The 72,089-nt window shown below is 36.4% G+C and overlaps 3 protein-coding genes, 1 long non-coding RNA gene and 1 other non-coding gene across 8 annotated transcripts; 2 read left to right on the top strand and 3 right to left on the bottom strand.

Moving 5' to 3' along the window:
* Positions 1-519: 519 nt before the first annotated feature.
* On the bottom strand, positions 520-2,860 carry LOC145069742 (uncharacterized). The gene is made up of 6 exons (XM_079016694.1): positions 2,627-2,860; positions 1,936-2,160; positions 1,633-1,809; positions 1,311-1,535; positions 1,070-1,198; positions 520-994 (listed from the first exon to the last, which is right to left on the bottom strand). Exons 1-6 carry the CDS (start codon positions 2,708-2,710, stop codon positions 761-763), a joined length of 1,074 nt encoding a protein of 357 aa, XP_078872820.1. The 5' UTR covers positions 2,711-2,860; the 3' UTR covers positions 520-760.
* Positions 2,861-5,442: 2,582 nt separating this feature from the next.
* On the bottom strand, positions 5,443-8,293 carry EIF3E (eukaryotic translation initiation factor 3E). The gene is made up of 8 exons (XM_079013762.1): positions 7,954-8,293; positions 7,499-7,653; positions 7,004-7,231; positions 6,785-6,906; positions 6,488-6,707; positions 6,255-6,397; positions 6,010-6,147; positions 5,443-5,720 (listed from the first exon to the last, which is right to left on the bottom strand). The coding sequence occupies exons 1-8, from the start codon at positions 8,165-8,167 to the stop codon at positions 5,621-5,623; spliced, it is 1,320 nt and encodes a 439-aa protein (XP_078869888.1). The 5' UTR covers positions 8,168-8,293; the 3' UTR covers positions 5,443-5,620.
* Positions 8,294-47,714: 39,421 nt separating this feature from the next.
* Positions 47,715-49,861, top strand: LOC145071174 (uncharacterized). 4 transcript variants are annotated; one of them, XM_079018092.1, is made up of 8 exons: positions 47,715-47,845; positions 48,104-48,207; positions 48,663-48,694; positions 48,798-48,947; positions 49,032-49,105; positions 49,203-49,321; positions 49,387-49,470; positions 49,610-49,861. In XM_079018092.1, the coding sequence occupies exons 3-8, from the start codon at positions 48,688-48,690 to the stop codon at positions 49,719-49,721; spliced, it is 546 nt and encodes a 181-aa protein (XP_078874218.1). In that variant the 5' UTR covers positions 47,715-47,845; positions 48,104-48,207; positions 48,663-48,687; the 3' UTR covers positions 49,722-49,861. The 4 variants fall into 4 exon arrangements, with proteins under 4 accessions (XP_078874218.1, XP_078874221.1, XP_078874219.1 ...); XM_079018095.1 differs by having other exon boundaries at positions 47,724-47,845; positions 48,112-48,207; XM_079018093.1 differs by lacking the exon at positions 47,715-47,845 and adding an exon at positions 47,879-47,983.
* Positions 49,862-50,790: 929 nt separating this feature from the next.
* Positions 50,791-50,871, bottom strand: TRNAL-AAG (transfer RNA leucine (anticodon AAG)). Its single transcript has one exon. It is a non-coding gene; the product is annotated as a tRNA-Leu (tRNA).
* Positions 50,872-53,961: 3,090 nt separating this feature from the next.
* Positions 53,962-57,873, top strand: LOC145071476 (uncharacterized). Its single transcript, XR_013690500.1, has 4 exons — positions 53,962-54,277; positions 56,304-56,814; positions 56,990-57,187; positions 57,321-57,873. It is a non-coding gene; the product is annotated as an uncharacterized LOC145071476 (long non-coding RNA).
* Positions 57,874-72,089: the final 14,216 nt, after the last annotated feature.

Genomic DNA, 72,089 nt, shown 5'->3' with positions numbered 1-72,089 from the left:
CATTGATGGAAAAAATTAAATAAATTTGATAATATTTATTTATACACTACAAATACATACACCGTGTATACACACCCGTATTTGTGTTAAATTAGTCATTAAAACTTTGTTTAAGTTGTAAAAAAACATAGATCTAGTTATTTTTATTCAAAATGGTCACTAAACATTCTATCACCGGTCACAAAAACCATTTTGAATAAAAATAAACAGTTTGATAACATTTTACAACTTAAACAAAAATATATTGACTAAATAAATCGGTATGTTAATAATTTAATGCCTAATTTCTGACTTTAACTCTTATTTAAATACACCTGTACCTCGATCAACCACCCAATTATTCCATTTCTGATTACACCCATTTTCTTTTGAGTTTTTTTTCTTTTTTTTTTTTTTCTATTTTACCAATTTAACCCAAACCCGCCATTTTCTCAGCCAAATAAGTCGAAATTACCACCTTTAAAATCTACCATATATATCTACTCCCACCATCACCATTTTTGAAAATGCACACAAACATAGCACACTCAAACTCTCCATATAACAAAAAAAAAATAACATTTCTTGGCTTCTTGCAACAAAAGAGAATCACACATAACATAACACCACACATGAAAGAAAAAAAAAAAGTAAACATCACATCCCTAGGTACCTTACTCCACCAATGGGTCCCACAAAAGGTGACACCCAAACTTAAACTTGAAACCCGAGACTTCATTTATGGATTTTCACCTCCTTACTGTTAAGGCATATACAGTATTCAGCTAGAAAAGCGGTTTCTATCGTGAGGCGAAAGATAGTCAATATCTGGGCCAAGGGGGACAATCCCAAATGGGTTAATGGAAGGATGACTTCCATAGTAATGTTTCTTGATATGTTCCATGTTAACTGTGCTACTCATTCCCTGTATTTGGAACAAATCTTTTGTATAGTTGAAAAGATTCGGATACTCGCGTAGTAGCTTCTTGTTGCACTTAAAGTGAACCGCATAAACCTGCTCACAAATTAAATTTTATTTTTATTTTAAACTAAGAAATAATACAAGAAAAGAAAATTATGAAATGCATACCTCATCAAACCTTATGAGAGTCACAAAAAGACGAATATCCGCCTCTGTTACAGAGTTCCCACATAAGTATCGTTGTTTTCCAAGTATTTCTTCACATTTGTCCAAAGCTTCGTATAACTGTTTAGCAGCCTACATACAGGGGCAAATCGGTAAAATTAAATATTTCGAGCTAGAACAAAGTCACCCATGGCATAATCGAGTGTTTGCAACCTCTAATTATTAAAAACGAATGGTTACATACCTCCTCATAAGGCCCTTGCTTCTTAGCAAATCCACATTTGTAAACACCATTGTTTATCCCGCTATATATCCAACCATTTAACTCATTGATTTGGCTTTGTAAATGAGAAGGGTAAAGATCCAAGGATGGATTCTCTGCTATTTCATTGAATTCAGTATTGAACATGCGAATGATCTCCTCACTTTCATTATTCACAATAGTCTTTAGTTTCTTGTCCCAGAGAACCTATCACCAAGCACGAAACCCATCATAAACCAACTCTAAATGCAAGAAATATCAACCTTCTTTCATATATATAGAGGGAAAATAAAGGTATACATACAGGAACTGTGTATTTTCCAGAGTAGTTTTCACTGGCAAGCTCGTATAATGCTCTTATGCTTTTTACACCATTGAAAGGGTCGGGTTCTGCCCCTTGTTGCTCTGTTTCGGTATCAGGAAAGACCCATCCCATGTGCTCATCGCTTTCCTTTGTTCTCTCCCATATGGGTTTTACTGACTGAACATAGACAGCAGACAGCAGACAACAGACAGTAAGTTACTGGTAAATAGTAAACGGTAACATGACAGTAGACAGCAGACAGCAGACAGAATAGCATTAACAGTCTAAAAGTTGTAAAGATACCGTGAAACCGATGGACTTGTCAAGTCCTTTGATCTTCAAGTAGGAAAGGCACCTAGAGGCCCAAGGGCAAGCATAAGACACATATAAATGATATCTTCCAGGCTCAGCTGGAAAAGTGGACTTGGGATCCCGTGATATGAAACTACGAAATGTTGAAGGGCTTCTGATAAAGGCACCAGAATCCGACATTTCATCTAATGCAGAACGAGCCATTTGAAGAGATCGCTGCAGAATCAATAAGCAACAAGATTCAAGTCACAACATCATTTTTGAAATTGCACATCCAAACAATCATTTTCCAAAGGTTTTACTGTTTGCTAAACTGCTAGCCTCAACTTTCTAACCTAATTATAGTTATATAATGCATCGGTTCTTGAGAAAGGACAAGAACAAGAAAGAGCTAAAATCAAAGTTGATAGGGATCTGCAGCGAATTTCCTCTAAAAAAGTTAAATTCATCACATGAACATCAACATTTTTGTGTATAGGAACAGAGTGACTGCTTCGATCAGTGGTCGGCGTATCGGCGTACATATATCTTTTTCCCTTTCGTTAACAGCAAACAATTTCTCAAACTAGAAGTGAAATAGACTCATCGAACTTACCAAAATACAATAACCTAGTTGACATTACAGGTGCTAGCAGAATCAAACAGAATAAATGAAGAACGAGCTGAAGCGAATTGATCATACCTGGTTAAAAGTGAACTGTGGGAGCGGAGAGATGAAATGATTGGTAAGAAATTTAGTGTGCGATTTTGAAATGGAAGATATCATTAGTTATAGTGGGCTACTTTCGCCATTGTTGCACCGTTCTATATAATCTTTTTTTAGAAAAGCAGCCACCTATGACGGTGGAGTCTCGATAAATAATTTCCTCGACGCCAAAACGAAATTGGTATTCGCCACCGGCGACACACAACCACCTTTGTTTGGAATTAATCTCAATCAATAATTTATAATAGCCAAGGTTCATAATTTTAGTATTTCATATATAAAAATTGGTATTGCACTTCTACTATTTAGAATTTTTTTTTTAATGATGATAGATGTATTATAGTGATGGTAGTATATTGTTTGTAATAAAACTTGGTTACTTTTAGTATATAGTGATATTGTCAGAAATTTTCATAATAATGGAATAAAAGGAGAGCTTAAACTTAATAAATAAATAAATAAATAAATAATAATAATAAATAAATAAATAAAATAAAACATTTAAATGACCTAAGCGAAACAATTACTCCCTTCGTCCCAAAATAATAGTCCACAGACAAAAAACACACAGTTTAAGAAAACATTAAATACCATTAACTTTATTAAATAAAATGACAATCTTACCCTTATGTTGCATTTAATTTTATGGTAGTTGCATTTAATTTTATGGTAATTTAACTAATAATGAGAGGCATTATGGTAAAAGACATATTTATTTTTAGAAGTAGGCAATTATTTTAAGACAAACCAAAAAGAAAACATGAACTATTAATATGGGACGGAGGGAGTATTTAATTAGTTAAAATTTAGTAAGATTCACGCAACTTCTTAATCTTAACCCACATAATCAATCTCACCTTAACATCTTGTTCCCGAGTTGTACTGAAGGAGAGAAATGGGAGGATACGGAGGAAAAGTGAGAATCGTGTTCTCGAGTTTCATTAATGAAAGGAAAGTGAGAGGAGGGAAAGGATTTTGGAACCTTATTTTCCTCCTAAATTGGGACGGATTTGGGAAGAAAGTGAGGGGAAGGAAAATTTTATGTTTTATTTTCTTTATCTCCTAACTCGGGAACGCAAAAACTTAAAATTTTCCTTTCATTTCCTCTCATTTCCTTCGAACTCGGAAACACGGATAATGAATATTTTCCTTCACCTCCATTTCTTTCTGTCAAAATTTTCCTTCCCTTTCCTTTAATGAATTTACAAAAAAACTCGTAAACAAGGCGTAAGTATTTAAATGAAAAAGTTAATGTCATAAAATGGTTACTAATAGAGTTTAGTCTTTAACCAAATCTTTCTAATGTCATCAAATTAAATGAATATAAATGTGAAGAGGCATGTTTTGTGATGTGGTAAAACCAATGAAATCTTATTTGTAAAATATTTTAACGAAATGTGATGTTATTACTTGTGTTACTGCAATAAACCAGTTGAAGCTTTACTTGACAATAAATCTTATGATTTGAGTTTACTCAGAAACGACCTTAATTTTGTGCATTTGAATGTTGCCACAAATGCACAAATTAGATTGAACTATGTATTTACAAAGTTATTTTATCCAACGAAATGTGGCTTAACCAATATTATGATATTATGATAGAATGAATGTTTGAGAAACAATTGGTGGACATCACATCATATAGCTATGGTAATAACAAAACATTAAACTTTACAATATTTTACGAAGTAACAAGCTCAGGACCTGATTTTTTATATAAGCATACAAGAGTTTGTAAATCTATATATTTTGTCTTGGTGAAAAAAAAAAAAAGGAGACCCAGCTTTCAGACTCTAGTTGTTATCTATTAACCGTCCAAGCTCATACCGTAGCTTTAAGAATCCATTTTTTCTATTAGTATAGATTTAATATCTCCAAGAATAAAAATTCATCTCTCAATCGATGAAAATATGCATTTGCTTGAAAAACTACTTGGATGATATTGAACTAATATAACATCTTACACTGGCTGTAGGAGCAGTTATAACTTGTAAGGGTCAAACAACATATAGACGCGGAAAAAAAAAGCTATGGGAATATCTATTCCACTTACGCAGACGGTATCGCCTTTGAAGAACAAAACATTAACGGCTAAACTTTAATCGAACAAAACAACAATTAGACATTATACGATACCGACAACAATCGGTACTTTGACTCCTATTTCTGTTAGATATGCTTTGTTTTCTATTTTTGAAGTTACAAAATTGGTGCGATCCTTTCTGTGATTTTTGAAATGAAGAAAATATATAAAATAAAAAAATAATAAAAATCTGTTCTGAGAACCTGTTTTTTCTAATCCGGTTTCTATCCGACTTGTAACCGCTTAGATAGGTTCGGATATCTTTGCCTTAAAACAAGTATTTCCTCAAACTGGTTTTCTCACTCTTGAAGAAAAGGTTAGTTTCCAAACCGATATGTGGACCTCACATTGATTAGTAGAACCACATCATCATTACAGAATAGTCATCTTTGTTGGCATTGAAGAGCCTAAAACTTTTCCTTTGCCATCCTTAAGTAACCTTGTAGACGATTTATGAGGAAAAAAAACTTAAAAAGAACAACATAGAGAAGTTTTGAGAAGTTCGTTAACAAATCACAAAACGTCTTTTCTCATACGCATACCAAATTAAGCTCAAAAGAGATCAGTTACAAGGCATACAAACTTGAGTTTCTGAAAACATTTTCTCACAACCAAAACTATTTGAAACGTCGAGTTTGTTTTGTTTCCTTCCATTTCCATGAGCCAAGAATAAGAAAAAAACGTAAAACTAAACATTTTCTGCAACAAATTATAAAACAAATCTATAACAATAGATAATCGATAGTGATAGTAGATGAAATTAACAAGCTCCAAAATTACAAGCAATCAGACCAGTTCCTATCAAGCTACACGTTTCTCGCAAAACTCTCAGTTCAAAATAAGCAATATCAAGAGTCAAAATCCGCAAAGCCTAGAAAAACAAAGAATCATCGAGCAGTCTGTGCCTGAGAATGTTCCAAGAGCTGACTAACTAACTTGTAAGTACGCCCCGACAAACCTTTGGTATGGTCAATAAGTTGCTCATACCTGTAAATACAAAACAAATGTCAAGTCAAGAGATATAATTAAAAACATATTGTACCAAACACTCCGTGTTTGATATAGTTGTACCATATCAGGCACTACTAATGTAGTAGTGTCTGATATGGTACCACAGTATGTATCATACTGACATGCACTAGCGGTACAGTATGATACATACTGTCAGGCACTAATGCCTGGTGGTACAGTATGTATCAGGCATTCAATGTCTGATACAATACATGTATCCTTATTAAAAGGTGGAGGAAACGAAAATACATGTTTTGGCACTTACACATTGGGATGATTAGGTTCCATTACAACGGTTCCAGTTTGAGTGTCGATTTTAGCATCAAGCTTTGAGGTTCGGATGAGATTCAGAATCCACCTTTCTGCATCTTCATAGTTTAGGTTTAGTTTCTCAGCAAGCACCCTGTAAAAATTATCCATTTTATCACGTCATTATAAATTAAAAAAGGAGGGCATTTAAGTCTTTTGCACAAACAAGAGACTCTAGAATATAATTGAAGAATTGCATACCCCATGTCAATGCGCTCATGTATTCTGCAGTAGGTCTCAAAGATAAAAAGACGAGCATTTTCAAGAAACTCATCCTTCAATGGAACAACTGTGTAGTTGCTTTCTTCAACTCGTTTCCCCAAAAAAGGGTCATTTAGTATCACCTGTGTATCAAATCCAGAAACAATCAAAATATTATATACTTTTTTTAACATATATTGTTTTGAAAAGGGAAGGAAAGAGAAGTGGCTTACATCCTCACACTCTTTCATCTTTTTTTGAGCCCCATCAAAGTCAAAATTGACATAAACACATGCTAAAAACTCTGTAATAGGATCTGCAAAAGAGTGTTGTTCTTGCTGAATCACTTTAATGAATTCTTTGAACTGAGGCCTTCTCTTCTTGTTCACAATGAATGCAGTTGCAAGGTAACGCAACAGATGTGGAGCATTTGTTTGAATGGCATTCAAATACCTGAAAATTAAAACATAATTCAGGACATGAAAAGAAAGTATAAACGAGGGTAAATCTGTAAAAAGAAAAGGACTTACTTGTCCTGGTTAAACAAGTCGATGATTTGTGTTCTTCCATTATCATGGTTGAAGAAGATGAATAAACTCCAGTGCATCAGCCATATCCTACTTTGAACTTGATTCAAAGAAGAAGCAAAGTTCTGAAACAAATAATCTTATCAGATCAAAGTTTCATTATAATTATGATTGCTTCTTTCCATTGTGTTTTCAGTTATGATTATGCATAGGAAACACTACCTTTGAGTCAATGATTTCTTTCAATCGATTCAGCTCTTCAAGAGCAATCTCCCAATTCTGCATCAAAATTTCAGCTGCTAGCTTTCCCCATAAAGCACTCAGACTCCTTTCAGCATTGGTGCACAAAGCTCTGTACTGATACAGATAGTCAGCAGCTCCTGAGTAGTTTCCACACTCAAATTGAAATTTGGCATATTGATACAATGCTTCAATCTGTTCTGGACCAATCTGATTGGACATAAAAGTTCCAAATACATAAGCAAATTAAACATTACAGGGCTCGATCAAAGGACATTCTATTGCCATTTAAATGGTGCCTAAAGCTGAAAAACTACTACCAAAAAAAAAAAAACGAAAGAAATCAAGAAAGTGTAGAATTTATCTGAGATATGGACATAAGAAAGGCCAAAACATAAATTCAACTACTATAAGATCATAAATACAGTTTCCACTTAGTAAAAAAGAACATGAGAAAATCAAGTAAAAACAATGTACCTGATAACGATCATTGAGCATCTGAAGGTTATACTGCTTGTCAGCCCTCAACTCCTGAACTGCACTTGGATTTTGCAAAAATGTGACCAATGGAGCAGCTGCCTCCTCCAGAGACTTCAATCTTGCCACTACCTCTACTCTCCTGTCCACCATATCTAATAACAAGAACTCACAACCTCAGAAGAACTACATATATACATATACATCTATACATACGCATTATAAGTTTTCACACACATTAAACTTTATGAGTAGTACTGAAAACCTAATAAAATTGGTACAGATTAAAAGCAATTTCGAAGCTACTACATTTAGCATCTGAAAATCAAACTGTAACACTTCTCTTTGTCTCGACCGAGGGTTTTACAAACACGGGTATTCAGTATTCACACATTGGATAATTGAAAAAACGGAAAAAACAGTAACAAAAATCATATGTAGATAGAGTTTACTACCTTGAGGAACATCTTCGGTATGGTAAAGAGACTTGTGGATATCCATGGCGTAATCAACCATATTAGTGTTGTTCAAAAGCTCGATCTTAGCTTTAAGGATTTGATCGTTTGGGTAAAGCTCGCGTTCTTGAGTGAATTCCAACAGCGGAAACACCAGATGCCTGTCGAGATTCGGAGCAATTCGGGGTGTCAGATCGTATTTCGCCATCGCCATGATTTGATTTGAAGCTTTTTTTGGGTTTCCCTTCGATTAAATATGTATGGAGGCAGATAGTGGCGCTCTTCCGATGGTTTTTCGGATGGGGAATCAGAGTGTGATGAGGTTGCTGTTGTTAGGGTTTTGTGGCTCTCCTCGCCTTTCTTTTATCGTGTGCGACTTTCGGCCCTCGATCCTTTATCAATGTTACAACTCATTCCTATCTTTTGATTTTGTTATTTTCTTTATAGAGTTTTAACTTTTTTTATCATGAAAGTTTTAAAATTCTACTACAAGTTCTAATCATGTTAATTAAGGTTTTAATTATAATTTTGTCACCATTTAGCAGTTAGGCCATACTATATCCGGTTCAACGGGTAACCATCCTACGTGGATGCCATATGGAAGTTTTTTTTAAAATCGTATAAAATTAATTTTATTTTTAAGGGACCAAGAGTCCAAGATCGACAAAATCTACATCTTTAAGGGACCATTTAAGGCTCATAGGTCTTGGATTGTCAGTCATTTTGGCATGTTCGGGTGATAGTGCATTGATTGGGAGTCGGGTGACTCAGTGACCAACCAACTTGGATCATATGGACAGTAAGAGTTGTTGGAGTGTTACTTGTGTGTCATAAGTCTTTTGTTGAATGTTTGTTTTGTGAACCCCGTTTTTTTGCAGGCCACCTGATTGAATCTTAGATACCAATGTCGAGTATCAATTCTGAAATATCAAGTCATGAAGTTCGTCGTAAATGTCTTAAATGTGTTGTCGGGTGGGGATACACCTAAACTGATAAGGTATTTGGATACAACGTGAGGTTCTTGGGCTTACCATCATTATACTCGTGTGAGTAGCGAGTCGGTGATAACTTGTCGGAAAGTCAAGTGTGTAAGGTTTTCGGGCATAATTTACTGAAGGTGGAATTTGGTGAAATTCACGATCAGGATGTTTTGAGTATTACGTATTTATGTATCATTGGATCGTGTTCCTATTTAAGGAACCGGGGGTGGGTTCGACGGTTGGATGATCATCAACCCTAGGTTATGGTTTATGAAGTTTAGAATGATTGGTTCCCGGTTAGAGCGGTTTTCTCTAGAAGTGGAGTCGTGCAGTCAGGGAGGGAAGGAAATTTTGTAGTTGAGCATTTTCAAGCTATTTGGTTGTCGGTTGGCAGTTGTGGGTTCCCGAGTGGCCTCTCAAGTATCTTTATATGATGCCTTGTGTCAGGATGAATAAAGAGAGATTATGGAATATGTTGACGATGCTTCATAGATCCTAACCAAGACGGATTTCGAGGACAAAATCCAGTTTAAGTAATGGAGAATTGTAACACCCATATATCAGGTAATTTTCATTTGTAACCCAAAGTGTAAATTAGTTGCAAGTTTGTCCTTACGCCATGCGTACTTGGGGCGTACGCATGACGTAGCCCTTTAAAAATGATCATGAACTTAAGTGAGTACGTTGGGCGTATGTGATAAGTGAGCAAACCCTAATTTTTAGGGTTTAAGCACAGGGACGGACGCAGGAATACATAGGAGGTGTTGTCAAGGTTGAAGAGGTGTTGTCGGTGCATGAAAAATAGGTAAAAAACCAAAAAAAAAATTGAAAACTTTTCCACTGCATACAAGAAAAGTAGGTGTTGTCGGTGCCACACCGGGACACCAAGCAAAACCGTCCCTGTTTGAGCACTATTTAAACATCCTTATCCCCTCAAAACCCTTTCCCATTGTGTGATAAGTATCTCACCCTCAAGTATCCTTTGAATGTATAAAGCTTGGAACTTGATGAATTTTTTCCTTGGATCTTGCTAGTTCTTATGTTTTTATACATTTTAGTCCCATAATCTTGGTATTCATGAGTATGGCTTACTCTAACCCATAAGAGCTGTCATTTCAGACGTTTGTAGGTACTAAAAACAATAAAAATGGGATCTTGGTCCTTTCATCCCCCCATGCAAGAGTTATGATGTTTTGGTTGAATATTAAGTTGGTGTTTTAGTTTTTGGACCACTTCTAGTCATGTAAATTCATAAAGTTTGAAACTTTATGACTTAGAATGTTATTTGGGGTCTAGATCTGAGGTTTAGATGTGAGGTCTTTATGGAATAAGCACTTAATGAGGAGTGGATCCAAACGGAGTACGTTGGGCGTACTAGGAGGTATGTTGCGCATACCTAGTTGATGCCATGTATCTTCGCCAAGGGTGTACTACGTTGGGCGTAGTGACTGAGTACGCTGACCGTACTCAGTCTATATTGACCTTCATTGAATTTTGACTTTTTGACTAGGGGTTTGATCAAGTTTGACTTAGGGGTATTTAGGGTATTTTGAGTAGTAGTTTGAAGTCACTATTCATTGTATAGGTGACCGGTAGAGACAACAGTTGGAGTCGTGATCTGTTCAGTCACATTTTAGACTATGAGGTGAGTTTTCCTCACTGTACTTGTGGGTCGAAGCCGCCAATGTCAACCCACTGGATTATGTATCCTGGTATATTGGATTGATGTTATGCTGAGTATGAGTTAAATTGGTAGATTTGTATGATTAAATGTGTTCACTAAATATGTGTTAGACTGGTAGATCTGTATGATTACCTGTGTTCACTAAGTATGTGTTAGACTAGTAGATATGTATGATTACATGTACTTGTTGGTCATTGATTGTTATTATATAACAACCGTCAATTTTGGTCAAACAAAGTCAACAAAACTCAACCAGGTCAACTCAACTCATAATAGAATTGCAGGAGAAATGTGATATTCCCTAATGTTTCTAATGTACTATTGACAAGTTATAATACAAAGTACCTCTCTTGTTGCCAATTATTGAATATAAACCCTAATTAGGGTTAGCGACATAAAAATTCGATAATTTAAGTATATATAAATAATATTCACAACACAATGTAGTTGAGTTCATAAACTTTATGCTACATGGCAAATTTATAACAAAGATTACATATTCAAATTTTTTAGTGAATTCGTCACCAAATGTGACAGTTCTATACCCGACTTAAACACTCAAACTTTAACGAAAAAAATTACGAATTGTCCTAACTTTCGTGTAATGTGTTATTATTTTCTATGATAATGATTTTTATAATAATTTGAATTTAAATGAATTCAAATCAAGTAAATGTACATCCTTTTTACCATAAATTTTATAAAAATCACCAACTTTTATAAAAATTATCCATCCTTTAAAAAAAATAAACTAAGGAAAACCACTCTTGTTTTATATAATTATTACACTTTTATAAAGAATTGATATTTTAATTTAAAAAGTCAAACATTCATTTTTTATTCAAGATGCCATACCCTACACTCCCTCACCCATACTGACACCCCCCCCCCTCACCCTCCCTCTTTCCCCTTTAATTTCGGCCGAAACCCCTTCCCCCACTCCATCTTCTTTATTTTTTCTTCATCTCCTCTCAAGAACAAGCTTTCCCTCTCAATATTAATCTCCATAAGTTGGTTCTTGATCTTTTGGTAAGTTTTTCCTTACTAATCTAGTGATTTATATATATATATATATATATATATATATATATATATATATATATATATATATATATATACTAGATTTGTTACAATTACACACATTAATATGTGTTAATATCCATTGGATATTTCGACCTTATATATATATACTAGTTTTGTTACAATTACACACATTAATATGTGTTAATATCCATTGGATATTTCGACCTTCAAGTGTTCTTCAAGTGTCTTCAAGTGTTCTTAGTTTGAAATCTTTCATCTTCACCTTTTTATCCACCAAGAAACACACTCAAGGTGAGTTCATACCCCTTATTTTCATTTTTATCCAAGTTTTAGGGGGGGGGGGGGAATACAAGTTGTTATACATGTTTTATCTTCATGTTGTGTAAAAGTGTTATCTACATGAAATAATAATATTACCTAGTATTATGAACATTTATGTATGGTATGTTGTATAAAACACAATTCTATGAAAAATGGGTATTAACATGCTATATGTTCTTGAGAAAAAAGTCATAAAAACAAAACTATAAAAAACTATGGTTTTTATGAACATAATAAGACTTTTCTAGCAAAAATGGTTTTAACCAAGTTATTATCTCATTTTTGTGGGATGTAATTCAAGATATGTTAGTTTGGACATATGTTATGAAACTAGTTATAAATACCAAGGATTTGGCTTTACAAAAAAAAAAAAAAAAAAAAAAAAAAAAAAAAAAAAAACTAGTAATCTATCATTTTATGTAAAAATTAGGGTTTTCTACCAAAAATGGTCATAACCAAGTTATGGTACCATTTTTCTGAGATTTGACCTAAAATATGTGTTTTAAACACATAAGGTTAGATTGACTTAAACTTCACAAAAAGGTAAAAATAATTTTTACAAAGTTTATAATTCAATATTTACCGTTTGATGACGTAAAAATTTAAAATTTTGAAAACTGACTTTATCATACTAATAGTTCATATATTTATGTTAGATGTATAATATATGTTATTTATGAACATCTAAGCATATTAACTATATATATATATATATATATATATATATATATATATATATATATATATATATATATATATATATATATATATATATGGGGTTAGGTTCATGTGAGACGACCTAATTTTGTGAGACCGTGAGACGCATTTTTTTATTTTTTTTTAGTTAATTCAAGTTCCAAAAATAATATTTAAAAAAAGAATTTTTGGATTTTTCCATTTATTTTGCATTTTAAAATTATTTTTAGATTTGGTCTCACGGTCTCACAAAATTAGAATGGTCTCAAATGAACCTGAACTTATATATATATATATATATATATATATATATATATATATATATATATATGTAACATCCCGAGTTCAGGAGTGAATTAAAGTCCCTGTTCTTGAGTGGTTGGTGAAGCCATCTTGTCCCAAACCCTAACCCTAGAGTGTTATATGCTTAAATCTCTTTGGATTCACGTAAAGTTTGCCACTTTACGTGATGGATGGGTTGTAGAAGGGTAGATCTATGGTTTGGATCATCTGCATGGCCTGGAAAGCTTCTGTATGGATTAAGATCTAGGGGTACTCGGCGAGTCACAAGGGTGTACTCGACGAGTTGCTTGAAGATGGGCAGGAACTCGACAAGTTGGAAGAACAACTCGGCGAGTTGGTTGAAGATAGCATTGGACTCGGCGAGTATGTTCTTGGACTCGGCGAGTCTGGTCGTGAGGTCCTAACCTTCTTTTGGTTGAGCCGTGAATCGGTGAGTCAAGGGAGGACACGGTGAGTTGAGTGCGAGGGGACTCAGAGTTGTGGGACTCGGCGAGTCTCGGGGTGACTCAGCGAGTTGAGTCGCAGATTGGGAAGTTCTGAGCATGGGGACTCGACGAGTCAGCGGGTTGACTCGGCGAGTAGAGTCAGTCAGGAGGTTGACTTTGACTTTGACTTTGACCAAGGGTTGACCAGTTGACTTTCAGGGGCATTTTGGTAATTATTGGCAATTGTTTTTTAGTTCAGTGTTTTGGTGTTGGCTAGTGGTGGAGATCGTGTCAGTGGTCGGAGTAGCTTGGTCTTATCTCTTCCGTCAACAGTTGCAGGTGAGTTATCCTCACTATATCGACAGGGTCTACGGCACCAAGGCCGACCCTTTATCGGATTGTGATCCGGGTATCGTTGTTATGTTATTGCTTTGCTATGTTGCATCCTGGTAGTTAGGATGGTTTATGCTAGTGACCGGTTAGGTCGGTATCCTGGTTAGGATGATGTTATGCTATGTGATCTGCTAGATCGGTTTGACTGAATGTGAATTGTTATATGATTGAATGTTTATGTGCACATGGTTATTGGACTGGGGTTGGGTTGAGGCGGGTCCTAATTTGTGTTGTAGGCCAACATACCCAGGGCGGACCGGTTATCCCGAAGGCCCAGCGAGAGGTCTGGATAGGTTGTAGGCCCCAAGAGGGCGGACCAGACGTGCCGAGGCTCGGAGAGTGGACCAGGCCGACTGAAGGCCCAGTGCGGGCGGACTAGTCATATTGTAGACTCAGAGAGTGGACCAGGTGGATTGAAGGCCCGGTGCGGGCGGACCAATCACACTGTAGACTCGATGTATATGGCTAGACTCAGAGGGTGGAGTAGGTGGACTGAAGGCCGGTGTGACGGATCAGTCACACAGTAGACCCGAAGTGCATGGTTGTTCTGTGTTCTGTTATGATATGGCATGTTGTGCGTGTATGGTATATGTGGTTGGTATTTTGGGGGTATCTCACTAAGCTTTTGGGCTTACAGTTGTGGTTTAATGTTTTTCAGGTTCTTCAGGAGACCGTGGCAAGGCAAAGGCGTGATCGTACCGCTCCTCATGATTATGTTTTATGATGTGGTTCTGGGAAGACTCTGATAATAATTGTATTGAAAACCTTTTTGTAATAACTTAATGAAACTGGGTTGTTTTTGAAAAGTTTAAATTGGTTGAAATTTTTAGAGCGTTACAAGTTGGTATCGGAGCCTTGGTTTGAGTGAATTGGAGGAACATTCGTGTGAATCCAGTCTCAAATCAAGGAGAGTTTTTAAAAGAGAATTTAAAATGGTTTTCAAAATGAGTAAAGGAGGACGCGGAGGTACGATCAGCCAGAGCCAGTAAGTAACCCCAAAATACCATACATGATATTTGTTTTTGAGCTATGATAGAACTGCATGCTAGTACTAGGCTAGGGATCTTCAGGATTTCATGTTAATGTTGCCTGATCTATGATGCCTTCTAGCCTAGGGTCTCTTCCGTGTGAGATTTCCAGTGTTCCTCTAGGAGTGAGGGTTGAGTACTTGTTATGTATGTTCTTCACTAGGGTGTTGTGGTGATAATTGATATAAATATGGGTAGGTGTGGAAGGTCGTATGGGCCAGTACTACTGAAAGCACAGGACCCATACGCATATCAAAGAAGCCACAACCTCTAGGGTTGGGTTGGGGGTTTGTTCCCGGGTTAGTGGGAAGTATCTGAGATCTTGTGACGTTTTTCAGTATGGTGGTTACGATGCATGTTGGGAGTGGATCCGGGTCAGGATCGGGAGCAGGAGAGGGCGTTCAGGGTGGGTTAGTACCGCCCGAGGTTATTGGTCAGATGAGCACAGGCGAGTTGGATGCTAGGATTCGTGAGATCCTGCATGATGAGGTTGCTGTGTTGTTCCGGGCCGAGTTGTCGGAACTGTTTGGGTCGATCAAGACCGCCATGGTTGAGTATTTTGATGAGCGCTATGCGGCTCTCATAGAGACGGCTGCCGCGGCAACTACAGTGGCTGTAGTAGCGGCAGGAGGAGGAGCCGGTCGCGGTTTTCAGTATCGGGACTTCGATAATACGAAGCCCCTACCTTCAATGGGGTTTAGGATCCGATTGTTGATATGAGATGGTTGTCGGACGTGGAGGGGTGTTTCTTCACGTGTTCATACCCTGCTGATCAGAGGGTGAGGTGTGCTCTGAACCTGTTGAGGCTCGGGGCGAAGGATTGGTGGAGATTGACCACGGGGTCATTTTCAGATGCGCAGAGGGCTGCAGTTTCTTGGAATCAGTTTCGAGAGATGTTTAGCACTCGTTATGTTTCGCGGGTTGAGAGGGAGAGATTGGCTCATGAGGAGTTCCTAGAGCTAAAGCAAGACTCGGAGTCGGTGACGGAGATCACCAGGATGTTCACTGAGATTGCGGTGTTTTGCCCTGAGTTTGCTTCGGAGCAGGCTCAGATGTCTCGATATCTGAGTATGCTCAAGAGGGATATCAGGCAGTTTGTGTCTACGCAGAGGTGCGAGACCTTGTTAGAGTTGCAGGAGGCCGCCAGGCGGCGTGAGTTGGAGATTGAGTAGCAGTTGAGAGAGCAGAGGCAGGCCCCGGAACAGTCGCAGCCGGCACTGAAACGGTCCAAGACTGTTGATTCTAGATTGGGAGATCAGAGCAGCCACACTTATGGGAAGTGTGGGAAGGGTCACACCGGAGTTTGTAGGTCCAGTGGTGCATGCTGCAAGTGTGGGAGAGAGGGGAACTATGCGCGGGATTGTCGGCAGACAACTCCGGTTCAGGATTTGAGGATTCGTTATCACTGCCATCAGGTTGGACACTTGAGGGTCAACTGTCCACAGCTTGCTGCAGGACCGGTGTAGGCTCCAGCACCGGCCACTTTGAGAATTACGGGTGCAGGTCAGGGTGGAGCGGAGCCCCCAAGGGCTCAGGGTTGTGCTTTTTAGCTTACAGCAGAGGAGGTTAGGGTAGTGCCGAATACAACTGCGGGTATGTTTCTTTCTTGATATCTTGTTATCTTGCGATTATTTTGGAGTATTGTTTATTCTGCTAGTCTCGTTGCGTGATTTTTTGGTATGATTAAGGGTTTTGGTATTGGGAATTTCGTTGGTTATCATTCATGAGGATTATTAGTGGGAAATCCATCTTTTGGTCTGAATGTCGGGTAACATCTGCAGTCTGAAGATCTGCAGTCTGAAGAGAGGTTTGCTGAATGTCGGGTTTCTTTCGATGTCCGAGACAATCTGTGTTGATATGTAATTTTGTGAAGGTTGCTCGTTCTAGTGGGAATCAGTTCGCGTGTAAGGGATTGTGTTGTGTAGGGCTGTTAAGGGAGGTCGGTGATGGCGACCAGTGGTTGATAGTCAGTGCTCTAAGTGGGGAGAATTGGAAATTCTCCGGAAGATCGATAAGCATGAGAGGTTGTTAGCTGTCGGGATTTAGCAGTGGTTCTGTCAGCCAAGAGCGTAGGCTGGTATGAGTAAGTGACAGGCAGACGAGGCGGAATACAGACCAAGGGTTTTGTGAGAAAGGGTGATTGATTGTGGAAGGCCTGGGATCGGGCCGGGATTGAGTATGCAGGATGGAGATAGGGTTCATAACCCCTAGAGGGCTAGAACAATATGCATGGGAGAGTTTTCCTGGAGGGATAACTCGGAATGATGAATGCTAGTTGAGCGGTCCGGATAGACTGAAGGCCGGTAGGCGTACCAGTCAGGCCGAAGGCTCGGTGGACGGTCCAGACAGGCTGAAGGCCCTGGAGGGCGGTCCAGACGTGCTGAAGGTTCTGAGAGTGGTCCAGATTGGCTGAAGGCCTGGTAAGGTGGTCCAGTCATGTTGAAGACTCTGCATGTGTTAATAGGTCTGTATGATGATTTGGAATGAGTATGTCGCGATGTGATAGCATCAGAAGGTCTGGCCCCAGGTATTGATCGTGATTAGTGGAAGGTAATGCATGGACTCGAGAGTCCTTGCGAGCGGATTCAGAGCATGTGTGGTGCATGAGATAGCGGTTATGCTATAAGGGAATGGTGTAGTATTGGGTGAGCACCGTGGCACTTGTGGTAGTGTCAAGGCAGCCAAGTGGATTTTCTTGGTAAGGAAAAGGAAAGGAATGTAGCTCCGAGAGGGAGTGTAAGTTCTCGGAAGTGAAATCAGTAGTGCGGAGGTATGATTGGAGTGTTCCAATTATGGTTATTGAGCAGTGTGTTGCGGCGGTGGTATGGAATCACATCCGGGTTGGATGTCTGCTGAGGTCACGGAAGGGATTCCGAGGGTATAGAGCCAAGAGGCTCGGAAGGGATGCAGGAATGGAGTCTTGGATTCCCAGTTTGATTTGGCCAAGGAATTATGTATGTGGTGGAAATTCATCCTGGGGGATGTTTGGAGGTGTCGTCAGTGTATCGGGTTTTCCCAACCCGAGGATGCTAGAGCCAGTTCAGCATGGGTATGAGATTGCGGAGGAGAACTCATGGGAGTTGCTCTGAGGCTGAAGGATGTATCATCCTGTCAGCATGGAGTGGATGAAGTTGGACTCATATCGGGATCCCGGTGGTTCATGGTTATTTCTAGCTCGTATGAGTTAAGTGATTGTTGTGATTTGGAGCGAGTGAAGTATCTGATGGGTTTTATGCATAAGAAACATTCCTATGTGCTCATATAAACCCTAATGCTTGGATCTAGGTTTCTCTATTGAACATGCTTTAATTCCAAGACTTAGAAACCCTAATCTAGCATACCAATAACAAAATTAACATATAGAATCAGATCTAGATGTTTACCTCTTCAATTGTTGGCTTAGATCTTCTCTTTCTTCTTCTCTTGAGCTTAGAGTCACAAATGCAACTCCTCTAATGGTTCACAAACCCCACAAGCAAGAAGGAAATATAAGAGAGGGAGAGAGAGGCTAGAAATCGGCCTAGGGTTCTCTTAGAATCAAGTGGTAGCCGAATTCAATGCCCTAGGGGTCATATTTATACTTACAGGTTACTAGGGTTTCAGTCTAAACCCTAATGGACAGCTTAGCCACCAAGCAGCCCAAGGAACCTTCTGGAATTAGGCCTTGGACGAAAATATGATGGATATCCATCATAATTTCGTTCCCCCTTAAGCCCGTTAGGTTTCCTTAATCCAAAACTCAACTATCATACATTTGACAGTTTATACCCCTTTATTCAATTAATCTCTTTTGATCACCAAATTAATTCCTAATTAATTTATGACCAATACTAATTAAATAAATATGATTTCTCCTTTAATATATTATTCTTATAATATATTAATAAATCATAATACTCTCTCTTTCTCCTTAAATTACCTTGTCAAGTTGCTTTGGAGAAGGCAACCCAAAAGGACCATGCACAACCGGGTCAAGTACATTCCAAATATAGTTACGGGCTTAGACACTATTCTAACAGTCTCCCACTTGGATAAGTCTCGTAACTATATCTCACATATGACTTCAGAAACCGATTAGCAATCGTAGCTCTTATACTTCGCTGTCAACTCTGATCAACTTGTCCTTTAGATAAGGGATCGTATAATCCTCTGTTCTGGATATCATGCTGACAATGCTTATTGTCCAGCAGGAGTTCCTTGATTTCCGATTTGTTTGACATAGAATTTAGTTGAACACATCAACTTCATTCTGACCGGGCCCGGCACATAAGTCAAACCAAATCATCAAGCGGCCAATATCTCACTTTTATTCTCATAGAATAAAAGGAACATATCAACTTCGACTCATATGCATCCATTATTTACTAATTGAGTTATACACAATAGTGCATTTTATAACATCAAGTTACTGATGCGTTTACACATTATCAATGCATAACCAACCAGCAAACAACAATCATATCTCTAAGTTTTAAGACTATATGATGTTATTGCTTTGCGATCACTTAAGGTAAAATACCACGAAGTGATATAGCAAACTCGGGTTTATTCCAATGCTCAACTCATATTCATAAGCACTCATGAACTTTGCAGCAAACATTTGCTTTGTCCAAAACCTTTTAGACAATCTACAAACAATTCATGACAGTCTTCATTCATATCTACTTCCAAAATATGATCGACTGTGGACCTTTTTGAATAATCCTATCATTCAGGAAGTCAAAGCATGCAAAATGGAAACAATAGATAAATAACCAACACAAGATAGTAGCTTTACTCATAAATAACACATTTTATTTATTCATCGAATGTCAAGTACAAACTATCTATTACACATTTCCTATATAATCCAAACTTATATCATCCTTCAGCCCAATGCTCCTAGCGTGCTGCAAGTGTTTGACCCTACTCAGTCCCTTCGTAAGGGGATCTGCTGGGTTTTTTTTTCTAATGATACCCTCTTCACAACGAGGAGTCCCTCTTCTACCCGATGTCTGATAAAATGGTATTTTTTGTCCATGATCTCTCGGTTCCTTGGTCAAGGCAACCGCTCCTTCATTATCACAGAAAATTTCCATCGACTCTTTTATGGATGGCACAACTCCAAGGTCTCCAATGAAGTTCTTCAACCATATAGCCTCCTTTGACGCTTCGCTCGCCGCAATATACTCTGATTCCCACGTTGAATCAGCTACGGTCTCTTGCTTGGAACTTTTCCAAGTCACTGCTTCTCCATTTAGGGTAAAGACCCAGCCCGACTGCGACCGGAAGTTGTCCCGATCCGTCTAAAAACTAGCGTCACTGTACCCTCGTACCCTTAAGTCGTCACTCCCACCGAGGACTAGAAACCATTCCTTGGTCCTCCGAAGGTACTTAAGAATATTCTTAACTGCAATCCAATGAGCTCTACCAGGATTCCCTTGATATCTGCTGACCATGCTCAAAGCGAAGGCCACATCAGGGCGAGTACAAGTCATAGCGTACATGATAGAGCCTACTGCGAAAGCGTAAGGTACTCGGCTCATATCAGCTATCTCTGCCTCTGTACTCGGGCTCTGAGTCTTACTCAGCTTGGTATTGCTTTGGATTGGCTACTCCCCTTTCTTGGAATTTTCCATACTAAAACGCTTTAGTACCTTTTCCAATTATGTATCCTGACTGAGTCCTATCAGTCTCTTTTCCCTGTTTCTTACTATTCTTATCCCCAGAATATAAGCAGCCTCTCCGAGGTCCTTCATAGCGAAACATTTCCCAAGCCAGGATTTGACCTCCTGCAAGGTTGGGACATCGTTTCCTATGAGTAGTATGTCGTCGACATACAATACGAGGAAGCTCACTATACTCCCACTGGCTTTGACATACAGACAAGATTCATCTTCGCTTCGCAGAAAGCCAAACTCTTTAACCTTCTCGTCAAAACAAAGATTCCATCTGCGAGACGCTTGTTTCAATCCATAAATGGATTTCTCAAGCTTGCATACTCTATTTGGATGCTTCGCATCGACAAAACCCTCTGGCTGATTCATGTAGACATCCTCGACCAACTTTCCATTAAGGAAAGCGGTTTTCACGTCCATCTGCCATATTTCATAATCATGAAATGCAGCTATGGCAAGCATCACCCTAATAGACTTTATCTTTGCAACTGGTGAGAAGTTCTCATCATAGTCAACTCCGGGAGTTTGAGTAAAGCCCTTCACAACCAATCGCGCTATATAAGTATGCACTTTCCCATCCATGTCCGTCTTCTTCTTGAAGATCCACTTGCACCTGACTGTCTTACGACCCAGTACATTATCAACCAAATTCCAAACTTGGTTGTCGTACATGGACTAAATCTCGCTGTCCATCGCCTCTTTCCATTTCGCAGACTCTGGGCCTGCCATGGCTTCCTTATAGCTGCTAGGTTCATCCAAATTTACTAGTGTACTATCACTAATAAATGTATCCCCTTTAGTAGTAATATGAAAACCATAAAACTGGGGTGGAACACTAGCCCTAGTGGAACGTCGAAGAGGTAAGGACTCGTCAACAGGTTCAACAGGAGTTTCCTCCTCAAGTTGAGTGCTAGTGTCAGAGGTTCCTTCATCGTTTTGATCTTGAATCTCTTCAAGTTCAATTTGCCTCCCACTGTCTTCTTGGCTTATCAATTCCCTTTCTCGGAAAACTCCTCTTCTAGCAACGAAGACAACATTGTCACTCGGTCTACAGAAAAGGTAGCCAAAAGACTTATGCGGATAGCCGATGAAATAACACTTCTCACTACGAGGTTCTAGCTTGTCGTGAGTCTCTCGTCTTACGAAAGCCTCGCAACCCCAAACCTTGATATGTGCCAACGAGGGAGCCTTCCCTGTCCACATCTCGTGAGGAGTCTTGGAAACCTTCTTGGTGGGAACTAAGTTAAGTATATGGGTGGCAGTCTCTAAGGCTTACCCCCAGAAAGCTATTGGTAACGAAGTTCGACTCATCATAGAACGAACCATGTCCAACAAGGTCCGATTACGTCTCTCAGCCACACCATTCAATTGTGGCGTCCTCGGAGGCGTCAATTGCGAAACGATTCTGCATTCTTTTAGATAGTCGTGAAACTTAAGACGTAGGTACTCTCCTCGTCGGTCTGACCGAAGCATCTTGATTTTCCTGCCCAGCTGATTCTCCACTTCATTCTTAAACTCTTTGAACTTTTCAAAGGTTTCCGACTTTTGTTTGATTAAGTAGATATATCCATATCTGCTATAATCATCTGTAAAAGTCACGTAGAAGCGGCAGGCATCCCTTGTGGTGGATCTAAAGGGCCCACATACATCGGTGTGTATGAGATCCAATAAACATTCACCCCTTACACAAGTGCCAGTGAAGGGTGACTTGGTCATCTTTCCAAGTAAACAAGATTCACACGTGTCATCGTCCCTAAGGTCGAATGACTCCAACACTCCATCCTTTTGGAGTTGGGCTATGCGTTTCTTGTTGACATGGCCAAGGTGACAATGCCACAAGCATGATTTGTCTAGACTAGTAGACGAATCAATATTCAAAACATTATTTCCTAAATTATCAACAATCATCATAAATTCATAAATCCCATTACAAGGTAATGCATTGAAATAAAAGACACCATTCAAATAAACGTTAATAGAACCATTACTATTATCAAAAGAATATCTGAAACCTTGTCTAAACAACCCGTGAAATGAAATAATGTTTCTTGCCATATCTGGTGAATAACAACAATTTTCTAAATCTATCCCTAACCCATTACTTAACACTAAAGAATAAACATCGACTTTGGTCACAGGCAACGATCTTTTGTTTCCCATAATCAGGTTCATCTTCCCATGTTCCATCTCCCTACTTCTTTTTAGGCCCTGCATATCAGAACAACTGTGGTAACCACACCCTGTATCAAGAACCCATGAAGTAGCAAATGATGAGTTATTAGATTTAATAGAATACATACCTGCAAAGGTGGGCTTAATCTTCCCATCTCTTATGTCCTGCATATATTGTGGGCAGCTTCGCTTCCAGTGGCCCTTTTGGTGGCAATAGAAGCACTCTGCTTCTTTAGGATCGGAAGAGGGCTTAGCAGGGCCAGCTTTGGTCCCACTTGAGGACGAACCATCACGGGGTTTCCCCTTATGGTGACTCTTACATGGAGCCTTCCTCTTTTTGCCCTTTCATTGACCTATCGCCATCACAGGAGCGGCCACAACAGGGGACGGTGCAACGGATTTGTCTTTGAGGTTACTCTCAGCAGTCCTCAAGAGTCCTTGGAGCTTGCTCAAGGAGACCTCCTCTTTGTTCATATGGTAGGTCATCCTAAACTGATTGTAGCAAGAGGGCAAGGAGTGGAGGATTATGTCGATAGCCAAATCCTCATCAAACTTAACATTAAGTTTGAGAAGACGATCAACATACCTCTGCACTTTCTGCAAATGAGAGGTTAGGGATTCTCCACTCCTCATCTTAGCGGTGATCATGTTAGTAATGATCTCATAACGCTCTTGCCTCGCGCTCTGGTGATACATGTCCAACAAATCCTGATGCATTTCATACGGATACATGTCCTCATAGGATTTTTGGAGTTCGAGGTTCATGGTGGCCAGCATGATGCAGTGAACTTTCGTGGCATCATGCTCATGGGCCTCAAAGGCGGCCAATTCCTCAGGAGTAGCAACATCTGGGATGATCTTCTCAAGCTTTTCATCGAGGACATATTCTTTGTCCTCGTAGCGTGTGATCATGCGAATATACCTCATCCACTCGTTAAAATTTAAACCATCAAATGTCACTTTATGACACAAGTTCATCAACGAGAATGACCCATAAGCGTTGTTGTTGTTTGCAGACATCTGAAAAAGAAAGGAACAAAGTTTGATTAGAAATGAATCCCTAATTAAGCACCCAAATGAGAAATAGGGCTAGGATCCAACAACATTATTTACAACTTAGAAAGGGATGCCGTACTCTAAAAGTAAATAATTTGAAGGTAAGTGAATGACGATTCACTAATTCTCACCATGAAAAACGAAAAAGGCAATTTAGGTTTTAAATGTATTGAAAACTCCTAGATCTTTGAGATTCATTGAACTTTTCAATGACATGTTTAAATCTCGATATGCATTTCAAATTTGCAACTGGGATACCGAGGATCGCAAACAAATTTGTGAATAACCATGCGAATCAACGTGGTGCACTCAATGTCTCTATCACCTAATCAATATGCCGGTAAACTACACATGCTCTATTGATCTATGACAAGCATCGAGTCACCCTTTGGTACCAATGTCATCCCCAAATTGATGTGTCGGTTAACCACACGTGCTCCATCAACGTTTGACAAGGGCACGAAGTGTAATTCCATGGATTAGCATCATTTTCACATTTTACCCTAAAGTAACTAGGAATGGGAATTTATAAAACATGTAGTTACTTTATATTTAACATTATACTTTTAATGAGGAGAGGGTTGCCCTGTTCTACCCGTTCGGCTAACGACCCTCCACCAGTCAAGCAAGCGGTAAGTGTGAGTGTACACTCATTAAACGCCATTTTATAGGCAGCAACCTTATACCCACCTTATAGACCGGCTTCGTGAATGAGGCCTACTAACGGTAAGACTAGCATTTGAAAACTTGAGAGCAAGTTTTTGAACTTTTCAAAATACAAGGGATCAAATAACAAATAATTCAAATTAGCAAATTAATTTCATAATTATCTATATTTGACCTAATCTTATTTTAGTCATTAGATAATTACCAAATAACTTTAAATAATCCATATTTATCATATAAACAACTAATATTTAAAAGATTTGAAATTATCTATTGTTTTGGCAAGGATAATCACTTAATTAAGATAAAATTCGGATTTTAACCTCATAAAACAATTTAAGCATCAAATCCAAGTCAAAACAGCAGCTAAAACCCGAAATACCCTCTGCCTGACGAACTGACTCGCCGAGTCAGACCTGGACTCACCGAGTAGGGGCCAACTCGCCGAGTCCAGATACTGACTCGCCGAGTTGAGTCGGGCAGAGGCAAAAAACTTGATTTTCAGCAAATAAAACAGTTAAGCATCATATACAACTAAAACCAATCAAAGCTCTGATACCACTGATGGGTTTTATGCATAAGAAACATTCCTATGTGCTCATACAAACCCTAATGCTTGGATCTAGGTTTCTCTATTGAACATGCTTTAATTCCAAGACTTAGAAACCCTAATCTAGCATACCAATAACAAAATTAACATATAGAATCAGATCTAGATGTTTACCTCTTCAATTGTTGGCTTAGATCTTCTCTTTCTTCTTCTCTTGAGCTTAGAGTCACAAATGCAACTCCTCTAGTGGTTCACAAACCCCACAAGAAAGAAGGCAATATGAGAGAGGGAGAGAGGCTAGAAATCGGCCTAGGGTTCTCTTAGAATCAAGTGGTAGCCGAATTCAATGCCCTAGGGGTCATATTTATACTTACAGGTTACTAGGGTTTCAGTCTAAACCCTAATGGACAGCTTAGCCACCAAGCAGCCCAAGGAACCTTCTGGAATTAGGCCTTGGACGAAAATATGATGGATATCCATCATAATTTCGTTCCCCCTTAAGCCCGTTAGGTTTCCTTAATCCAAAACTCAACTATCATACATTTGACAGTTTATACCCCTTTATTCAATTAATCTCTTTTGATCACCAAATTAATTCCTAATTAATTTATGACCAATACTAATTAAATAAATATGATTTCTCCTTTAATATATTATTCTTATAGTAGACCCGAAGTGCATGGCTGTTCTGTGTTCTGTTATGATATGACATGTTGTGCGTGTATGGTATATGTGGTTGGTATTTTGGGGGTATCTCACTAAGCTTTTGGGCTTACAGTTGTGGTTTAATGTTTTTCAGGTTCTTCAGGAGACTGTGGCAAGGCAAAGGTGTGATCGTACTGCTCCTCATGATTATGTTTTATGATGTGGTTCTGGGAAGACTCTGATAATAATTGTATTGAAAACCTTTTTGTAATAACTTAATGAAACTGGGTTGTTTTTGAAAAGTTTAAATTGGTTGAAATTTTTAGAGCGTTACAATATATATATATATATATATATATATATAGGTACTCTGACAACCCGGACCTTTTTCCTGTTAACGTTAACCCGATTCAATTAAATTCTTTTGGTTTAGAAAATTGTTTTATTTATTTATATAAGAGTTGGAACCAAAATCACGTGAAAACCCGAGTTTTTCTTCAAAAATCAGCAAAATCCGGTCAGAATGGTGTTCACGGTAGTGAACCCGATCACGGTCGTAAACCGTTCACGGCTGGTGGACCCCACCACCGACCAAGAACCCAGCCTATATATATGTGTGTGTTCTACCCTCATTTATACTTTTCTGGCCGTAAACACACTTTCTCCCTCTAAAATCATCACCTGGAAATCCCAAGTTTTCTCTTCATCTATCACTCAATCCACCTTAGAACTCGTTTTGGAGCATCAAACATCAGTCTTTTAATCAAATCAAGCTTTGTTGTTCTTGAGTTCACGACCGTAAACCCTTCAAATCTTTAAATCTTCTAGGGCCGAAATCAGTTAACGACCGTGAACCCTTCAAACCCTCATATTTTCACCAAGAACAGACCATGAACCATTCAAAGATCGTAAACACTTCAAAAGCAGTAAACAGTTCACGGTCGTAATCCCTTCACGGCCGCAATCAGCCCTACATCGTGAATCTTGGCTACAAACCCACTTTTCCACTTCGATCGAGTCTCGATAACATTTCTTAACCAAAAACCAATGTTTTTCTAACACTTTAATTAATGGATTCACTAATTTAAATACAAATATGTGTTTAATAATTATTAGGATTTCGTTAACTTCGCGTACAACAACTCGAGGGTTCTCATTTTCAGTCTATTTGTCTGGCACATACGCAACCATATGTGAGTTCATACCCTTACGTTTTTATTATTTTAACGTTTTCAGGGGGGATACAAGCCAATCACAAATAGTATTTGTGAACTTTTTACATAGAATTTCAAATAGGATTAAAACTTACGCAATTGATACAACCAAAAGATCACCACATTTTATAAAATGTTTAAATATCTTATCCCTTTTGTAACATGCTGAGCATAATGGAAGTTTTCAACTCACAAATATAATTGCATAGTTTTTAGAACAACACATGAACCGAGTACTTAACATATATGCAAACTATAATAGGTATATTTTGGGATTCAATACATCATTTTACAAGTTCAAGAACTGTACATCATACAAACATATAAACTATGGTAGAACTAGTTTATGGTATACATTACTATCTTTCGGATAACAAGAGTACATTTCTAAATAATTATTTAAGTATAATTATTTTTACTCCACAAGGCATACATTTAGATTCAAGTACATGAGAACATAACACTATACGTAAACTAGTTAATACAAGGTTGTGAGACATCACTTCAATTGTACCCTTCAGGGTGCGGGCTAAATCCTATCATAGTATAACCAGAGTCTCTTGGAGGGAGAGCGTGAGATTTGTGAATAGATCTATTCGGGATTGACTATCCCACACCTGAAGAACGTCGTATAGGTCACTAGGTCATATCAAGCATGGTTATACGAACTCACAACAATATAAACCAACCTTTTGTTTACGGGATTTCATTCTTCCATAGTTTTATTTTCATTAATAGAACTATTACATACTACAACTGGAGGATTCCAGGGATTTCAACTCATGGTTTTATTATAATTAATAAAACTACTATACATACGGGTGCTATCCAGCGTTTTCAAACAAGAATATTCTATACATACTGGTAATAGCCAGGGTTTTCATACAGAGGGGTTCATAAGGTTTCTATCCTTCATGAAAATGATTGTGAGGAAACGCCTTCACTATGAGGGATTTTAAGGAGATAGCGATTATGTAAATTGCATTCTCAAATTTTATTATGATTACGACATCCCTTTTCATAGTTCGAATTATGAGATTGACAATTAGTCTGAACATTTGGGACTTAGTAATATAAGTTTTGAATTAGTTTAGACACACATGTGAGCTATCTAAGGAAAGGTGTGTGAGTTTGAGAAGCTTAGATAAAGGCTTATCGAAGCACATTGTATTGGAAATATGAACTTTGGAAGTCAATAAGTATTGTCTTCTAGAAGTCCAATTATTTCTGAATATGTGTCAAAGCTAGTGGGAGCATAAGTGTTATGCTGGAATGGATATAATCATCATGTTAGTGGGAGCATGATTATTATTTAAGTATTGCAAGTTAGAAATATTACTTATAGAAAAACAAAAGTTTCACTTTGCAAAGTTGCAGGGGTAGAAAAGTTGTTTTTGCTATAATTAATGGAGAGAATGTTATACTTAGTTTCCAATCTAAAAGCTTAGATCGAGGAATTTTAATTGAATTTAGTCAAGGGTATATTTATTATTTGCATTCTCAAAATACGATTATGATTACGGCATCCCTTTTCATAGTTCGAATTTTCAGAACACGGCAAATAGAAATATTATGACGATATTATAGTAAAAAACTGGTAAAGTATCATGTTTTTATTATGATTTGCATCCCATACACTTTGGGTATAGGATCGATTGCATATGCTGTAATATTCGAGCGTTCTAAAATTTTCCAAATGCCTAGGCATTTAGAAGGGAAAAGGAAATAGAACCGGTATTGACTAAAATAATTAAACAACTGCCAAGGACAACCTAAGGTTCGCCAATGATTGGTCGCTTTTGGACAGTTGAATGTATAGTCATGGATGAACCATATTGACATTATTATGAATGTATAAGATTCTATTTAGAATGAGTTGTCATATGGAAAATATGGAAATGTTTCCATATTAGGAGTTGGATATCGAGAATAAATGTCTGGATTAGAAACTTTTATGCAAAAAGGATGTTCAAAGGAATGTACCTTGAATATGAGACTTCATGACTATGGAATTGTCCTGTAACAATCTCGAATAGAGTATTTTGTAATTTCATTGGCCGTGTCTTGGTGACCTTTATGTCATGACATTACGAAATGACTGTTGCATAAAATGTTAGAATCTAACATATTCTAGTAGTGGCGAAAATTTTGTATTCTTACACTAATGGATTAGGAATTGTGAAATGAGTGTGATTGAAAATGTTATTCAATTATACTATTTCATAAAGTAAGGACTGTAGGTAAACATAGTATGCATGCTAAGAGCATGGGACAATTGTTGTTATAATTCAAGTAAGAAGTTGATTACCCGAAACAATAAATAATGAGTAATCAATATGGTGATTAAATAAAAGGTGTTTTATTTATACTCAAAAGTTTGGGGCCATATAGGATTAATATTATTCTTGTGTTTCACTTTGCATGTTTTGACTTCCTGAATAATTAAATTATTTCAGAATAATCAAATTATTCGAACGATCCACATTCGTTCATATGTTGGAAGTAGGTATGAATGAAGACTGTCATGAATTAGTTTGTAGATTGTCTAAAGTGTATTAGACATAGCAAATGTTTGTTGCAATGTTCATGAGTGTTTATGAATATGATTTGAGCATTGGATTAAACCCACACTCACTTGGATCGCTTCATGGATTTTATCACGAGTGATTAGTGAGACGATAATATCTTATATTTTTGAAACCCAGTCGGGACTAAGTTGATGTGTTCACTTGTAGTCTGTTGTCAGTCGTCATAAATCGAAAATCGGGAAACAACACATAGATTGAGAGAATGATTATAATCCATGTCTCATGTCTATACGATATCTAATATGGAGGAATATATGATCTCTTATCTAAAGGACATGCTCATGATAAGATCAGAGTTGACAACGGCTTTTGAAAGTTACGATTGCGGATCAGGATCTGAAGTCATACGCAGTATAGTTACTAGACTTATCCAAGTGGGGGACTGTTGGATTAGTGTCTAAGCCCATAACTATATTTGGTATGTACTTGACCCGGTTGTGCATGGTCCTTTTGGGTTGCCTTCACCAAAGCAACTTGATAGGATGATTTATGGAGGAAGAGGATTAATTATGATTTATTAATATATTATATGAATAATATATTAAAGGATAAATCATATTGTTTAATTAATATTAGTCAAGAATTAGTTTTGTGACTAAAAGACATTAATTAAACTTAGGGGACTGAAATTGTAATTATAAGATAATTGCAATTGGGCTATGGATCACCTTGGAACACAGGTTGGACGAATTCTATGGGAAGCCCATAAAGAAATTGTCCAAGGGGTGTTCTAAAGGGAGTCCATGGGCTGCTTAGGGCCTAAGCAGTCAAATTAGGATTTCCTAGTTGAAAACCCTAATAACTTACCTATATAAGGAACCCCTAAGGCCCCCAAATCGTGGCTAACACTTTTAAGAGAACCCTAGAGGTTTTTGGTGCCTCCTTTTCCTTCTCATAAGTCACTATCTTGCTTATGGTGTTTATGAGCCATTAGAGAAGTGACACTTGTGACTCTAAGCTTTCTGAAGCCATTACAAGGAGGATTTGAGATTGTTATTGCTACATAACAATCAAGGTAAGATCTAAACCCTAATCTTATGTTAATATCGATTATCACATGCTAGATCTAGGGTTTAAAGTCTTAGATGAATGCATGTACAATAGAGAAGAAACCTATATCCAAGCTTTAGGGTTTGCATGAGCACATAGGATGTTCTTATGACCAAAACCCATCATATTTCACCCCTACCACTACCACATAGTAACATATCATCAACAAACTACTAGACATAAATGGGTACTATCTACCCATTCGGTCTCTTTCAACCGGTAACCGGAGACTATTTCACCCCTCCTACCACTATCATATAATATCATAGCATTCTAGCACATAAAACATAACATATAGTGGCATACCAGACAATTATCACAAAGACAATCGTCTTAAATACAAACAATTACTAGTGGGATGACATTGGTGCTTTCGACCCACTTCTAGTGGAAGGTAACTCACCTCGTAAAGCTGAGTGTCGAATATCATGGAAAGGAATCTCTAACAGCTGCTCCGATGACTCCCGAGCTATCATTATCATAAAAACACTTAGTCAAAATCCATAATACTTCTTAGGGTACAAAGACCATTTTACCCCTTAGTCTAATTTGGACCATACCCAAGCCCCAATTACATCTTATCTTTCCCAGCCCACTAAAGACCCACTAATGGCCCAATTTTCTAAATTGGGCCCAACTCCTCCAATGGGCTTTATCATAAGCCTAATAAATCCTTAGCCCAAAATAAATAATTTCAACTGATCCAATGTAACAAATTGTTATTTCAAACCTATGTAATAGTGTAGGTCAATTTGTACTTATTTGTAAATTAATAAAGAGAAATTTTGGCATACTATGTATATTTACATAATTGACCCTCAAAAATAAATTATTAAATAATCTCAATTGGGTTGAACCAAGTGATAGAGATTTTAACAAGGTTTCCAAAAATATAAAGAACACTAAAATCCGAGTTATAACGAAGAAGTTATGACCAATCGAAAATCCGCGACAAAACCGGCAAAACACTATTCAGTGTAAAAACTGAATTTTTAATAAAAGGCTTTCTAGCCTTAACAATCTAAATGAAAGTTATAGTTTATGTTAAACCGAGAACTTTCATAAAAAGAACGCCAAAATCTGACTTCGTATGAGGAAGTTATGATTTTTCTAAGTTTCAGTATAGCAATGTACAACTAAAAACTCGAAATAAAGATCGAGTGGTTTTTAGCCGACACAAACTAAATAAGAATTGAAGGTCTCGTCATTAGTAGTACAACGGTAAAAAGACAGACAAAAACGGACGTCGTATGAAGAAGTTATGAATTTATAACGGATTCATATCCCGGTCTGTTTAAAATAATAATATTAAAAATAAAATCAAAATTAGCCGACGAAGTCTAAACGAAAGTCGTAGAGTATAATTTTACCTACGTGTGCATATAAAGAACGTCAAAAACGGAGTTCGTATGCAAAAGTTATGAATTTTACAAGTTTTGGCAAAAAAAAAAAAGAAAAATACCAAAAACCGGGAATATTCGCATGAACAGTAACTGCCGCGTCACCCTCGCATGCGAGGCCTCCACGTGTCGGCTGCTGAATGGACCGATGTCTCGCGTGTCACCTCCTGATTCGACCAAGTCCGAGGTCCAGTAAGAACCGGACAGCCTCGCATGAGACACACCGGACCTCACCCTCGCACGCTCCTCGCACACCCCTCGCACGCCTCGGACCAGCCCCCTTCGCACGTGTCGTCTTTCCATTGGACCGAGGGTTAGTCCAATCCGAGCCAGCCAGCAGTGAGCCTCCGGTCCAAAGAACTACCCTCGCCTCGCCATCTGTCAAACGCGTGTCACCCTCGCATAGCTTCGGGTCCGAGCCTTCGAGCTATATATAACATGCGAGGGCTTCTGAACAATTTCACTTTTTTTACCCTAAATTTCACCCTCTTTCACATTTTCCACTCCCTTAAGCTCATATACAACCCCTAAAGCCCCGGTATCAAGACTCGAGCCCGAAGTAATCCGTGAAGCCCCGAAATTCTCGAGAATTCATCCTCTCTCCTGTCAAAACTCTGCCCGATTTGAGCCGGTTTCTCGACAAATAAACTCCTTTTTGTGAAACAAAACTCTGTCCGAATTACCACCTATCAAGTGAGTTCATACCCCCGTATCTTCATAATTTCTACTGTTTTAAAGGGGGAAATACAAGTATAACACAACAACTTTGTGTTATAAATAAATGATTTCAAATCACGATAAAATGATTTTAAAGCATCAAAAATACTTCAAATATTGAACTCTTTTATAAACTTATATTTTTCCCAAATATACATGTTTGTATATATAATTTAATATAAATAAGATTTAAAAGGCTTAGGACTAATAATTCATTCTAGGTCATTTTCCTTGTTTGGATGTGGACTTATAGTACCTGTTATTTGTCCGATGGTCGTTCAAATTTTACTTATATATAAAATTTGTATATGTATATAACAATAAAAGTTATTTCATCAGTTTAATCACCCTTTGTAACATGTTGAGCAAAGGATTACATGCAAAAATAGTTATTTACCAATTCATAAAGTACATATAAATTATAATAGGTATAATTTATGATACATAGAGCAATAATTCATATGAATACACTGTTTTACATACAACAAGGGTTTTAATTCAAAACAAATCAAGGGTTTACACTTATCAAATACATGTTCGGGATACTAAGTCAAGAACATACTGTCAATCATTTATTTCAGAATGATTGGGTTTTCATAACTAATATACATGTAGCATTTATATGCTTTTTATGAGACATTCAATTCAGGTTGTTTAAGTCATTTTAGACAACCAAAGTAAAGCCCTGACATTATAGCCAGAATCTCCAGTCCGGGGATCGAAACAAGTTGTGTGTAGATCTATATCGGGATTGACAACCCCGCACTCAAGCTGCTAGCTACAGTCATGCATACACGCCAATGACTGGCAATTGTTATCAATAGTTTAAGCGCTCATCAGGTGTTTGTTTCAGGCGTTCATGTCTTAGTATGGTTATAATAACTCATTAAAAAGATATTAACAACACGTTAGTGTATAAATAATTAAACGTAAGTATATCTGCAAAGTACCAGTTTACAAAATGCAAAGTACAATGGTATACTATAATTTTCAATAACAGCTGGTGAAGTCAGGCACACTCTCAAATACAAGTTTTACAAATACATTGGTTTACAAATAAGACGGTTTTATGGGAATAAAACTACTTTTCACATACCATAGAAAATATGGGATTTTCTAGAAGTGTTTTCATATTCAAAATACAAAGACACCCATTCAAACATAAAGACTTATGTACTCACTCAACTTATTGTTGATACTCTCTTTTCAAATTACTTGTATTATCAGGGAAATAATAACAGTTACTCCCCGAGCTTTTTGAGAAGATGGATCCATTAGGAGTCTTATCTTCTACTTTTGTATAGCAATTTTGGTTTCAATATACAATGATTGAACACATGTAAATATTATACTTTTAAATACAATGGTTGTTTGTGCTTTGATTACTATGATACATGTGTTGTGATACTACAAATGAAGTCCTCCACCCCCGAACGTTTCCGCCGTCTGGTTTGGGGGTGTGACACCCAATATGGCCCAAAAGGCCCAATACTTTAAATCTCAGTTTTAGGCCCAGAAACCCTACTCCACAGTGGGCCATGGGGCCCAACTATCCAGGCCTAAACTTCTGAAGCCCAAAAGCCCAACTTCGCCACTCTGTATGCGTACGCGCGGCGTACCTAGCACGTGATGGGTTTGAGCCATAAGAACATTCCTATGTGCACACACAAACCCTAATGCTTGGATCTAGGTTTCTCTAACTGAACATGCAATGTATCCAAGACTTTGATTGATAGATCTAGTGTAAACATTCAAATCATAACACATGAAAACAGATCTAAAGGATTACCTTGAATTGCTTGCTTGAATCTTCTTGTCCTTGGAGCTTAGAGTCACAATTGTCACTCCTCTAATGGCTTACAAACACCAACTAGCAAGAGGATGATAAGAGAGAGAGAGAGAGAGAGGGAGAGAAATCAGCCAGGGTTTCTTCAGATGCAAGAGTGTCGATTTCCTTCACCCAAAGGGTCTATATATACTAGTGAGTTTCCTAGGGTTTCACCCTTAAAACCCTAATTGGATAACTTAGGCCCTATGCAATCCAATCTCCTTAATGATAAGCCTTGGACGATTTCTAGGCTCTTCCAAACCCTAAAATTGTCCACCTCTTATCCATAAGGAATCACAGCCCAAAATACAACTATCATACAATTGACAGTTTATGCCCCTTTATTCAATTAATCTCTTTAAGTCACCAAATTAATCCCTAATTAATTTATGACTTATATTAATCAAATAACAATATTATTATTCCTTATATTATTCTCATAATATATTAATAATATTTCTTCTGTCATTATAAATCATCCTGTCAAGTTGCTATGGTGAAGGCAACCCGAAAGGACCATGCACAACCGGGTTAAATACTTGTCAAATATAGTTGCAACCTTAGACACTATTCCAACAGTCTCCCACTTGGATAAGTCTAGTAACTATATATACAAGCACAATCCGATTCACAATCGTAGCTCTCAAAGATGCTGTCAAACTCTGATCTTATAAGTCCTGTCCTTTAGATAAGGGATCGTATAGTCCTCTGTTTAGATATCATGCAGACATAATCATAGTCCAACGTTTAGTTTCTCGATCTCAGATTTATTCGACATAGAACTTAATCGAACACATCAATTCAGTTCTGACCGGGCTCGACACATAAGTCAAATCAAATCATCGAACGGCCGAGATATCACTTTTACCCTCTTAGGATAAAAGTAACAGATAAACTTCGACTTATATGCATTTATTTATTCATTAATCAATTATACACAACAATGCGTTTTATAACATCAATTTACTGATGCGGTTTCGCATCATCAATGTACAACCAATTAACAACTAACAAACCATATATCTAGGTTTTAAGACCATATGATATTATCATCTTGCGATCACTTACAATATATATATATATATATATATATATATATATATATATATATATATACACTTTAAAGTGATTCCAGCAAGTGCGGGTTTGTTCCAATGCTCAAAACTAGTTCGTAAGCACTCATGAACGTTGTAGCAACCCTTTGTTATGTCTAATACCATTTAGACAATCTACATACCAATTCATGACAATCTTCATTCATACCTACTTCCAACATATGAACGATTGATGATCATTTGAATAATTCGATTATTCTAAAGAAACTCAATTATTCAGGAAGTCAAAACATGCAAATTGAAACAATAGTTAAACAATTAACATATGATAGTAACTTTACTCATAAATAATACTCCTTTACTTAATCATCAAATGTCAATTACATTTATCTATTACAAGTTTCTAAAACTATCTAATCTAAACTAATATCATCCTTTAGCCCAATACTCCTAGCATGCTGCAAATGCTTAACCCTAGTCAATCCCTTCGTAAGCGGATCTGCTGGGTTATCTTCTGATGATATCCTCTTAACCACGAGGTGTCCTTCTTCTACTCGATGTATAATAAAGTGATATTTTCTATCGATATGTCGAGATCTACCATGATCTCTTGGTTCCTTGGTCAAGGCAACTGCTCCTTCATTATCACAGAAAATTTCCATAGGCTCCTTTATGGCAGGTACAACTCCAAGATCACCGATGAAGTTCTTCAACCATATCGCCTCCTTCGACGCTTCGCTCGCTGCAATGTACTCTGATTCGCACGTTGAATCAGCTACGGTTTCCTGCTTGGAACTTTTCCAAGTTACTGCTCCTCCATTAAGGGTAAAGACCCAGCTCGACTGCGAACGGTAGTTGTCCCAGTCGGTCTGGAAGTTGGCGTCACTATAACCTCGCACATTTAAGTCATCACTCCCCCCGTAAAAACCATTCCTTGGTCCTCCGAAGGTACTTAAGGATATTCTTGACCGCAATCCAATGGGCTCTGCCAGGGTTCCCTTGATATCTACTGACCATGCTCAAAGCAAAGGCTACATCAGGGCGAGTACAGGTCATAGCATACATGATTGAGCCAACTGCGGAAGCATATGGTACTCGGCTCATTTCTGCTATCTCGGCTTCGGTACTCGGACTTTGAGTCTTACTCAACTTGGCATTACTTTGTATCGGTAATTCTCCCTTCTTCGAATTTTTCATACTAAAACGTTTTAGTACGTTATCTAAGTAAGTGTTCTGACTAAGTCCTATTAGTCTCTTACTTCATTCTCTCACTATCCTTATTCCCAAAATATAGGAAGCCTCTCCGAGGTCCTTCATAGCGAAGCACTTCCAGAGCCAGGACTTAACCTCCTGCAGTGTCAGGACGTCGTTTCCTATGAGTAGTATGTCATCGACATACAAAACGAGGAAGCTAACTATACTCCCACTGGCTTTGACATATACACATAATTCATCTTCACTTCGTACAAATCCAAACTCTTTGACTTTCTCATCGAAGCAAAGATTCCATCTACGAGACGCTTGCTTAAGCCCATAAGTGGACTTCTCAAGCTTGCACACTCTATTGGGATGCTTCGTATCGACAAAACCCTTTGGCTGAGCCATGTAAACATCCTCAACCAACTTTCCATTAAGGAAAGTGGTCTTGGCATCCATCTGCCATATCTCATAATCATAAAATGCAGCAATGGCTAGCATCACCCTAATAGACTTTATTTTCGCAACTGGTGAGAAGGTCTCATCATAGTCAACTCCGGGAGTTTGAGTAAAGCCCTTCGCAACCAATCGCGCCTTATATGTGTGTACATTTCCATCCACGTCAGTCTTCTTCTTGAAGATCCATTTGCACCCAACGGTCTTACGTCCGAGCACATTATCAACCAAATTCCAAACTTGGTTGTCATACATGGATTGAATCTCGCTGTCCATTGCCTCTTTCCATTTTACAGACTCCGGGCCTGCCATGGCTTCCTTATAGCTATTAGGTTCATCTAAATTTATTAGTGTACCATCACTAATATACGTGTCCCCTTCGGTAGTAATATGAAAACCATAAAACTGGGGTTGAACTCTAACTCTTTTGGAACGTCTAAGAGGTAAGGACTCGTCAATTGGTTCAACCGGAGTTTCCTCCTCGGGTTGAGTGCCAGCGGTGGAGGTTCCTTCATCACTCGATTCTTGAATCTCTTCAAGCTCGATTTGCCTCCCACTGTCTCCTTGGCTTATGAGTTCTCACTCTCGGAAAACCCCTCTTCTCGCAACGAAAACAACATTGTCATTCGGTCTATAGAAGAGATATCCAAAGGATTTCTGCGGGTAGCCGATGAAAATACATCGCTCACTACGAGGTTCGAGCTTGTCGTGAGTATCTCGTCTTACGAAAGCCTCGCAACCCCGAACCTTGATATGTGCCAACGAGGGAACTTTCCCTGTCCACATCTTGTGAGGTGTTTTGGCAACCTTCTTTGTAGGGACTCGGTTAAGGATATGGGCGGCAGTCTCTAAGGCTTACCCCCAGAATGAGATAGGTAGTGAAGCACGACTCATCATAGAACGAACCATGTCCAACAAGGTTCGATTACGCCTTTCTGCCACACCATTCAAATGCGGTGTCCTAGGTGGCGTTAATTGCGAAACTATTCCGCATTCTTTGAGATAGTCGTGGAATTCAAGACTTAGGTACTCTCCTCCTCGATCGGATCGAAGCATCTTGATTTTCCTACCCAATTGATTCTCCACTTCATGTTTGAATTCTTTGAACTTTTCAAACGTTTCAGACTTGTGCTTGATTAAGTAAATATACTCATATCTACTATAATCATCGGTGAAAGTCACATAGAAGCGGTTTGCATCCTTTGTGGCGGATCTAAATGGTCCACATACATCGGTATGTATGAGATCCAACAAACCCTCACCCCTTTCACACATACCAGTGAAGGGTGACTTGGTCATCTTTCCAAGAAAACAAGACTCACATGTGTCATCTTCCCAAAGGTCGAATGACTCCAACACTCCATCCTTTTGGAGTTGGGCTATGCGCTTCTTGTTGACATGTTTAAGACGACAATGCCACAAACATGCTTTATCCATACTATTGGAAGAATCCATGCATAAAACATCATTTCCTAGGTTATCTACAATCATAACAGTTTCATAAGTTCCATTACACGGTATTGCTTCAAAATATACGACACAATTTAGATAAGAATAAATTGAACCATTCTCATTATTAAAAGAAAATCGAAATCCTTGTCTAAACAAACCATGAAATGAAATGATGTTTCTTGCCATATCTGGCGATTAGCAACAATTATTCAAATCTAAACTTAATCCATTCCTAAGCACTAAAGAATACACTCCAATCTTGGTCACAGGCGACGATATTCTGTTTCCCATGATTAGATTTATTTTTCCACGCTCCACATCCCTATTTCTTCTTAGTCCCTGCAATTCAGAACAAATGTGGTAACCACACCCGGTATCGAGGACCCAAGAAATAGCATGAGATGAATCATTAGATTTAATTGTGTAAATACCTGTGAAAGACGGCTTGATCTTTCCTTCCCTGATGGCTTGCAGGTATTCTGGGCAGCTTCTCTTCCAATGCCCTATTTTGTGGCAATGGTGGCACTCTGTCTCCTTCAGGTTAGGGTTGGGTTTAGCAGGATCAACCTTGGTCCCACTAGAAGACGAGCCATCTCGGGACTTTCCCTTGCGGTGACTCTTAGACGGAGCCTTCCTCTTCTTACCCCTTCCTTTCCCAATAGCCAAAACAGGCCCAACGGCTGGGTTGGGAGTTGGTGCAACAAACTTTTCCTTGAGGTTGCTCTCAGCAACCCTTAGGAGACCTTGGAGTTTACTTAGGGTGACCTCTTCCTTATTCATGTGGTAGGTCATCCTAAATTGGTTGTAACACGGAGGCAAGGAATGAAGTACCATGTCGATAGCCAAATCTTCCCCAAAGTCGACATTCAACTTGCGAAGACGATCGACATACCTTTGCATCTTTTCCAAGTGTACGGTTAAAGAATCTCCATGTCCCATTTTAGTAGTGATCATGTTTATGAAGATCTCGTAATGTTCCTACCTCGCGTTTTGATGGTATCTCTCCAATAAGTCTTGATGCATCTGGTACGGATACATGTCCTCATAGGACTTTTGGAATTCGGCGTTCATTGTGGCTATCATGATGCAATGAACCTTCGTTGCATCACGTTCATGAGTCTCAAAAGTAGTCTTTCAGCCGGAGTAGCGACTTCTGGATTAATCTTCTCGAGCTTCTTTTCAAGGACATACTCCTTGTCCTCGTAGCGAGCAATCGTGCGAATGTATCTTATCCATTCGCTAAAGTTCGTTCCATCGAAAGTCACCTTTTGGAAAAGGCTCATTAGCGTGAATGAGCTAGCAGCAGCGTTGTTCGCGTTCGACATCTATAAAAAAAAGGAAAAAGTTTGATTAGAATTTGAATCCCTAATTATCACCCAATATGAAAAATTAGGGCTAGGATCCAACAACATTATTTACACATTAGAAAAGGGATGCCGTAATCCAACATGCAAACAATTTGAAGGTAAGTGAATGACGATTCACTAATTCTCCACCATGAAAACATAACCTTAAGTTATAAATGTATTGAGAATTCCTAGGTTTCGATGAGATTCATTGAACTTTTCAATGGCATGTTTAAATCTCGATATGCCCCTCTCGTTTGTGACTGGGATGCCGAGGATCACAAAGTGGGTGTGAATAACCATGCAAATCTACACGGTGCCTTCATTGTTACAATCACCTATTCGATGTGCCGGTAAACCACACACGCTCCACCGAACTATGATAAACAATGAATCACCCTTTGCCACCTTTGCTTAGAACCAATTAGTGTGCCGATAAACCACACACGCTCCACTAACTTCTTAGCAAGGGTGCAAAGTGTAACTTCATGGGATCGCATCAATTCACTTTTCCTAAAGTAACTAGGATTGAGAATTTGAAAAAAACATGTAGTTACTTTGTATTTAATATTATACTTTTAATGAGGAGATAGAGTTGCCCTATCCTACCCGTTCAGCTAACGACCCTCCACCGATCAAGCAAGCAGTGGGTGTGAGTGTACACCTATTAAGCGCCATTTTATAGGCCACAACCTTATACCCACCTTATAGCCCGACTTCGTGAATGAGGTCTACTAACGGTAAGACTAGCATTTTAATTATATATATATATATATATATATATATATATATATTAATCTTGTAATATTATATTAGTATAAGGTTGGATTTTAAACTTGTAAAATTCTAGGGTTTGAAATTTAATTTGTCTAAATTAAACTTTTAATCACAAAACATAAATTTCAAAACTTGAGGACAAGTTTTTTAAACTTTTCAAAACATAAGGGATCAAATAACAAATAATTTAAATTAATCATTTAATTTCACAATTATCCATATTTGATTTATTTAAACAATTCACCAATTCAATTAAAATAATCAATCAATTATCACATAAGGAAATTATTATTCAATTAATTGGCAAATATCTTTTGTTAGGTCAAGGATATACTTAAATATATGTTAAAATTGGATTTATATTGACCCATAAAGATAAAGGCAAGTTTCCATAAGATAAATAGCAAGAAATCCCGAAACTAACTCAACTAACTCCTTCTGACGCTCGAACTCGCCGAGTACCACAATGGACTCGCCGAGTACACTGTGGTACTCGCCGAGTTCATCAGGCAGAAGGACAAAAACAATTTTGCAATCAACAATCAAGCAACCAACGCATCAATTCAATAGAAACCAATCAAGGCTCTGATACCACTGATGAGTTTGAGCCATAAGAACATTCCTATGTGCACATACAAACCCTAATGCTTGGATCTAGGTTTCTCTAATTGAACATGCAATGTATCCAAGACTTTGATTGATAGATCTAGTGTAAACATTCAAATCATAACATATGAAAACAGATCTAAAGGATTACCTTGAATTGCTTGCTTTAATCTTCTTGTCCTTGGAGCTTAGAGTCACAATTGTCACTCCTCTAATGGCTTACAAACACCAACTAGCAAGAGGATGATAAGAGAGAGAGAGAGAGAGAGAGAGAGATAGAGGGAGAGAAATCGGTAGGGTTTCTTCAGTTGCAAGAGTGCCGATTTCCTTCACCCAAAGGGTCTATATATACTAGTGAGTTTCCTAGGGTTTCACCCTTAAAACCCTAATTGGATAACTTAGGCCCTATGCAATCCAATCTCCTTAATGATAAGCCTTGGACGATTTCTAGGCTCTTCCAAACCCTAAAATCGTCCACCTCTTATCCATAAGGAATCACAACCCAAAATACAACTATCGTACAATTGACAATTTATGCCCCTTTATTCAATTAATCTCTTTAAGTCACCAAATTAATCCCTAATTAATTTATGACATATATTAATCAAATAACAATATTATTATTCCTTATATTATTCTCATAATATATTAATAATATTTCTTCTGTCATTATAAATCATCCTGTCAAGTTGCTATGGTGAAGGCAACCCAAAAGGACCATGCACAACCGGGTCAAATACTTGCCAAATATAGTTGCAGCCTTAGACACTATTCCAACAGCACGCACGCCCAATGTATGCTGGCCTTGACCAAAGGCAGGAAGTTAACCTAGTACGGGCAGCGTACCAGGGTGTACGCCCAACGTACCGTGTGACTTAATCCATTAAGTCCTCACGTCCATAATGTAGATCTAGGTCCTTTAAGACATCCTAGTCCATAAAGTCACAAACTTTATATGCTTGCATGCATGAATGGGGGTCAAAACATGATTTTGGTCATTAACCAAACTTTGTGGCCATCAAACACTTGCATGGTTGTGGCTTAACCATCAAGGTTCGGTTTTTATGACTCTAAGTGCTTCTAAGAGCTCAAAAGGATAGCTCTTACGGTCTAAAACTATCAAGATTCAAGCAACCTCAACAATGGAGTCCAAAAGTGACATAAAACACCCCAAAATCAAATCTAAGCATGCAATGATCAAGTTTGAAGCTTGATACCTCAAATGAGACATAAATGATGCTAATCTCCTAGATCTACAAGCTCCTTTTGAATCCTTGCTCCTTCTTCAAAATTCTTTTTATCCCAAAACACCAAAACAACACTAAAATGCTCTCAAGTGGCTACTAGGGGTGTTAAAGGTGCGGTTCAGCTCGGATAATAATAAAATTGTGAACCGTGACCGCGGTGCGGATACCTTATGCGCACTACCCAAAACCGAACCACATTGGCAAAAAAACCGAACCGCGCGAACCGAACCGAACCGTGTGATGACGGGTAACCACGGTTCGGTTCACGGGTACCCGCTAAGTATAAATGTCAAATTCAATCAAACACTACCAACTCTATTTCAAACATTTCTTTCTAAAAATAAGTAAGTCGTAAACTAAAAAAACACAATGACAGTCAAATAGCATTCATTATAATCTGTTTAATAATTATAAATAATTAAAATAAAAATAAAACATGATGATGAACGTAGAAGTGAACATTCATAATTGTTGATGGCAATTGGGCAGTATCATGCTTCTTGATAAATGCTTTTTTTTCAATCATCCTAACCATGCAAAGAATCAAAGACAGTGACTAAACAATTACATACAAGATCTTTAATATTTATAATATTATATTATGTTTAGTTTCTATAACAATAATATTATTTATTTATTTATTTATTTATTTATTTAGGTAGTGTTTGTTTTTTGTTTGTAGATCTGCGTGACCTCTTTTGTTTGCGTTGCGTAGACCACACGCAGACATTAGTCTTCACAGACTGTTTGTTTTTTTGAAGACTGCAGACCTAAAAATGTCTGCGTGCCCTCTTCTTGACGCAGACGTAGACTAGAGTCTTTTAACATCTTCAGATATCTTCTAGCCTAAAAAACATATATATCTTTTTTGTAAGTGTAACACTCTAAAAATTTCAACCAATTTAAACTTTTCAAAAACAACTCAGTTTCATTAAGTTATCACAAAAAGGTTTTCAGTACAATTATTATCAGAGTCTTCCCAGAACCATATCATAAAACATAATCATGAGGAGCAGTACGATCATGCCTTTGCCTTGCTACGGTCTCCTGAAGTACCTGAAACATTTAAACCACAACTGTAAGCCCGAAAGCTTAGTGAGATACCCCCAAAATACCAACCACATATACCATACACATAACATGCCATATCATAACATAACACAGAACAACCATGCACTTCGGGTCTACTGTGTGACTGGTCCGCCGCACCGGGCCTTCAGTCCACCTGGTCCACCCTCCAAGTCTAGCCATATACATTGAGTATACAGTGTGGTTGGTCCGCCCGCACCGGGCCTTCAACCCACCTGGTTCACTCTCTGAGTCTACAGTATGACTGGTCCGCCCGCACCGGGCTTTTTCAGTCGGCTTGGTCCACTCTCCGAGCCTCGGCACGTCTGGTCCGCCCTCGTGGGGCCTACAGCACAACCGGACAGCTCGTTGGGCCTTCGGAATATCCGGCCCGCCCTGGGTATGTTGGCCTACAACACAAAGCAGGACCCGCCTCAACCCAACCCCAGTCAACCAACCATGTGCACATAAACATATAACCATATAACAATTAATCACCAATCAACCGATCTAGCAGATCACATAACATAACATCATCCTAACCAGGATGCCGACCTAACCGGTCACTAGCATATACCATCCTAACTACCAGGATGCAAACATAGCAAAGCAACAACATAACAAGGATACCCGAATTACAATCCGATAAAGGGACGACCTTGGTGCCTTAGACCCTGTCGATATAGTGAGGATAACTCACCTCGCAACTGCCGACTGAAGAGATAAGATCACGCTGCTCCAACCTCTGACACGAACTTCACCACTGATTAATAACCAAAACACCGAACTCAATAAATACCAAAATACCCCTGGAAGACAACTGGTCAACACAAGACTATCTCTACTCGCCGAGTCACCCTGCTGACTCGTCGAGTCCCTATGCTCTGAAACTCCCATAACACGACTCAACTCGCTGAGTCACCCCAAGACTCGCCGAGTCCCAGAACTCTGAGTCTAATCGCACTCAACTCACTGAGTCATCCCTTGACTCACCGATTTACAGCTCAACCAGGAAAGGTTAGGACCTCACGACTAGACTCGCCGAGTCCAAGGCTATATTCAACCAACTCGCCGAGTTGTTCTTCCAACTCGTCGAGTTGCTGCTTATCTTCATGAAACTCGCCGAGTACACCCATGTGACTCACCGAGTACCACTAGCTCTTAACCCATACAGAGACTTTCCAAGCCATGTAGGGTCTCCAATCCATAGATCTACTCTTATACAAGCCATCCATCATGTAAAGTGGCAAACTTTACGTGAATCCAAGTAGATCTAAGCATAATATACTCTAGGGCTAGGGTTTGGGACTAAAAGGCTTCATCAACAACTCTTGAACACGGACTTTATGCTCTTTTGGATCATTACTACTCTAGATCTGAGGTAGCAACCTCAGACCCAACCTCCAAACTCAAGATAGTACTAGATATACTCCCAAAAATCCCACAAATGATAGATCTAGATGGATAACAGCTCAAGCAACGAATCATTACCTCAAGAGAAGAATAAGCCAAAACCTTGTAAAGCCCTTTGCTCCAAGCCTCTTAATCTTCAAAGATCTCTTCAACAAACACTCCTTCAAGATCCAAATGCTCTCTAATTCTCTCACAAACGAATATTAGGGTTTCTGGACTTCAAGGGAGAGTAAAGAGGCTGGGGAGAGGGTATTATGTTCTTTATATAGGGCTCAACCCTCGGGATTAGGGTTTTCTCCACACAGCACCAACTCGCCGAGTCCAGCCACCGACTCGCCGAGTTGGCCACTTAACACGCGACCAGAATCGCGACCCTACTCGCCGAGTCTACCCATGGACTCGCCGAGTTGACCATCCACATTTTCACTTTGAACCCTAAATTTGCACTCCTGAACTCGGGATGTTACAATAAGGGTTTTTTTTTTTTTTTTTTTTTTTTTTTTTTTTTTTTTTAATTTATAATTTTTCTAACTTTATTAATGATAAACAATTTGAAAAAAAAAACACAAAACTTAAGTTGTTGGTTTTTTATTCAATATATACGTTAATTCATACCATTTTTATTTTTATTTTTTATACAATAATACATAAAAGTTGATCTAAATTCGTTAATTATTTATAACAAAGTCATAAAAATATTAAAAAATAACTTTGAAGTTTAAAAAAACCAGTTTATTTAGATTTCAGTTTATTTTAGTAGCCCGTAGATGTTAAAAAAACAAACAATCTTCTTTTTTCAGACTGCAGACATGTGGTTTACCTCTTCTACTGCAGATGTCTACAGATATGGTCCGCAGACTGCAGACATTTTGCCTCAGAAAAAACAAACAACACTTTATTGTGTTTCGTTCCTTCATATTAAAAATAATGCTTCAAGGTCAATGAAAATTATATATATATATATATATATATATATATATATATATATATATATATATATATATATATATATATATATAGACACACACGATTCAGTTCGGGTATCAAACCCTAAAATTTAGGGTTTTAGAATCTGCATGAGTACGCTGTGCGTACACTGGGCGTACAAGCATGGCTTCCGCGTTCTAATCTGTTGAGTACGCTGAGCGTACTTGGCATAGTACGCCCCGCGTACAACACTTCTCAGCCCAATCATAAGGATCCAATGGTCTAAGCCCAAATTAATTCCACTCATTAAGCTAATAATAATATAATTGGTACCTTATTAATACCGGATGTTACAGTCCTGCTTTGTGTTGAAGGCCAAGATACCTAGGGTGGTCCGGATAGACTGGAGACCCGAGAGGCGGTCCAGTCAGGCTGAAGGCTCGAAGAATGGTCTAGATAGGCTGTAGGACCTACGAGGTGGTTTGGTCTTGCTAAAGGCTCATATATGCATGCTGTTATCTGTATGGCGGTTTGTGGTATTTTGGAGGAACTCACTAAGCTTTGAATTACAGTTTGATTGATATGGTTTCAAGTACTTCAGGGTTCAGGGGGTAAGGCGAAGGCTTGATCGTGCACATCCTTTAGAATTTATGAGATTTGATTTTGGAAACTCTGATTTATGATTTTGACATTTGGGAACTATGTTTCATAAACATTTATGGTTTTGGATTGTTTTTGAAATTGAAAATTTTTACCTTGATTTTTAGGATGTTACAGTTGTCGTGTGAAGTATTTTAGGGGAACTTACTAAGATTTGGCTTACAGTTTGATTTCATTGTTTCAAGTCCATTAGATGATCGGAGCAAGACGAAAGCGTGATTGTGTATATCATCCTTGGACATTTTATTGATAGATAATTTTGGGGTACTCTGATTTATGACTATGTTTTTGGAAACAATGTTTTGTATGATTTGTGGATTATAAAATGGTTTTAAAAATGAAAATTTTTACTATGATTTTTGGGACGTTACAAGTTGGTATCGGAGCCCTGATTTGAAAGAATTGGATGAATATTTGTGTGATTCCAGACTCAAACTGTAGATCTTCAATATTTTTATAATTAACTTTAAAATAACTAAATGAGAGAATGCGATGTGTACAATCAATAGGATCTCAAGGAAAGTTATTCCCTAAGATATCCACACTTGTTTTATGTGTATTGGTAGGGAGGTAAGAAATTTTTATATACATATTTTTTTAACAAACAAACGAAATGAATCATTAGATGATTCACAAGAAAAATTAAAAAAAAACACCTTAATGATCAATTTTAAGGAAACCAAGAAAAAAATCATTTTTATAACAATTTTAGTAAATATCAACAAAATCATCGTAAAAATGAATAATCAAAATGTTTTGTCAGAATATCTTTTTTGAGAATCATATTATTTTTTATTCATCTAGTGATTAATTTGTTTTGTTTGCCATATATATATATATATATATATATATATATATATATATATATATTAGGTGTTTTTAAAAATATATTTATAATTTTGAAAATATGTTAATCATATTATATAATATGAAAAAAAGTTTAGGATAAAAATATAAAAAACCATAAACCATAAAGTTTTATTGCGAATTCTATTTTATAATAACTTGAAATATGGGATGACGTATAAGTAACAAAAATAGAAAAAAACAATGCCCTATTTTTAAAACTATTAAAGATTTTTATTTTATGTTAATACCCCTTTTAAAAAAGTTGAGTTGCTTTTTAGTGGCTTATGACTTAAGAAAAAGACAATAATACCCTCGTTAACCAATCTTCTCTCTTTCACGGCTGATGAAAAACTCGCGTTCTTCATGAACTTCACTCCAGCTGCCAAATTCCCTCTACCCGTCGACCCTTCTCCGATCTCCTGGTAAGTGTCCTCTTTTTTTTTTTTTTTTTTTTTTCTTCTGCATCATGAAGCACATCGATTCCTTTTTCTGGAATCGATGAGGCTAATCAAATTTTTTTTTCTGGAAACGAGATGACGCATATAAATTTCTTTCACGTGGTAAGTCTCTTTCTTTTTCTGAATCATGAAGCAAATTGACTTATTTTTCTGCAATTGATGAGTAACACAGTCCTGAGAGGCTGAGACCTGGGTGCACTAATTTCCAATTCTCCATCGCAGACTAGCAGTATAGCACCATAGTCCGCCATCGATCGACACTCCTTCAGGCGCCGCCACACTCCGCCTCCCCCATCCATCGCAAAACGGCTTCTCCTTAAAGCTTGGTGAGTACTTCCACAGTTCCACTCTGCCTGCAATTGGTTTAGCAAGATACTTTACAGCCACAGCCTTTACACAGATAATAAGAATACGGAATGATTTGTAATAAACGAAACCATAAGTAGAACAAACAATAACAAGAATTCAAAAGTGAATGATGCCAAACTGTAAGATTAATTTAATTTCTACAATACATCAATTTTTGCCCCAAGTTTTATCATCATCTTCATCTGATAAATCTTCCTTTGACAACGACAATTTTGCCCCAATTTTTTCTTTACTTTCTTGCCGATGTTAGGGTTTAGGGTTTATGATATTAGGGACATGTTTCATTACAGAGTGTCAATTGTTTGTTTACATTTATAGCTGTTAGAGCATCCCACAAGTAAATACCTTGTTCTGTTCATATCTAGATCTCTGTATGCAGCATTTACTAATTCCATTTACTTTGTATTTACAGATAACGTTAATCAAAAGGAGCAATCATGGATGGTATGTTGCTTCATTTTTGTTTTTGTTACATTACATATATTCATTTCTATTGATATATATGAGTGTTGTGACTTGTGATTGGAAATTTTGAATGAATGTTCAGTCGATGCTCAACCAACAATGGAGGAAACAGTTCTTGTTGGAGATGATCTGATGTTAGGGCCACCATCACCACTCATTCCACCTGAAATTGCTTCACATGTTCTTGAAGGTGTTAATTTGTGTGATGGGATTTTGAGAAACCTTTTTCTGTGTAAGTTTTTCATCTTCATTTCCCAATCGTTTTGCCCATTGGCCATTTTTCATGACAAGTTATCTTCTCACTTAAAAACTTTAGGTCTGCAAGTTAATGATATAGAGCCATTTTGTCAAGAAGAGATTGCTTTGTATCGAGAGTGTGCAGAAAAACGGGTATAATTTTTCTTTTTTCTTGTTCTTTAACAATATTTGTTGTGGTTTTGAATTGCAAAGATGATGTAGATGACAATATAAATATTAAATATTTTAGGACAAGGAACTAAGAAAACGTCTTCAAGAGAGCGAGTATAAATTAGGGTTATCAATGCCTTTAGATCAAGCAAAAGAAAGAGCTTCTCAACTAGAGTCTGAAACCACAACTTTAGAGAGGTATGCTATATTGTTAATGATTCTTGTTTAAATATTTTTTAATTTTTTTTAACTTGCATTTTTAGGCGATTGATTCTTGCAAGTGGGATGGAAGGTGCAGAAGGGTTTCGCCAAAGATGGAGTTTACATGGTCGTCTTACTGATACAAAGTAATATTCATACACCCATTCACAATTTTATTAATTGGTGTAGCTTATAATTCTTCTTGTTATTATTTTTTTTTCTAAAAGAAATATATATATATATAACTTTAAAGATTTTGTTAATTCAATTGCACATGTTATGCAGGAAAAGAATGGAGGCATTAAAGGAAGGACTTGAAAATAGGAAAAAAGATGATGAACCAGTGGCAGTGAGTGTTAAAGGTTCAACCGGAGGAAAAAGATGGTTTTTTTGGTGAAAATAGGAAAGACCATTATTTGAATATATAGCTCTTTGAAATGAGATTAAGGCAACTATATTATGTGTAGAACTTGATTTTAGACAAAATTGATTGGCTAAATCTAAACTATTGGTAACTTGAAGGACTAAACTTACAAATTCGGGAAAAACGTAGGGTTAACCTTGCTTTAACTAGTTTTGGACAAAAAATGTTAAGAACTTAACCATTCTAATTCTTTTTGAGAAGTTTTATGATTAGAAGGTGAAATAGAAGCTCTACAAAGGGAATCAAATGGAGAACTTAAAAGTTTAGTGGTTAATGTGTGTATAAGTAAAGTTTTAAACGTAAACACACTTCCCTCTTCACTCCTACTTGGAAAAATGGTTTTGGTTTGAGATAGAGTAATGGTGATTTTAGGATCTAGAAGGAAGATTGAAGTTGAATTGAAAGATTAGGGCTAAAAGTCATCAATAGGTTAGAAGGTATATTCCAATTGAACCCAAGACATATTTAAATAAAGTCAATAGGAATACCAACTTTACCAAGATAAACAAACGAAAGTCTTCCCGCTCAACATCGCGTAATAAGATTGATTTTTGTTGAGTAAGATAAAATTGCAAATTCTCCTTTTGTTTCAACTTAATTTGAGACTTTCACTTTCATACAGAGAAACACATGTTTAAACATTACACACCTTTGTAATTTCACCTTTTGTCATATGCTTTTGTAATATATATGTATTCAATTATACAACTTAAAATAATATAAATACTTAGCAATATTGTATCTTATAAGTTATTTTATTACACTTGAATGAATATGAATATAGTAAGAAAACCATAGAAATTTATATGTGATGCTTCTCTCTCTGTAAGAGATACATGCTAAAAGCAAACAATCATCTAAGGTAGTCCTTTGTGAAGGAGAGCATTAGAGTACATGGTGTATGTGACATTCATCAGTTATGATTGTTTAGTCAAAGCTTCAGTTACTCTTGGCTGCTTTTTAGTTTTAAGATTCCTATAAATATAATTCAATTTCTGTTCAAAATATATGTTATAAAAAACATCAGAAAAAAATTTAGGAATGTTGAGAGTGGGATTTGAACCCACGCCCTTTCGGACCAGAACCTTAATCTGGCGCCTTAGACCAACTCGGCCATCTCAACTTTTGTTCTAATTTTTTCCTTTTCTGTATAAAACCGAATCCGTTTGTTTATATAACCAAACATAATATAATTAGTTATATTTTTCAAGTTTCAATATTTCAGTTTTATTGTTTGGATTTTGTAATTATTTTTTGCACTTGTGATTAATACATCTGATTGCATCTTTTACCAAAAAAAATGAAATTAAAGAAGCATCATAAGTAAATGATGTTTTTAGTAAACCCAAAAAGACTTTAATTAACGGAAAACATTTTACATGATCTTGATGCAACATGTAGGTGTCTGTCTATGTGTGTGTATACTATATACTATGATGAATTATGTTTCATTCTCACTTGAAATACGTTGCTATATATCCAATTAATGTCATCAAAACAAAATCTTTATCATCATAATTAGATAGATGCCTTGATGCAAGTGTAACTTTTCACCTTATATACCTTGTAACAAATCATCTTATCTTGACCAAACACAAAATCATTTTTATTTTCACAAAAACAAAAAAATAATCTTCTTTCTCATTGAGACGCACACCATCCATGAACCATAATTGATTGTCAATGTTGCGGCAATCTTGTACTACTAATATAACATGTTTTGGAGTGTATAAATGATACGATAGATTGATGATAGATGCATATGTTTTAGGCATGAAAAACTGATCATATTTATATAAGATTATTCATGAACTCATGAATAATCTAATCTAAGTATCTAACCCAACCCTTTGAAGAGACTTTATTGACATCATATTCATATAACGATAAGATGTTTCTGCAACCCTGCAGAAAATACTCATTTATTCCCTCTTACTATATGCAAATATATTTAAGTGTGAAGTAATATAACCGAGTTCAGTTTCATGCATGTTATGTTATGATCATATACTTACTTTTTTAACATAACAAAAGACCACCTAACCCAAAATAAGTTTTTTTTATTTTTTTTTATTTTTTTATTTTTTTATTTTTTTATTTTTAACGACAAATAATTATAAATATTTAGGATTGAACCCAAAATAAGTTGAACATTCAAATCAACAAGAAATCAGCAAGAAGAAGGTGATGATTGGTAGATTGGAAGTGTAAATTCAGTATGTGTTGGAAAAATAAGGTTTGAGTTGGAGATCTGGATACCACTTGGATCGTGTGAACACTCTCCGAACTGATATTTCTATCGTATGTTTGAGTTGCAAGAAATTAAGCCTAAAATAATCCAAGAGGACATTTACAATTCTAGGCACAGAAGTCGTAAGCCAAATTACTAGAATGATTATGTGTTTGTTTGATGAAAACGGGAGCTTAAGAATTTTGTGTGTCTTTTTTAAAAAAAAAAGAGTCGGTTATATAATAAACGAGATTAGGATTTCTATTAGAGTTGACTATCATGGGTTGCTTTGGAAGCAAGTCAGGAAATCTAAAATTTAATGTGGATTTAGGGTTTTCAAAACTGACGAATTTCGTCAGTTTTACCATAATCAACCTAAAAAATTCATTTTTCCCACTATGTCCATATATATATATATATATATATATATATATATATATATATATATATATATATATATATATATATATATATATATATATATATATATATATATATATATATATATATATATATATATATATATTTTGAAGAGTTTTTGGGGCGCTGCCCCAAACCCCGCGGGACCCCTGCTAGGGGCGCTGTCCATTTGGAAACTCCGGACCCAGGGGCGCTGCCCCCGAACCCCTGACTTGTCGTCGAACCGGCTTCTAATTTGATCTTATACATGATTGCACTCCGCACAAACCCCTACATATATTAGAGTACAAATTATGAAGCCCCTTAGCTCCCATGTTAGTTCCAGTTACATAAAATGACATGGTGACACTAAAATCACCAACAATATGCGTCTAGAAAATTAAGAGATGAGCCAATAACTTGGTTGATGAATGAAGAAATCAAACAAGACATATAAGCTCTTTATATTTTGAAGTTTGGACAAAAGATATTAGTTCCTCTTTTCTGACTAGTGTACATTAATTATTAACGTCTGCAGATCTGATTAAAACTTAATTTCGATGATTCAAAGTAATGCTTAATCATCTGAAATAGAGAAAGTTGTAATATAATATGGATCTTTCTCAACAGGCAATGAAGATCGGGCACTTTTAACACTCTCTTTTGGCACATTAGGAAAGTTGTAATATATATAATCACCTAAGGAAAACTTTAACAAAACAACAAAAATATCAATGAAGAACATGATATCACAAATGTAAAAGTAAGAATCTTCCCTTGTGGAATGATCATTCTTTTCAACATTGTTTACTAATTGGTTATATATTATGTTGCAAGAAGTAGCTAGTCTGCTTAATTGATTTTCTTGAAGAATGCATGCATACTCGGAAGGAAGTTTTTTCAGCAAAATCTCCACAACAACCTAAAGATAAAAAGTCATTAGTCATTATCACTAGTGGAAGGATATAATATCTCAAGTCTCAATGTAAATTTAGTTCCAATTCCAAACATAATCCTGGTTGCTTCATCATGATCGGTTACTATGAGTAGACTATGACTATGATTATTTTATGGCACAACTATTCTTCCACATCTATGGTTAGATGAATGTGGGTAGATGGCCATTCAGATCAACTAAGCAGATATATACCATGAAATTATAATGATTAATACAGATTTTTAGTTAATTCTGCCACTATTCCAGAGCTAGCTAGGATTCATTGTCTACTGGTGATCCCTATCATAGGAAGAAATGTCTCAATGAAAACCCTAGGGTGCGTTTGGTTGTAAAAAATTTTCTAGTTTTCCAGGAAAATTTTCTAAGGAAAACGGAAATTTTGAAAACGCGTTTGGTTCGTCAAGTTTTCCAAAATTTTCCACGAAAACAAAAATTTTCATTTTTCCAAATTGTGTGCAAATTAGAAACCTCATTTTATCACTTTTCCAGAGTTTTCATTTTCTAAAAAATTTCCACAACGTCATTAGAAAATTGGGCCTATACGCGTTCATTCTAACAGATCGGGCCTATACGCGTTCTTTCTAATAGACACCCTAATCAGTCGTTCTTTCCATTGTGTGATTCAAGCATCAAGCGTCTCCTCCATCTCGCCTCTGATTCATCGCCGGAGCACTGGTCGCTAGAGCGCCAATTGTCGGACATCTCACCCCTTTGACCATCGGAGCTTCTGGTTCTCATATTACTTCTGATTCATCACCCATCGTAGAATTTTCCCTAAACAATTCTTTAGTATTCAATTTCCCCCATTTGCCAAATTGCTTTAAATTCCATCTCTCACCTTTTCAGTTTCAATTCATTTAGATATTATCTCTTTAGCAGCCACAATACCTTCTCTCACATCTCCCGAATCGAAGGTTGTCTCTTCTTGTTCAAGAATCTCAGGTACTACTCCGCAAATTCACCGGTTTCATATATTTCTTGTGTTTGTTAGTTTATATTATTATTTTTTTTTACTTTTTCAACACACCCATCTTGCATATGATCCATATAATCAATTTTTGTGAAATTGTTTTTTTTGTAGTATATGTTCTTAATTCATGTTGGTTTTGTCTCCTTCCTTGATTTCTTTAATGGGTGTATCCACCTGTTTTTCACGTCGTTTAGGTTTAACGTTCCACTACTAGAAAATACCAAATCGTAAAGAATTGCTATAATCAGTTTCTGCTAAGTGTTCTTGCTATTTTGTTATTAATTCATATGGGCTTTGTTTCTTTTGTTGATTTTTATTTTGCTTTGATTTACTTGATGTACTTGAATGACCTAAAGATTTGGGAATTTTTGGTTTTCTTTTCTTTTACCTCCACAAATTTGTTGTTCTTGGTGCTTGTTGTATTTGGCTAAATGATGTCTGATAAATCAGAGCAATTTAGAGTTCGGTGCACTTAATTTGAAAATGTAGGAGTGCACAATATATCAACAGTATTATAAAATTTGAAAATTTTCACTATTTTCTTGTCTATGTGATTGAATAATTGCACAAAAATATCATTATTCTTGGTGATATTTTCAAAAAGTTATAGAGCTTAGTGGTATATCTTTGTTGTTTGTGTGATGTTTTTGTCCTGTTTATGTGCTGATTTTGTTATTTATATGTTGTTATGTGTTGTTTTTCTGTTGATTTTGCTGTTAATGTGCTGTTTTGAGTTGTTTTGTGATGTTTTTGAACTTTTTTTTCTTGTGTTATTTTTGTGTTGATTGTGCTGTTTTTTGTATGGATTTTGTGACATTATCGGGTTGTGGGGAATTGGTTTAAATTTGGGTTATATATAGATGGTTGGACACAGCAGTGATACTATGGATTGGACCCAAGAATGTGAAAAGTATTTGTTAGATATTCTACACGAAAGAGTTAAAAGAGATCCTAACGGGGCTCCGATCTTCAAAGGAACCGATTGGGTAGAAATGGATGAACAAATTTTTATGAAATTTGCTATAAGATATGACCCTGAGAAGTTGAAAGGAAAATACCACCGTATGAGATATGTGCATACGAAGTTTAGTGAGTTGATCAACCATACATGTGTCACATGGGATGCTGCATCTAGAAAAGTATTTGCTAATGATACTGTTTGGGATGATTATTTTAAGGTATACACTTTTTTAAGCTTGATGATTTGTTAATTTTGGCTTACTATACTAACTAGTAAGGTATTGTTCTGCCAAATATTATAGCGAGATAAAGTTTTTAAAACATTCAAGAAAAAGGGTTGCAAGATCTATCCATTGTTGAGTCTTGTGTTTAGTGGTTCTACAGCTTTTGGTGCTTTTCATAATGCATCCACTTGTTCTCCTCAAACATCATAAGAAGAGCGTAGAATTGAGGATGAGTACTTAGATATGGGTAGTGTTGGCGAGAGTGCGTTTGATGGGGGTAACCGGAAAGGAAAACGTAAGACGAAAGGGGACATTAAGGGTCTACCCGGTACAAGAAGAGAGAAAAAAAGTGACGGAAGCTCCAAGTATGATATCCTTTTAGATGCATGGTCAGACTCAATGATTGCTAGAAAGGAAAGAGATTTAGCAAAAGCAGAGAGATATAAGTCAAAGCATGGAGACACAACAAGCTTGTTTGGAGAGTAATACTTTGTTGGTGATTGCATGGCTACCTTGGAAGCTACAACCAGTGTTAGTTCTAGATCTTACAACAAGGCATTATCATTCTTTCTTGATATTAATTGGAGAAAAATGTTCCTAATGATGTCTGAGAATAAGAGGAAAGATTGGCTAGATTCTTTGGATGAGTAGTTGTTTTACAATGTAGGGATGTCGTATGAAATTTGATACAAATTATTGCACTAGTTTATTTGGTATTTGAATTTGGTGTGTCGTGTGTTTGATGTTTATATATATAGAACTTGATGTGTTATTTTACTTGACAAGCATTAATTATGAATGATTTATTATGCAGATAAAGTGCTACAATGTCAGATTCGTGAGAAACTAGCTCTTACTTAGATGACGATGATGATATGGATGATATGATGATGTTCTTTTTTATAAAAAAAGCACGAGAAGAATTTTATTGATCGAACTCCTTGTAGGACATTATGCTAAATGGAAAAGAATATATTAGAAAGATATTATACAGGAATCCTATTCAGTGCTATGAAGCAATTAGGATGAAGCTACATGTTTTTTTGAACTTGTGTGATAAACTAAAGATGATAGGTTTGTTGCAAGATCGTAAGGAAGTAAGTGTAGAAGAAGGTTTGTCAATGAGTTTGCGGATTCTTTGTCATGGCACAACACAACGACTGATTTCTGATCATTTTCAACATTCCACTTCGACCGTGCATTATTGGTTTAAGAATGTATTAAGAGCCTTGAAGGCGTTTGCTCTTTCAGAAGTTAAAACAGTTGATAGAGGTGAAGTTCAACCAGAAATTCGAGCAAATTCAAGATGGTTTCCATTCTTTAAGGTATTCATTGATCTCTCCTTGTTAATATTTACACATATAAGCTCTATTTCTCTATGTATCTCTCATATATATATATATATATATATATATATATATATATATATATAAAGAGAGAGAGAGAGAGAGAGAGAGAGAGAGAATTGTATCGATGCTATTGATGGCACACATGTAACAGCTTGGGTTCCATCATCAAAACAAAAGTCATTTCGAGGAAGAAAAACAGTTCTTGTAACAAAAAATTTGATGGCAATTTGCTCCCATGATATGATGTTCACTTTTGTGTATGTTGGCTGGGAGGGAACGGCAAATGACTCTCGTGTATTTTACGATGCTGTTATTAGACCCAAAAACAAATTTCCAATACCAACTGGTGGTAAGATTTCACAATTTTTTGTTTATCTTATTTATTTATCTTATATATATATATATATATATATATATATATATATATATATATATATTTGGATTATGTGGTTGTAGATCATTTCTATATATGTTGTTGATAGCGGGTATCCGAATTTGAAGGGATTTTTAGCACCATATCGTGGTGAACGGTATCATCGTTCAGATTGGCAACGTGTTAGTGGAGTTAGGGGAAAGAAAGAATTATTCAACTTTATGCATTCATCCGTTCGTAATGTCATTGAACGAGCATTTGGTGTTCTTAAAAAAAGATTTCATATTTTGCAAAATATACCAAATTATCCGTTGAGACGTCAAATGTTGATTTCCACATGCATGTTGTGCATTGCATAATTACATACGAATGGAAGATAGGGCGGAGATTTTATTTACTAGATATGGTGATGAAAATCTTCAATACTTTGAAAAGAGTTTGCAATTGGTTCAAGAGGGGTTTCCTTTGGATATGACGAGTCAAGATGAGATTCTTCAAGTTAGAGATTTGATTGTTGATATGTTGTGGGAAAAATATACACAACGGCGCCAGAGACAGTTGCGAGCTTGATACCATTATAGAATTAGAAATGTCTTATTGAAAAATGTTTCTTTTTTATGTTGAAGTATACATTAAGATTTATGTTTGATATTCCTATATTAAAGTTGTGTTTGATTTTATGTTAAAATATGTTTCATTTTATGTTATTGAAAAATGTTTAATTTTATGTTAAAATATGTCTAATATTGTAATATTTGAAAAAATGAAAAATGGAAAATGAAAAGTGATAGAAAAATGCACAACCAAATGCGTTCTCTAATTTTCCAAAATTGAAAATGAAAACTCCATCTCTTTCAACCAAACGTGTTTTCAAAATTTTCATTGAAAACTAAAAATGAAAATGCAACTCTATTTCCTAAAAAGGGTAAATGACACAAAAAACATTTTTTTACACAAAAATTCGATTTTGACACCGTGTTTTTTATGTCAATTTTGACATTGTGTTTTCCATTTTGTTACAATTCTGACCACTTGACCGGTTAACCAGGTTACATGCTGACGTGGCATAATGACGTGTCAGTTTTGATGACGTGGCATGCTGACATGATTTGATGACGTGTCAAAATTGATTTTTTTTCTACACTAAGTTTTCACTTTTTTTTTTCTTCCGATTTTGACACTAAGTTTAATTTTTTATTTCAATTTTGACACTATGTTTTTTTTTTGTTCCAATCAAACATCATTTATCAAATTTTGTTCAATTTTGTCTATTTTCCATTTGAAACCATATAAATATATTTTTTTTGTAAAATTTTAAACCGTATAAACATATTTTTTTTCGTTTAAAAACCACATTTTTATTTAAATACAAGGTGTTTTTTTTCTTACATTCAAAGCATTAGTTATATCATGAGAATCAAACTAACCATAAGCTTCTAATAAGATGTAAAAATTTGCTGGGTTGCAAACTTGATATCCGAGTTTTGATCGACTACACGCCTCCAAACCTCCAAACACATTTTAAAGTTGCATATTTAATATAAATACAATTTTTATATAACTAATACATATTTATACATAAAAATATGGTTTAAGTGTAAAAAAAATGTATTTATACAAAACTATGGTTTTTAAATGAAAAAAACATATTTATATGGTTTAAATGTGTTAAAAAAATATTTATACGGTTTCAAATAGAAAATTGTCAACATTGAACAAAATTGGAAAAAATGATGTTCGATTTGGAACAAAAAAACATAGTGTCAAAGTTGAAAGAAAAAATTAAACTTAGTGACTTAGTGTTTTTGTGAGAAAAAAATTCAATTTTGACACGTCAGCATGCCACGTCATCAAAAACTGACACGTCATCATGTCACGTCAGCATGTAACATGGTTAACCGGTCAAGTGGTCAGAATTGTAACAAATTAGAAAATACAGTGTCAAAATTAACACAAAAAAACACGGTGTCAAAATCGAATTTCTATGTAAAAAGAGTGTTTTTTTATGCCATTTACCATTCTGAAAATGTTTTCTTAGAAAATAAAAACAATTTTCCACAACTAAACGCACCTAATCTTCCTATAGCAATCTTAGGTGGCGATTATGTTTTCCTGAGATGGAAACAAGGCCAACATCATGACAATGGTAACACACATTCCAAAGGTCAGGGTTGATTCAACCTCCTCGTGAAAGTTACTTATAGTTTCTTCTAGTAACATAAACTATATCAACCACATTATGTAGTATAATGCTTTATAGGTGTTTATTTATAGATATAAATACATATATGCATCATGAAGCTTAGTTTAAAGAATGTTATATATATATATATATATATATATATATATATATATATATATATATATATATATATATATATATATATATATATATATATAGTTGTAGATTATTGTTTGGAAAAAAAGAGCTTTGGTTTAAATAGTATAATCGTCAAATTGAACTTTATATACCGGAAGTTAACGTGCAAATTGATAATGGAGCAAAATAAAAAAATATGTGAAAAATGTCGGTTTTTTTGTAAAAGAAAAAAAGTTTTGATTTAAACCGGAAAATCGTTAAAACTTATGGGTCTTTTATGAAATTACCCTTAAATTATTTATTAAATTGCATTTTCGTATTGTTGTTTTTTTCTTTTGGCAAGATATTTAGCTGACATTTTAAGAATACGTAATATTATTGATTGTATGATAAAATGATCAAACTTTTGTGAACCATGGAGAAGAAGATAACAAAGATGTGTATCTATAAAATTTTCTATTCTATGTATTTGAAGCACTTTACAGTTCACACCACTTAGATATTTCCGGTCAAGCACTTGATAAATCATTTCATGAAATGTATCTACGAAATTTATATTAAAAACCAGATTGTAAAATGTTTAATGTATGACATTATAATTATAGTTTAAATTTCTCAAAAGAAATAGAATCTAAGGGAATTGAATTCTCCACACCTTTGGTTGACAATAAATGAAATAGAATCAATGAGCATTTTTGAATAGGAGGAGGGAAAACATGCGAAGAATAGTTTACTTGTGAAATTTTAGGGTTAAACAGATATTTGAGTATTTTTAATAAGGACATGCTTGGAATTAAACCCTTAGTGAAATTCTAAGGTTAAACATGTATTTGTGAAATTGTAAGATGGATTTTGAAATCCATTGATCATAGAATTTTGTGAATTCCAATGAAATTTAGTTATCTACTTACCTACTTATTTGCTATGGAAGACATGATTGAAATGTAATTGATTCCAATTCCAACCAAATCTCACGAAATCCAATGAACAAACCAAACGTACTCATTTGTAACCGACACATTTCTTAGCGGACCCATCGAAAATGCACTATTTTCTACGAAATGGTCCTTTATATTTAAGACGTTTTTTTTTCCAGTTTTCTTCATTTTTACGTTAATTTTTTTTTGGTAAAATCTCTCAACCTTAGACTTTGTTTTCGCAATATGAAGCTCCCCATTGATGCAAAAATGGTCTTTGAAGATCCCTACAACAAAAAAATGATTTCTTGATAAATAAATCTCATAAAATATGAACAAATATTGCACAATTTATTTTAAGGTTAAACATCTGTATAGCATTTTGAAATGTCCACTACATTTCGTAGTGGGTCCTCTATGTGTGTATATTTAGGAATTGGATTTTTTTGGGCATTACTTGGCAAATGATTAAAAATATGGCTACTTTTGTTATTTTCACTTTCTTTTTTATCCATAATAGCAACATAATATGATAAGTGTGAACGTAGCCCTTTACCTTCACTACAACCATATATAGAAACTTGTGAACTGTTTGCAAGATTCATTTTGCATATTGTTATTGCCCATAAAGAAATGGAAGTATGATGATGTTTGATCTAATTATGATACAAAATTGTAAATATGTTGCTTTTTATGGTTTACATATTGCTATTATGAGCAGAGAAATGTAAGTATCGTTTTATAGTACGTTGAATATATTGGTAAAATAAGTATCATACATTTTTATTTTTCACAATGTCTTATATTATAGGGTTGACAAAACTATAAGAGTGGTCCTGTGGTTAGATGAAAATTGTCACTTTGGGCCAATGTCTTAATAACTTCATATCTCTCTCTCTCTCTCTCTCTCTCACACACACACACACACACACACACTTTCTCTCTTTGCATTCCGTCACAGACCACAACCACAACCACAACCAGTCAACCTACCACCGCCAGTCGGACCACCACCCTCGATTTTCTGGTAAACACCACCAGCACTGGTCAACACCTCTCTCTCCCTCCGTCATCTGCCGGAAAAATATGAACAACCAACTTCCACATGCCGGAAACCACAACCACAATCTCTCTCTCTCTCTCTCTCTCTCTCTATATATATATATATATATATATATATATATATATATATATATATATATATATATTTCCTGATGAAACCACACTCTTTCTCTAGATTTTCTAACATACAAGAACACAAGAAATCTGAAATTTAACATACATGAACCCCAGACAAACATGTTATCTGAACACACACTAAAAAATCATAAATTTAACAAATAAGAACACATACAAATCCCAGAGATTTTCTAACACCAAAGAGATTTTCTAACACCAAACACATACATCTGTTCAAGATTTCATACAAAAAACAAGAAATTTGATATATACAAGAACACACTTGGACCAACTAGGGTTTCAAAAAATATGAAGGGCATCACCGCCGCCGCCGCCGATAGCACGACCACCACCACCTGAAGCCGGATGAGGGAGATGAAGAGACAAGTGGGAGACGAAGAGAGACATAAACGTATATTAGAGATCGGAGCTACAAACTCTACTCCGTTCGTTCTCACTTCAAACCTTCACAAACGTAGATTTATCTCCTGCCTCATATCACCGTCGTCGCCTATAAAACCCTAATCAATCTTCTGCCTCATATCGTTGCTGCCCTTCGTGGTGAAACCCACAGGAGTTTTGATGCATTTGATATGTGAAAGGGAAGTCCAACGACTAGACGAGAACGGAGGTCCGACGATCTGTTCGTGGTGAAGTAAGAACGAAGAGAGACAAAGTCATTCCGTTGTCGCCTCTGCAAACTCTAGCAACGACGCATCGATTACCGACTTATAGATCTAAGCAACCCAGACGACGCCGCTCAAACCCTTGCGTCATCAAAGTCGGAGATAGACGTTCTGAAAACTAACCCCACTGGAAACCTTACAGTGTCGCCGATGACGAATAGACGAAGGCAACGACATAAGAGAAGGAAATAGACAAACAGTTCAACTCTCATTTCTTTTTCTACGGCGAAGTCGACGTCGAAAAATTCTAGGATTCAGACATCGACGGTGGGTTTGGTGGTCCGATTGGCGGTGGTGGGCTTACTGGGTGTGGTCCGCAACGGAGAGAGAGAGAGAGAGATGGAGTTATTAAGGGAGAGAATTGGATGGGGGTAATTTCCTTTTTTTTTTTTTTAATTACAAGAATATTATATCAAATAAAAAAATGAAAATACGGAGGGTAAATTCATCATTTTAGGAAAATTCAAACCAAAATGAACCAAAGTGACAAGAAAATGAAAACCTTTAGACCTTAAGTGCTGGTTGAAAACTTTTTGGCTTAAAGCGACAATTTCTATCTAACCACAAAGACCATTCTTACAATTTTGTCTATAGGGTTCTAGGGTTCTGGGATGTTATTTTTTACGATTAGTCTTGTTTCTAGGGCGGCATAGGACTATTTAAATTCTTTAGTGGATGATGTTATATCAAATTGTTTTTCTAAAACTAAGGCTTCTTCTTCAAACTCCTTGTTTGACTTTTTGGTTGAACTAAACTCTAATTCATCTAAAACTAAAATATAGATTACAACCTCCTTCTAAAACCCTCTTCCGATTCTAGCAACATTATTATGGTATACTTTACATAAATTAAATATATATGACAATTAAAGTATTCAACAAATTTTCTTGAATAATATTTAGTATGGTCATATCATATTGGTATCAATTCTTCAATTCTAGACCATTGATTGCGAAAAAATGGAGGAACTAGGGTAGTGTTTGTTAGGATAGAATGGTCCATTTCATTGAAAAGAAAAAAAAAGATGATTGCTTTATTTGATGGAATGGATCATTCTTGAAGAAATACAATTCCTTCCATTTTGTTAATTATCATTTCCTAAGCTTGGATTTTTGCTGCTTTAAGTTTTGAATTGAATAATTATTTATTAACCGTTAACAACATTATCTGTTTAAAGTCTACAAGATTATTTATTAAAATACAACTAATAATGAACCAAGTAACTTTACTGAAGCATATGTAACATTAGATCTTAGATAAAAGCATAACCCTTTACAAATAATGATAAAAACGAATAAGTAGTCAAATAGTTCTCAACGTGTATCCCCAAATGTCTTACCTTACATATTTGATCTTAAATATTTACTTAAAATGCAAGATGATCATGCACAAATATGTATCATTTACAACTCGATCAATCCTAAAATTGGATTCCCAAACAAATTTACACATTTACACATACACACATACTACATATATGTATGTGTGCATCACATTTTTGTAAATGGATATACATATTATGTTTGTTCTAATTATGGTTAAACATCGTCTATAAACACCAAAAACGAATTATGATTGATCAATATTTTGTAAACACCATCCTTTCCTGTTTAATATGTTACTATATATGTATAACTTCTACCACTATAACAAAAGTTCCTAATTTTGATGTATTGTGATAGAAAAAACTTCATTTAATTCAATAGGTATTTTGATAGACAAACATCAGACATAGTTATCTTTAGAATATTCATTAATTTTATACCCACATGGGTGTCCAAGGAGAGAATCCATCCATAAGAGAGGTCTCAAGTTCAAGCATGGGCATCACCTTTCTTGCTCTAGGGACAATGTGATACCGAACATGGTAATCAAAAAAAATTTGTTGGGAGTGACGTTGATCATCGAAAATTGACGGAAGGAAGATTGTGGTGGTTTAGGCAAGGCATGTACGAAGGAGGCAACTAACGGATGTTGCTAGGAGGGTGGAGATAGTCAAGGAAGATGGTGTGAGCACGAGAAGACATCGAGAAGGAAATGGAAAAAGACTGTAAGGTTAGACTTGAAGGAGTTGTATGAGCTCAAAAACGAGGGTGTTGAAGCCTAGAGTCATCATAGTGGAGCAGTGTAAGATTTGTCTAGGTTCCAGTTTCCTTTTTCACTGTTTGGTTTGACATTTCGTACACCAAAGGTCATCCATTGTGGGCTAACATTACTTATGTCGGAGGTCATCAATGAAAGCAATCTCCCCGCCCTTACCTCATTCATTTCATTGGTACTTAGGTATTGTTGTTTATATAGGATTTACTAGTGTTATCCCCGTATATCCATAGGTGTCCTATGAATAAGGATGTGAGAATCCATAAGAGAGGTCACAAGTTCAAACCTAGGCATAACCTTCTTGCTCTAGTGGCATATATCTTTTTTATTTCTTTTTTGCACCTTGTTTTTAAATAGATAAACAAATATTGTTATGAGGGTGGAGACAGTCAAGGCTGGTGTTGTGAGCACGACAGGACATCCAAGAAGGAAGTGAGAAAAGAGTATGAGGTTAGACTTGAAGAAGTTGTATGAGCTCATAAACGAGGGTGTTAAGGCTTAAAGTCAGGGTAGTGGAGTAGTATAAGATTTGTCTACGTTTTGGTTTCTCTTTTCACTCTTTGGGCTGACATTTCTTACACCACGGGTCATCCATTGTGGGCTGACATTACTTATGTCAAAGGTCATCAATGAAAGCAATCTCCCTACCCTTTGGTGAAGGTTCAATTGTCTACATATTTCCTCCTTACCTCATTCATTTCATTGGTACTTAGGTATTGTTGTTTATATAGGATTTACTAGTGTTGTCCTCGCAAAGCTATAGGTGTCCTATGAATAAGGGGGTGAGAATCCATAAGAGATGTCACAAGTTCAAACCTAGGCATAATCTTCCTGCTCCAATGACGTATACCATTTTATTTCTTTTTTGCACCTTGTTTTAAAATAGATAAACAAATGTTGTCAGAAGGGTGGATGTAACATCCGAAAAAAATTCCAGACAAAAAAAAAATCATTTTTAATTCATTTCAAAACATCCAATAATCATGTTAAAACTATTGGATTAAGTGTCTAAGCCCATACCTATAATTTGTATGTACTTGAATTGATCGTATCATAGTCCTTTTGGGTTGCCTTCATACTAGCAACTAAACAAAATGACCTGTTGAGAAAGAGGAAGAATTTATTATTTAGAATAATAAATTAATATAGATGATTTATTAATGTATTATGAAAATAATATATTAATTAGATATCATGTTATTTAATTAATATTTAATCAAAAATTATTTTGGAATTAATTTTGGGATTAAAGGAATTAATTAAAAATGCAGGGGCTATACAACAATTTATTAATAGTTGTGGATTTGGGCTCTTGGACGACCCTAGAAGGGTTGCATGAAAACTTCTAGGGAAGCCCTAGAATTTTCATCCAAGGCCTAAGGGATGGGAGTCCTTGGGTTGCTTAGGGCTTAAGCTAAAGAATTAGGGTTTCATCCTTAAAACCCTAGTTTTGGCTCTAAGCTACATCAACTATATAAGGAGCTATAACCCCTCTTGATTTCGGCCATGCACTCCTAACACTAAGAAGAGCCAAATTCTTGAAGCTTCTTCATCCCCTCTCATATCATCATCTTGCTTAGTGTGTTTGTGAGCCATTAGAGGTGTTACACTTGTGACACTTGCTCTCAAGTCCAAGATCTTCAATGAATTCATTGTTATTACAATATAACAATTGAGGTATGTATTCTAAACCTAGTTTTTTTAATTTCGAAAATTATAGATGCCTCTTAGGGTTTCTTGTTTTGTGTTCAATACTTGTATGTTCAATAGAGAAAACATAGATCCAAACAATTTAGGGTTGCATGCACACATATGGATTGTTTGTTATGCTCAAAACCCATCAGTGGTATTAGAAACTTTGGTTTTGTTTTCAATTGAATATGATACAATTGGTTGAACTTGACAATTAGGGTTTATGGCAATTAAACCCTTAGGCCTTATGATTTTCTCAAATTAGGGTTTCCTAACCCTAGTTTTCAAAAATTAAGATTAGGGTTTTGACCCTTTCCTGTGGCCTACAAAATTCGAAAATTAGGGTTTCCTAACCCTAGGGTTTTTCGAAAATAAGGCAAGGATTGAAAACCTTGCCTTCCTCCCCTAGACATGAAAATTTCAAAAATTAGGGTTATGGGTAGGATTCTTATTTTTTTGGTAATTATCTTCTTAATTGGTTAACTAGATAATTATAGGATTTTATAATTATCCCTCCCACATTTTCGGAATTTAGTAGATAAGGATTAGGTTCAATTATTTTGATTAATTTAATGGATAATCCTCAAATGATTTAATAAATTACTTAAAGGTTTAATTAATAGATAATTATTAAATCAAAGTTTTGAAATTTAAATTTAAATTAAAATTGTTTTTAATTTTCGAAATTTAAAGATTTAAAAACTTGAGTATTTTGAAATGTTTAAAACACACCTTATACTATATGTAAAATTAAAAGTTTAATATATACTATATGTATAAGACAAGTCAGTCGAACCGTTAGTACGCCTCATTCACGAAACCAATCTATAAGGGAGGTATAAGGAAACTACCTATAAAATGGTAGTTGAATGGGTGTTCACTCTCACCCACCGCTTCCTTGATTGGTGGAGGGTCGTTAACCGAACGGGTTTGATAGGACACTTAATTCTCATTAATAAATATAATGAAATAAATAAAGTAACTAAATGTTTTCAATAAATTCCCAATCTTAGTTACTTCAGGAAAAATATGAATTTGATATTAATCCATGAAATTGCACATTGCACTTTGTATAAGTCGTTAGTGGAGCGTGTGTGGTTAACCGGCACACTAATATGGACTAATAAAGGGTGGAAATGGGTGTCTCGTAAATTATCATTGATTAATGGAGCGTGTGGCTAACCGACACATTAATTAGGTGATAATGACATCGAGAGTACCAAACTAATTTGCATGGTTATTCACACCTTGTTTGTGATCCTCCGTATCCCAGTCACAAGTGGAAAGGGAATAATCGAGATTAAACATGTCATTGAATAGTTCATTGAATCTCAAAAGATCTAGGAATTTCATTTAAAAACCTAATTCGTCCAAATTTCGTTTTTCGTGGTGAAATTGGTAAATCGTCATTTACCTACCTTTAAATAATTTTCAATTGGATTACCGCATCCTTTTTCTGAATTGTGAATTATTTAGTTGGATCCTAGCTTTAATATTTCATTTGAGTGTTATATTAAGGATTGTTCTTATCTAATCAAAACTTGTCCTTCTTCTTTCCAGATGTCGACTTCCAACAATGCTTTTGGTTACTCCAACAACAACAACTCCTCCAACAACTTCTTGCTCTTGGGCATCTGCTCGAAAGTCACTTTTGATGGCACCAATTATAATGATTGGATGCGAAACATCAAGATGGCCCTACGCTTCAAGGACAAAGAGTATGTGCTCGAAAAAGAGCTAGTCAAGATTGATGAAATAAAAGCTACTCCTGAACAACTAGCTGAGTATAGGACGCACTGCAATGATGTTAACAAAGTGTTGTGCATCATGGTGGCTACTATGATTCCTAGGCTCCAAAGGTTCTATGAGGATTACTAACCATACGAGACGAACAAGGACTTGATGGAAAAGTACCATCAACGAGCTCGTCAAGAAAAGTATGAAGTAGTAAAGTCTCTCATTAACAGCAAGATGAAGGACGAAGAGTCTGTCACGGGCCACTTGCAACATATGCAACGATATGTGGATCGTTTGTTGAAGCTCAATGTGAACTTCGATGAGGAATTTGTTATTGACATAGTCTTGCACTCATTGCCTAGTTGTTATGATCAGTTCATCATGACTTATCATCAGAACAACCAAGAGACCACATTGGCTCAACTTCAAAACTTGTTGAGAACTGCTGAAAGTGGAATAAAGGGAAAGAGTGTTGCCTCCACTCCTACTGCTGCTCCCATCTTGGCTATTGGGCAAGGAAAGAGGAAGAAGAGGAAAGCTCCCTCAAAACAAAATTGGAAGGTAAAGTCCCAAGCAGGGTCCTCAAGTAATGGACCCAAAGGAAAAGCCAATTCTGATGCTCCTCCTGCCTCTGATCCAAAGGAGACTACTTGCTTTTACTGCCATGACAAGGGGCATTGGAAACGAAGCTACCCCAAATACGTTCAGGATATAAAGGATGGCATGGTGAAGCCAGCCTCGATAAGTATTTACACTATCTTATCCAAAAACTCATCACATTCTCATTCTTGGGTCCTTGATACAAGAGGTGGTTTTCACATATGTTCTTACTTACAGGGGCTAAGAAGAAGTAAGGATGTGTAGCATGGGAAGATGAACCTGATTATCGGCAATACGAGATCTTCACCTGTTACCAAGATTGGTGTTTATTCTTTAGTGCTTAGTAGTGAGTTATATTTGGATCGGAACAATTGTTTCTATTCATCAGAAACGACGAGAAATATCATTTCATTTCATGGTTTATATAGATAAGGTTGTAGATATTTTAATAATGAAAATGGTTCTATTTATGCTTACAAAAATGGTGTATTTTATTTTGAAACATTACCTTGTGATGGCGCGTATGAAACTGTGATGGTTGTACACAATTTAGGTAATAGTGTTTTTGCAGATTGATTCGTCTAATGATTTAGACAAAGCATGCTTGTGACATTGTCGTCTTGGACATGTTAACAAGAAACGCATTGCCCAACTCCAAAAGGATGGAGTGTTGGAATCATTTGACTTAGGGTCGGATGATACATGCGAGTCTTCGTTACTTGGAAAGATGACTAAATCACCTTTAACTGGTTCTTGTGAAAGAGGTGAAGGATTGTTGGATCTCATACACACTGAAGTGTGTGGGCCCTTCAGATCAACCACAAGGGATGCAAATCGATTCTATGTGACTTTTACCGATGATTATAGCAGATATGGCTAAATCTACTTAATCAAGCATAAGTCAGAAACCTTTGAAAAGTTCAAAGAGTTCAAACAAGAAGTCGAGAATCAATTGGGCAGGAAGATAAAGATGCGTAGATCCGATAGAGGCGGTGAGTATCTTAGTATCGAGTTCCACGACTACCTCAAGGAATGTGAAATTATTTCACAACTAACACCTCCTAGGACACCACAACTTAATGGTGTGGATGAGAGACGTAATCGAACCTTGTTGGACATGGTTCGTTCCATGATGAGTTGAGCTTCACTTCCAATCTCATTCTGAGGGTATGCCTTAGAGACTGCCGCCCATATTCTTAATCTTGTCCCAACAAAGAAGGTTGCAAAAACACCTCATGAGATGTGGACATGGAAGGTTCCCTCGTTGGCACATATCAAGGTTTGGGGTTGTGAAACATTCATTAGATGAGAGACTCACGAAAAGCTTGAACCTCAAAGTGAGCGATGTACTTTCATCGACTACCCACAAAAGTCCTTTGGATACTTGTTCTACAGACCTAGTGAAAACGTGGTCTTCGTAGCATGAAGGGAAGTCTTTCGCGAGAGAGATCTCATATGTAAAAAGGACAGTGGGTGCACAATTGAAGAAATTCAAGAGTCAAATGATGAAGGAGCCTCTAACACTAGCACTCAACCTGAGGAAGAAATTCCAGTTGAACCAATTGATGAGTCATTACCACTTAGGTGTTCCAGCAGAGTTAGAATGCCACAAGAGTTTTATGGTTTTCATATTACTACAGATGGCGATACGTTTATCAGTGATAGTACACTGATAAATTTGGATGAGCCTTCTAACTACAAGGAAGCCATGGTAGGCCTTGAGTCTGCCAAGTGGAAAGAGGCAATGGACGGCGAGATCAAGTCCATGTATGACAACCAAGTGTGGAATTTGGTTGACAATGTATTGAGTCGTAAGACAGTTGGGTGCAAATGGATCTTCAAGAAGAAGATTGACATGGATGGAAAGGTACACACTTTCAAGGCTCGACTGGTTGCGAAGGGCTTTACTCAAACCCCAAGGGTTGACGATGATAAGACCTTCTCACCAGTAGCTAAGATTAAATATATTATGGTAATGTTAGCCATAGCTGCGTTTCATAACTATGAAATTTGGTAAATAGATGTCAAAACCGCTTTCCTTAATGGGAAGTTAGCTAAGAATGTTTACATGAGTCAGCCAGAGGGTTTTGTGGATGCTAAGTGCCCCAATAGAGTGTGTAAGATTGAGAAATCAATCTATGGATTGAAACAAGCTTCTCGCAGATGGAATCTATGCTCTGATGAGAAAGTTAAAGAGTTTGGCTTCTCTAGAAGTGAGGATGAATCGTGTATATATGTCAAAGCTCGTGGGAGTATAGTGACCTTTTTGGTTTTGAATGTCGATGACATACTTCTTATAGGAAACGGCATTCCAACTTTGCAAGAAGTTAAATCTTGGCTTGGAAAGTGTATCGATATGAAGGATCTGGGAGAGGCTGCTTATATTCTAGGAATAAGGATTTTGAGAAACATGAGTAAAAGACAGATTGGACTTAGTCAAAGTACATATTTGGATAAGGTGCTAAAGAGTTTAGCATGGAAAATTCCAAGAAATGAGAGTTGCCTATCCAGAGTAATACCAAACTGAGTAAGACTCAGAGTCCGAGTACTGATGTGGAAATAGCAGAAATGAGTCGAATTCCATATGTTTCCGCTGTTGGATCGATCATATATGTTATGACATGTACTCGCCCAGACATGTACTCGCCCCAAAACCAAGAACGGCGGAAACGTTCCGGGGTGGAGGACGTCATGTACAGTATCACAACAGTGTAAAATAGTAAACAAGCAACAACATCATCCATTGCATTATAAGTAAAGTTTTAATACATGTGTGTTCTTTCATTGTAATAAGACACCAAAAATATATAATCAAAATAAAAGACGAGACTTGTCTGCTCCATCTTCTCAAAACCTGGCCACCGTACATGTCTACTGATGACCTAAGAATACAAGTTATTTTGAAAGAGATTATCAGCTTTAAAGCTGGTGAATTCATAAGTATTAAAGTGTCATTGTCTTGCTTTGAAAAGTTGTTATGAATGTCATGTAAAACCTTTAAGTAAGACAGTTGATATAAGTATGAAAACCCTAAGAAATCCCTTATTTCCTACTAGTATGAAATGTAGTCTTCTACCAAGACCCGAATGTTTTGTTATGACAATGTAGTCTTCTACCAAGACCCGAATGTTTTGTTATGACAATGTAGTCTTCTACCAAGACCTGAATGTTTTGTTATGACAATGTAGTCTTCTACCAAGACCCGAATGTTTTGTTATGACAATGTAGTCTTCTACCAAGACCCGAATGTTTTGTAAGTAAAATGATAGTTTTTCCTTCTTTTTGACTACTACTAACAATAATTAGTCTAACTCATCATTTATGTGAATATATAACAAAATAAAGTAAATAGGAAAAATATAACCATGTAAGTGTTATCCCTGGATACCAGGACTAACACGCCATCGCAATAAGCGATATGAATAACCTAATGAACCTCCGAAGATGGTCCAATTGTCCTCTGTAGCAGCAGCAGGTTGGAGGAAGGGTTAGTCCCGTAGCCGACTCCTAATATAAGTGGTAACCTAATGATCATCCGAAGATTTTCATCTCATCCTCCGTTGCAACAGCAGGATGGAGGAATGGTTAGTTCCGATATCAATCTATCTATTATAATAGATAACCTTAGACATCCGTAGATGTTCATC

Source organism: Lactuca serriola, chromosome 8, assembly GCF_051521515.1.
Source record: "Lactuca serriola cultivar US96UC23 chromosome 8, Lser_US96UC23_V15, whole genome shotgun sequence".
NCBI lineage: Eukaryota > Viridiplantae > Streptophyta > Magnoliopsida > Asterales > Asteraceae > Lactuca > Lactuca serriola.
Note: the sequence above shows the minus strand (reverse complement) of the source record. Positions and strands in the feature narration are given on the sequence as shown.

Bases quoted from the DNA above. Each gene is read 5' to 3' on its own strand.
- EIF3E (XM_079013762.1), bottom strand. From the start codon at position 8,167: ATGGCGATGGCGAAATACGATCTGACACCCCGAATTGCTCCGAATCTC. The intron at 7,654-7,953 runs GTAGTAAACTCT...TCTTGTTATTAG, and splicing joins TACCGAAGATGTTCCTCAAG to ATATGGTGGACAGGAGAGTA. The intron at 5,721-6,009 runs GTAAGTGCCAAA...TTGTATTTACAG, and splicing joins GAACCTAATCATCCCAATGT to GTATGAGCAACTTATTGACC.
- LOC145071174 (XM_079018092.1), top strand. The intron at 49,106-49,202 runs GTATAATTTTTC...TAAATATTTTAG, and splicing joins GAGAGTGTGCAGAAAAACGG to GACAAGGAACTAAGAAAACG. The intron at 49,471-49,609 runs GTAATATTCATA...CATGTTATGCAG, and splicing joins GGTCGTCTTACTGATACAAA to GAAAAGAATGGAGGCATTAA.
- LOC145069742 (XM_079016694.1), bottom strand. From the start codon at position 2,710: ATGATATCTTCCATTTCAAAATCGCACACTAAATTTCTTACCAATCAT. The intron at 1,536-1,632 runs GTATGTATACCT...GCTTGGTGATAG, and splicing joins CTGGAAAATACACAGTTCCT to GTTCTCTGGGACAAGAAACT. The intron at 995-1,069 runs GTATGCATTTCA...ATTTGTGAGCAG, and splicing joins CTCTCATAAGGTTTGATGAG to GTTTATGCGGTTCACTTTAA.